Source organism: Primulina eburnea, chromosome 14 (genome assembly GCF_022965805.1).
Source record: "Primulina eburnea isolate SZY01 chromosome 14, ASM2296580v1, whole genome shotgun sequence".
Taxonomy (NCBI): Eukaryota; Viridiplantae; Streptophyta; class Magnoliopsida; order Lamiales; family Gesneriaceae; genus Primulina; species Primulina eburnea.
The window spans coordinates 732,509-801,045 of record NC_133114.1 but is presented as its reverse complement, the minus strand read 5'-3'; the positions used below and the strand labels follow the sequence as shown (position 1 = coordinate 801,045).

Genomic DNA, 68,537 nt, shown 5'->3' with positions numbered 1-68,537 from the left:
TTGTGCTCACTTTATTCATAGCTGTTATTTGTGTGGTCAGTGCAAATACTTGAGCAGTGAGTGACGTAATAGGATCCACAACATAAAGTCGAGCTGTCTTCTTTACTTCTGACCTCTCAGACGGCCACTGGTAGCTATTTATAGTCATCTGTTCAAGCAAGTCATAAGCTTGATCAGGAGATTTGGAAAAGATCGTGCCACCAGCCGTTGCATCCACTGTTCCTCGTGTTTGCCCATTTAGACCATTGTAGAATAATTTAATTTGCACTCAATCTTCAAAACCATAGTTCGGAAACTTCCTCAACAACTCCTTGTATCTTTTCCATGCCTCATACAACTGCTCAAAATCAGTCTGTCTGAAAGTGCTGATCTTGATCTTCAACTGTGCAGACTTTGCAGGGGAAAAATATTTAGCAAGGAACTTTGTTGCCAACTCCTGCCATGTTGTTATGCTCCCCAATGGAAGCGATTGGAGCCATCCTCTTGCTTGATCCCTGAGAGAAAATGGAAACAAACACAATAAAATAATATCATCAAGAACATTATTAATATTTACTGTATCCGTGATCTCCAGGAAATTCCTCAAATGAATGTGAGGATCCGAAGTGGCAGTTCCTGCAAATTGGTTCTGTTGAACCATATTTACCAGTGCAGGCTTCAGCTCGAAATTGTTGGCGTTTATAGTCCCTCGAGCAATGCCAGAATAATGTCTGAAGTTATCTCTGATAGGTATAGCATTTGGCGGGTTATGTCTACCATTCTCTCTGTTTTCGGTCATTGCTTGAATCTCTTCTCTTCTCACTTTTCTTAATCTTCGTGCAGCTCTTTCGATCTCAGGATCAAAGATAAGCAAGTCAGGACTTTGCGATCTTCGCATGCACTGTCAAACAGAGAAAATGAAAAAATCAGTAATTATTTTGATAAAACAAAAACAACTCTAAATTAAAATCGAGACTAGTTGGTAACAATATTAAAATAAATTTAAATTTGACACTCCCCGGCAAAGGCGCCAAAAACTTATTGCGTATTTTGTGCTCGCAAGCGCACGATTATCAAGTTTTAATATATGAAAGTAAAGTACCGTTCCCACGAGAAGTGTGTATGTAAAAATATATCAGTGCTTATAATTAAAATAATCACGGCTTTATCTAGAAAAATTAGTAAGAGGTTTGTTTTGCTGAAAATTAATTAATTGCAAATAAATATCAATCCAATTACCGAATCGAGAAAATATCAATGAAAGAAAATATCTAGATGCGTGATTTCACTAACTTTCCACGATAATTATTCCTGATTGAATTTATATTCATGAATTTCAATTATTTAATGGCAAAGAACACTTAATTGTTTTATTCCATGTTACCCAAGTGACGAATAAATTGTACCATTCAAACTTCGATCCAAACATTCCTAATAAGAATATAAGTTTAATTGATAAATGCAAACGATGTTCTTACCCAGGTCTCGCTAAAGTTATACGCCTTCCGAACGATATAAACATTCAACGATGTGTCTCAAATGATCTATAATCCTAGTCCATCTCCCGAGTTGTAGAATTAATCAGACAACAACAATTTATGGTCCACTAAATTACAATCGAATAAAAACAAGAAACACAATTAAGCCAAAACGGAATTCAATCATATAAACAACTACTTCAAATCATCGTATCCGCAAGGCTACATCATCCTCTAGAATGAAAAATTAGTTCATAACGAAATCTAAGCAAAAACAAGACATGTTCGAAGGTTTTGACATCGCAACATAATAAAATATAGAAGCGAAAGAGTAAATAAAAAATCAGAAGTGGCGTCTCTGTCCCCAGATTTGTCGTTCTTCGTCTTTGTGATCGATCTTCGCAATCCAGATCGTCTCCAAGTGTGTGCTCTTGTTCCCTCCTTTATTTTTTCTCCAAGACGGCCGTGTATCCCATTTTCTGACCTAGCCTCGTGTTATTTTATATCGGCAAGTTGGATTCTGTCGCGCAACCGTGCGCAAGGTTTTGCTCGTGTGCCCAACGTCTGCGCGTGCGGTTATGCGTGAAGTGGCCGCGCGAGCTTCTGGCTTGCTGTTGTATCTGTGTGCGCGGGTCTTGGCGAAACTCTTGCATGGCCTCGTGCGCACTTCTGTCCGATGCTGTGCTCGCGGCTATGCGCTTCATGGTACGAGTGTGTGCACGACTCTGTTTTCTTGCATCCTTGTGCCTTCATGTACACCTTTTTCTCCAGTTCTGTATTGACATTCAAAACACCAAGAACAACGCATAATTCCATTCGAAACTAAGATAATTCAAAATGGATTCTTGTATAAATTAAGTGCAAATCTTGCACTTATCAGTCATGATAGCATTCTTGATGGAACGCACAAAATTTCAAGGCTGGTTTCGCACCCTCGGGAGGGCGGTGGGCGGTGGAAGCTGGTTTCCTTGTCTTCGCAAAGATTTACAACTTGGTCTTTTGATCTTTTTAATGGAGCATAACTAGATAAACGCTCCAGAGGGTTGTCCCTCCAGACTCATTCCTCTACCCTCCCGGGTTGGCTACTTTTCTCTTTCTTCATAGTCTCTCTTTTTTTTCTTTGGGCTTCCCCATGTTGATGTATTTCTCTGCCCGAGACATAAAATCTTCAAAATCCCTCGGTAGCTTTTTCACCAAGGATTGGAAGAAGTCCCCCTCTTGAAGCCCCTGGTGAATGTCGTGGTCTTAGTTTTCGAGGCACAGGAAGGTACTTCTAACACTGCTTTGTTAAACTTGAGGATGTAAGCTCTCAATGAATCCTCCTTGCCCTGCTTGATTTCGAACAGGTTGAAGACAGTCTTTTTGTACCGTTTGCCGCTACTGAAATGATGTAAAAAGACACTCTTGAAGTCCTCGAAAGTTTGTATACTCCGAGGATCCAACTTATCGAACCACTGTTGGGCTGAGTCCACCAAAGTAGTTAAAGAAAGTCTTACACTTGATATCATCGCCGTAACAGTGCAACATGGCAATGTTTTCAAAATGAGTCAAGTGCTCTTCAGGGTCCGAGTTCCCATTATATTCTCTGATGTTTGCTGATTTATAGTGGGCTTGCAAGGGCTCATTGACTATAAGGGTGAAGAAAGGACACCTTCTTTGTTGATCTTGGGAGGTTCGAGGGGACCTGGCATGTCCTTCAAGTTTCTTCAGCTTTTGTCTTAAGTCTTCTAGCTCTAGCCACAGTAATGGCCTCGTCCCGAGAGGGAGATTCTTCCCGGGGTCCTTCATCACGGGTGCCCGGCTAATGTAGGAGGTATCTTTTCTGCCATAGCCTTCTGAACAGCTGCCGCTATCCATTGAGTTAATTGTTCCGGATTGACCACAAAAGTTTGCCTGGGTGGATTTTCTTGAGGAACCTCTGAGTCTGAAAATTCCCTCTGGAAGTGTCTTTCCGAGCTGATTTTCGAGTGAAACCATATCTTTGTCTTAGATCTGATTTTCCACAAACGGCGCCAATAATGTGACCGGGTGAATGAGGTGTGAGATGGGTAGGCAATTTCATGGGATCGGACTAAGATTGTCCAGGAAAGAGCTTTCCTTTGCTTTTGAAATATTTGCGCAATCAAGAAATAACATAGATCGTTAGTGAGGCGCGGGATGGTTTTTCGACGTAGTGACACCGATGTTCAAGTCAATATTCTATGAGGAGAGTAAATATTTCTTTTGCAAGAGAATATGTATATGAATGCTTCAGTAATAAACAAACACTAGCAGAATTTTTGGTTTTTACTTCGCCACTGGTTACTTTGGCGATTATTAATTATGAAGTAATATATACCAATTAATTTTTGTACTAACACCGGCGAAGTAAAACATTATTTTTTTACTTCAAGATTTAAAAAACACGGACTTCACTTCTAATTTTTTGTAACATTTTACTTCGACATAGTAGTTTTGATGAAGTAAAAAGTTAAAAAATTTAAAATTTATATTTAATGAAGTAAAAAAATGTACCATACTTAACTTTTAATTTCTCTTAAATAAAAAGAAAAGAGAAGCCGAACACTATTTCCCCAAAACTCAATCCCGTAACCCATTTTCTTTCCCAAACCCGTCACCCTTCTTTCCTCACCAGAATCCGATCGTGTAGTCACCGAGATCGGAGCAACAACCACCGTAGAAGGCAGCTAAGTTCTGGACAACGGTTGTAGAGGCTCGAACAGGAAGAAATGAGCAGATCGAGCCCTGTTAGTGAGATGTGCGTGAGCATCCTCTGCTTGTGCTTTTTGGTCCGAATTAGGTGAAATTGTGCTTGTATTACTTAGTAGTTTTGCTTGAGGTAGTATTTGAAGCCATTTCAGTTCCCCTGTTTTTCCAGCTTAGTTTCGGTCGAGATGTAAAGTTTTTCGACAAGTTCCGATAAACTCCGACGAGTTGTTGTACCTCGAGACCGCTAGCGACTAATTTTAATGTCGATCTTGTGTTTTGAGTCTGAAATTCCAGCCTATTACACAAGTAAGCAAGCTGCCCAAAAATCTAGATTTTGTCCCTTTCGATTGGATTCTTTTTCGTCGATTGGAATGCGATATATTGACATATATATTGGGTTTATATTGTAGGATTGATCGTTGTTTGCATTTGAGGTAAAATGCTTCGAGGCGAGAGTTGTATATTTAACTATTTATTTAAAAATTCGAGAATTAACGTTTACATGTTGATTATTGGAGTTTTCGGGTTATAATGGAGCGAGATTTCGAGAACAAATCGATTGAGTTGAATAATTGGAATATTTAATGAATTGTTGAATAATTTGATATTTTAGTTGAAATTGGGATTCAAATTGTGAAATGAAATATTATTGGAGATAATATGGATATTGGTAAATTATTGTGAATATTTTGGGAATTTAGGACGAAATTTGGAAAATAATTGTCGAGTTGAGATTTTTGAAAAAATAATTCAATATTTAAGATTTTAACAATATTAGTTGAATTATTTAAGTATTGTTGATGTTTGGTGAATTTATTCAGCTTTATTCTACTACATACTAGTCAATACTATATTTTCATTTGTGCATGTATCATTGGAATGGGGTCAAAATGTACAATGCCTTGAAGGGTATTTCTCAAAGGCCATGTTTTAAACAATTGACGGTATGAATTGTGCCTATGTATGAAGACATGAATTGATAGTTCTTATTATTTGGATTGTGATTGTTGCATTAACTTTTCAATTTCATTGTATATAGGGTAATATAAAACAAAGTTGTTCTGTTGAATGTGGATATTGTGTTATGAGGTAAATGAAAGAGATAGTTGAATATGAAAATCTACAGTTGGAGAAGATGATAAGTTTATTCTTTATGATACGCTTTCGTTTATTATTGAGATAAACTGCTTCTATTGGAATATGTGCACATGAATCTATATAATTATTAATTCTGGAATTTGTGCTATTAGAATTAATGCTTGGGATAATTTGTTTCCATTGGAATATACATGCATATGGTAATATGTCTTTTATGATAATTGATATGTTGTTTTCCCTTTTATTTTGTTGTTTATGGTATGCTTAGTTATGTTGTTTATATGCATATGATTTGGTCTTTATTTGTGAAAATGGTGTGTATGATATAATGCATCTTGTACTTTTCACATTTCAGTTTGCAGGATCAATCAAGAACCAATATTACAACCATTCTCAAAATGATGAAGTCAGAAGTGAATAGAGTGAATTCGTCTACTCTTATGTAGGTGCTTAAATGGATCGTGTGCGTTGGGATAAATCATTGGTTTGTCATTGTTCATTTTAGGATATACTTGTGGATATACACTTTTGGTTTTATGGATATACTTGTAGATATATTTTTGGGTTATACTTGTGGACACATTTTTGGGTTATACTTGTGGATTTGTAGGTATATAGCTGTGAGTTGATAGATATACTTGTGGATTCGTGGATTTTTATCATTTTTGGATGAATGATTTATGAATCAAATAAATGTATTTTAAGTTATATATATATATGTGTGTGTGTGTGTGTATACTGGTATTATTGTATATTAATTAAATTATTTTGATAAAGTGGAAAATATGTTTTTACTTCACTACTTTATTAAATTAATGTGATGGTGATCAAGAATTACTTTGTTAAATTAAAATTGTGTTGCAATAAAATAAGATTATTTACTTCAACACTAAACTAAATGATGAAGTAATAAAATACAAAATAATTCGTCAATCAATACAAATTATGAAGTTATATATAAGCTATTATTTCTGCACTTTGTGAAATCAATGAAGTAAAAGACGTTGTTTTACTTCGACATCGGTCTAATTCCGGACTGGTTTTCCATCATGGAACCGGCCAAAGACTTCGCTAGTTTCTTGGATACGACTTCGGTCATAATGCGAAGTAAAATGGTACCCTATTACTTCACGATCGTCTACTTCGGCAATTATTTACCTATGACTTCATTGAATATATGAAGTAAATCAAGAAAATTCTACTAGTGAAACCTTGATATTTATAGGAGGAAAACCAATTATGATTTTGTTTTCAGTGCCCAGTTACTACTCATAATTGGATGGTTGCCCATGCTTCAATTTTACTGACAGTGTTAAGTCTGACAACTCATACTTACTTAGATAGAGTTCGGTCACTCTTTTATATGCCAAAAAATCTCATCATGATGACCAAGTCATGGTGTCACATACCTACAATCTAAGACATGACATCTATATTGGAATGTCTGGGATCACAGATGGACTCCATCCTCGCTACTCCAGTCTCCTGGCTGCCCGGGCTCTAAATGTCACGCCCCGGGACGGAGGTTGGTTGACACCGGCGTTGCTCTCAAACTTACATTCGAAAACAACAAGCCTCAAAAATACAAAATTTCAGAAACCAGTCTTTTATTCATAATACTGAATATTCATTATCTGATACAACTCAAATAATAATGTTTTACAGCGGAAATGTAAAACCAATTATAACATCGTCTGTAACAAATGCAGCGGAATAAACATAAATTAGAAATGATAACAGCGGTCTCCTTCACCAGCCCCAGAATTGAATCTGCTCTTCTTCTTCTAGCTTTTCTTCCTCGTTCTTATCTGAGATGGGTTTGGTGGATGAGTGATATGATTTTCACTCAGTAAGCGGGGCGGGAATAACTCTCATTTTCGAAATCATTTTCATACAGAAACAATAATACGAATAATATACAGAAATTCTCATTTTCGTAACAGAAATCAGTATTCAGTATTCAGAAATCAGAATCAGTATTCAGTAATCAGGAATCAGAAGTTTAACAAGTAAGCACTGAGCACGTTCGTGAATTTCATGGCTAAACTGGTGTTCTGCTTTGACTTGTTGGCACACGTGACACTTGGAGACAAACGTCGCAACATCCTTTTTCATTCCATTCCACCAGAAATTCTTCTTCATGTCTCTATACATCTTGGTACTACCAGGATGTACTGAAAATTTTGACCTATGTGCTTCAGACATTACTTCTTGTCGAATGTCATAAATGTCTGGTACGTACAATCGTCCTTTCATCCACAAGATTCCTTTGCTATCCGTCTCTAATTCTGGTGATTTCCCTTCCTTGTCTTGCTCTTTCAGTTTCACCAGAGCGGAATCTCTATCTTGACTCATCTTGATTGTCTCTCGAAGACAAGGTTGTGCTGAAAGTGACGCTAGGATTACTTTTCTCATATCCTTCCGACTCAAAGCGTCAGCTACCTTGTTTGCTTTGCCTGGGTGATAGCTTATCGTCAAGTCGTAGTTTTTCATGAGTTCAATCCATCTTCTCTGCCTCATGTTTACATCTTTCTGAGTGAACAAGTACTTGAGGCTTTGGTGATCCGTGAAAATATCACACTTGGCACTATATAAATAGTGTCTCCAAATCTTTAGTGCGAACACTACTGCAGCTAATTCGAGGTCATGCGTTGGGTAATTCTGTTCATACGGCTTCAACTGTCTCGACGCGTATGCAATCACCCTTCCTTCTTGCATGAGCACGCATCCTAACCTCCTTTAGATGCATCACTGTAGATGGTGAAGTCTTTGCCTTCAGTTGGCAATACCAACACCGGAGTGGAGGTAAGCTTCTTCTGCAAAGTCTCGAAGCTTTTGCTCACATTCTTCACTCCATTGAAACTTGGAGTTCTTCTGTGTAAGCGTGGTGAGGGGCATGGCTATTGAAGAGAATCCTTCAACAAAATTTCCGATAATAGCCTGCGAGTACCCAAGAACTTCGAATTTCTGTCACATTCCTTCGGTCTAGGCCAATCTGAGATTTGGCCTCTACTTTCTTGGGGGTCCACAGATACTCCTGATGCTGATATTATTGTCCCATAATGTTGACGTTCTCTAGCTCGAATTCGCATTTCTGAATTTGGCAATAAAGTTCCTTTTCTCTAGCGTCTGGAGGGTGAGCCGTAATTAATATTATTATTTAATAATTTTTTTTTATTTTTCAATTTTTATAAATATTTTAATTTTTTAATTTTAAAATCGATATAGTATGTATTAATTGTGTTCAAATAAAACTTATACATTTGGAATGTGTGTGATTTTATGTTTTTATGCATTTGTGTAAAGTGTAGTGTTAAAAAAAAATTTACATATATAATTAAAGTTAAATCAAATTTTTTTTTTTAAAATTAATCGGTTAATTCGGTCACCGACCGAATTAACCGATTTTAATTCGGTTCGGTTTTCATCGGTTATGAAAATTAATTCGGTCGGTTCGGTTATGACTAAATATTTCGGTTCGGTTCGGTTATGGTTAATTCGGTTCGGTCGGTAACCGAATTAACCGAATACTCACCCCTAGATCCTCCTGCTGCTGATATTATGTGTCCCAAGAATGTGACGTTCTCTAGCCAGAATTCGCATTTCTTGAATTTGGCATAAAGTTCCTTTTCTCTTAGCGTCTGGAGGGTGAGCCGTAGATGTTCTTTGTGGTCTTCCTCGTTTGAAAAATACACTAGAATGTCGTCGATGAATACCACAACAAACTTGTCAAGGAACGGTTTAAACACTCTGTTCATGAGATCCATGAATATTGCCAGAGCGTTTGTTAATCCGAACGGCATCACCATAAACTCATAGTGTCCATACCTTGTTCTGAAGGCTGTCTTCGCAATATCGTCTGTCTTGACCTTGAGTTGGTGGTAGCCTGACCTTAAGTCGATCTTGGAAAAGACCGTATCTCCCTTGAGTTGGTCAAACAATTCATCTATCCTTAAAAGTGGGTATTTATTCTTGATTGTTATCTTATTCAGTTCTCTGTAGTCGATACACAATCTCATGCTTCCGTCCTTCTTTTTAACGAATAGGACAGGAGCTCCCCACGGAGATGCGCTTGGTCGTATCTGCTTCTTATCCAACAACTCTTGAAGTTGCTCTTTGAGTTCTTTCAATTCTGCTGGAGCCATTCGATACGGTGCTTTTGAGACTGGTGTAGCATTGGACACTAAGTTAATCTCAAATTCCACTTCGCGGTCGGGAAGTTCGCCAGGGAGTTCTTCAGGAAAGACATCTGGAAATTCTTGTACTACCGGAATCTCTTCTAGCGTACGTGTGGTTTCTTTCTTTACCTCGCTTAACATAGCCAGGTAAACTTCTTCTCCATTTTTCATGGCTTTCCAAGTTTGAGAAGCAGAAAGAAGAGTCTTTCGTTCTTTTGTCTTGCCATGAAATAAAAGTTTCTTTTGGTGTGGAGCTTGGATGGTTACCGTCTTTCCATGACAGTCTACTAAAGCATGGTTTTTGGCTAACCAATCCATTCCAAGAATTACGTCGAATTCCACCATGTTTAGTTGAATCAGGTCTGCCTTGAAACTCTGATTATCTATGAGAACATCAATATCCCGATATAGAGTGCGAGTTTCTAAAATGCGATTTGCAGGAGTTGCTACTCTATAAGGTTCTTCTAAGTTATCAGGCTTAGCTCCTAACTTCTTGGCAAATCTCTTAGACATGAATGAATGCGTTGCACCGCAATCGAATAACACATAAGCATGTATATTATTGATTAGAATGGTACCGGCTACGACATCATTTGAGTTGTCAGCCTCTTCTTGAGTGATAGCATAGACTCGAGCATTGGGCTTGTTCTCCTTAGACTTATTTGGAGTTGCTCCGCTTACTGGACCATTCCTCGGATCTGGAAAAGGGCATTGAGCAATGCGGTGGCCCATCTTTCCACAACGAAAACAAGCTCCAGAATTCTTACGGCATTCCCCAGTGTGAGGGAATCCACAATTTTGGCACTTGACTCCCTCTTTGCTTGATGGAGAAGAAGTGGTTCCTTTGGCTGGATCACTGGTGAATTGGTTGCTTGGAAACTTAGGCGTCTTGAATTGTTGGCTCTGTTGGTACTGGCTTGACTGAGGACGTTTGAGTTTGTTCTCACTTTCACGCCTCTTAATGTCATTCTCAGCCCTGATGGCGGCTCCCATCAATTCATCAAAACTGTTAGGCTCGATAACGGCAAGGGCAGATTGAATACGGCTGTTCAATCCCTTGTTGAAGTGATGCATCTTCAAGGCTTCGTCTCCCATGATGGTTGGGGAGTAAGTTCCCAATGAGTGGAACTTAGATGAATACTCCACCACAATCATGTTTGGTTTTTGAACCAAGCTTTCAAATTCTGACAGCTTCTGTACTCGAACTGCTGTCGGAAAGTACTGCCTCAGGAATGCCTCCCGGAACCTTTCCCAAGTGATAGGTCCCGCCTCTAACATAGCTGGTGAGACTCCTTCCCACCATTTGGCAGCTTTATCCACAAGAAATGGTGTAATCACATCTACTCAGATCCCTTGAGGAACCTCAAGTAGTCGAAGATGATTCTCCACTTCTTTCATCCAATTTTGTCCGACCTCAGGATCGGAGCTTCCATCGAAGTTAGGGACTCTTGCTCTTCGGAGGGACTCATAATGCTGCTTAGTCTCATTCTGAGCTGGAGGTGGTGGTGGTGGCTGGATAGCATTAGGGTTTACTAACCCTTGTAGCGTAGTTGCCACAATCGTGGCTATGGCCATCAAATCGGCCTGACTGAGTCCAACCGCTAGTGGTGGTTGTTGTTGTTGTTGCTGTTGTGCATCCTCATCGTTGCGGTTATTGTTGCGGTTATTGTAACGAGGATTGCGATTGTTTCTTACTGGTCTTCCGTCCATTTCCTACAAATACGAAAGTTCTAAGGTTGATGGCAGAATATGGACTTCAAGAAAAGAAAAAAAATGATTGAGTAATTGCTCAAGATTTAAATATGAAACCAATGGATAAAAATAACTTTTATTGATTTCCACGAAAGTGCAATTACAATTAAACATCGAAAATGCGAACAAAATATAAATGGAGCGAGTGTTATTACAAAGAACTACTACTGATGGTCTAATCTATCACTTCTCCTAATCCCAAATCCATAGTATCCTCAACAACTTTTGCTTCTTCTTCGCGATCCTCCTCGGGTTCTTCTTGATGGTTGGCTATCACCGTTTCCAGATGTTCTATATGACCATGCAGAACTGCATTCTGATCACTAAGAACTTCAACAGTGTCCTACAGCTCTTGAATCTGAGCATCAGTCTGTTCACTATACTGATTATGCTGGTACACGAGTTGGTGATTTTGATCCTTAAGCACTTGGATCTTCTCAACCAAAGTGTCACGTAACTCAATGAATTCGGCAACCGTCTCTTGAGAGGTCTCAAACTCTTCTTGAGTCTTCATATTCCTCTCTTTTGCTTCATGCAGATAGTGAGCATATCGTTGAACATCATAGCTCAAGTGTTCCGCTCGACGCTCTAACTCGTCTTTGTCCAGCTCTAGGCAGTAATTATGCTCCTTGAGCTTCTATAGCTTCTTCTCTAAACTCTTAATGTAGCTACTCAGGTCAGCCATATCCTACATCCAAAACATGAGAGTCAAGGTTAAGAGGTGGTCTCAAGAGTATAGGTCAAGTTATAGACAAGTACTGGAATGAACAGAATCAGTAAGCCTATAACATTCAATATCAGAAAATAGCTCAAAAAATTTTCAGTCTCAGAATTGCGTGAAAAATTTACTAAAAATCCTTCACATCAAGAACATGAATGGTACCAAGTTTGGTGTAAAAATACTAAGCCGTTTGAAAATGAAAATTCCTCAAAGTTTCAAAATTTTGAAATTTTTTACGGAAATGATGATATCACTATCTAAACGATGGATTTTGGGGTTCGTCGGCGGTGCTAGAACAAATGAATGGTTCTAGATTAGGTTCTTCTCGTCGAGAGCTTTCCAACGCATACTTTTAATAGTAAAAATTCCTCTTGGATCAAAAGTTATGGCCGTTTGAAGTTTGTGCGAAAAACACCTCAACTTCCATGTCATTTGCAAGGTCTACTGCATGCTCATGCTGAAATACACTATCTACTGCAATTCTGAAGCTACTGCAGCCAAGTCTGCTGCTTTCCAGCACTGTCTGCTGATTTCCAGCAGTATTAGAACCAGTCTGCTGCATTCCGAGTCTACTGACTCAGTCTTCTGCATTCAGATCTACTGGTTTCTTTCTGCTGGTTCTGGTTTCAGTCTACTGGTCTGATCCTACTGTTTTTTGTCTACTGGTTTTGGTCTACTGTTTTTCGTCTATTGGTTTCAGACTACTGTTTTTCGTCTACTGGTTTCAGACTACTGGTATGATCCTAATGTTTCCTTTTTCTTTTTTCTTTCCTACTCATTTCAGTAGTCTATTACAGTAGCTTATTTTCAGTAATCTATTACAGTAACTTATCTTCAGTAGTTTATTTCAGTGACTTTCAGAACTTATTTTCAGAAGTTTATAAGAACTCATTATTTCTAGTTCTTCCTCCCCAGATTATGGAACCTGGCTTGCTCTGATACCACTTCAATGCCACGCACCGGGACGGGGGTTGGTTAACACCGGCGTTGCTCTCAAACTTACATTCGAAAACAACAAGCCTCAGAAGTACAGAATTTCAGAAACCAGTCCTTTATTCATAATACTGAATATTCATTATCTGATACAACTCAAATAATAATGTTTTACAGCGGAAATGTAAAACCAATTATAACATCGTCTGTAACAAATGCAGCGGAATAAACATAAATTAGAACTGATAACAGCGGTCTCCTTCACCAGCCCCAGAATTGAATCTGCTCTTCTTCTTCTAGCTTTTTCTTCCTCGTTCTTATCTGAGATGGGTTTGGTGGGTGAGTGATATGATTTTCACTCAGTAAACGGGGGCGGGAATAACTCTCATTTTCGAAATAATTTTCATACAGAAACAATAATACGAATAATATACAGAAATTCTCATTTTCATAACAGAAATCAGTATTCAGTATTCAGAAATCAAAATCAGTATTCAGTAATCAGGAATCAAAAGTTTAACAATTAAGCACTGAGCACATTCGTGAATTTCATGGCTAAACTGATATCAGTCCCCTATATGTTCTCTCCTCTAAGGGGTGAGGCCAGTAATCAGTAATGTTCAGAATATATATTCCTACCATTAGTTCACTAAGTTTCAGTGCTTCAAAATCAGATATCAGAAATCTAGAATATACTTTGCTTTAAAACAGAATCATCAAACGGATTTCAAGATATTTATACATAAGCCCACTTACAGTAATTTGCTTAAAGAATTTCGGTTGAAGTCTGAAATCTGCTTGCCTCGCTACTGGATTTTACAGCTTCGAAAATGCACTCTCTTAGCTCTAATTTTTCAGTAATAATCTCAAGATTTGTGTAACACCAATTCAGGGACTTGAGGCTGTTATTTATAGGCCAAAATTTGACCGTTAGGCTCCCTATTAATGGCCATAATCTGCATTTAACGGCGTTGATTCCATATTAATGCTTCAGTTACAAGTCTAAGCTGAATCCGTAACTGTCTGCTGCTTTTTCGCTATTCTGCTGCTGCTGCTTTCTCGCTCTTCTGCTGCTGGATTCTGTCTGCTGGAAAATACATGTCTGCTGGAAAAATACCAGCTTCTGAAATATGGGTTGCTGCTGGAAATTTAGGGTCTCACACTAATCTCTCGGGATCACAGATGAGCTCGGCCCTTTCTTGACACAGAGCAAGGCGGCTCTGATATCTTGCTTACTCGGGCTCTGAATCGGTTATGACCCGGGGTAATTATGAGGTATTTCTCGGGGTATCACCATTATATTATTTAAAAGGGAATTTGACAATTGTCATAACTCTAGTGTCGTGATCCACCACATTCAAAACTATCCCTATATATATGCAATGAATGAAGGAGCACAACCAGTTAAGCATATCATTTCCCCGTTAGAATGAGCAATGAAAAATCCCACGACGGGACAATGCTCTTATCAGAAGAAGACGATCATCCGATGCAGAGTAAAGGGATTGATAGCGTGAGTTTTATCTTCTATCTATTCTTTTTGCATTAAAAATTTGAACAGAATCTCGAGAAATCAGATAAACAAAATGATAATCTACTAAAATGGTTAATTACTAGTGATGATATATGATGCCCATTCCCATTTCATTTGAAGGAAATGCATGGAATCTCGCATTGGAATTATTAGATGGTAGTTAAAGAGCATGAAATCTTAACTATATATTAAAGGATCAAATGCATCATTGTGCTTAAGTGATTAATTAATTTGCAGGAAGATGAACCAAAAGAGGATCCTATGGCAAGTGGAGTGTGCAGAAAACAGAAGAAGGCGCGTTCTGCTCAAGTCCATAACTTCACTGAGAGGGTCGGTCAGCATTCATTCCTCTCAATATTTATGTGTGTGTGTTTGTGTGTGCGTGCCTTGTGATCAATCTCCATTACCTTTTTCCATGGATTTCATGGGTCCACACAGGGGTAATATGATCATATTTTCTCCTCTTTTGTCTTCACTTAGGAATTTTCTTTCCTTTGGGCAGATAAGAAGGCGGCGGCTCCAGGAAAAGATGAAACGTCTTCAAGAACTCGTTCCCAATTGTAGCACGGTGCGTACTTTGTTTGACAAATGATTCAAATTGTTGTTCTTGCATGTGTGATTCGTTTATCTGTTCATTTTCAGAGGGACAAGGCATCGGTATTGGATGATGCCGTTAGATACATAAAGAACTTACAGTATCAACTTCAGGTATTTCACTCATCAAAAAAGTTTGAAATTTTGTAAAAGTTGATCATCTACATACCAAGATTTCGATTTAGCGGGCACAGATTATGTCGATGACCCAAGGTTGTACCATGTCACACGTATCATGCTTGATGCAATCTCCGATGCATCATCGTCTTCCGAGCCTCCCCTCGTTCCCGCACACGAGGCCGTGGGGTGATTATGAAACAGGAGATGGGATCGGAATCAGTAATTATCTTGCAGCCCCCCCGGTTCTTGATGGAATACCAGAACTTTTTCCCAATATACCAACACCGCAAGCCTGGGAATTACCAGCATATCCAATACTTGGTGGAATATCAGAAGATGTCACGATCCCAAACTACGATTTCTTGGAATCTTTGTTGCCCTGAAGTACTTCTTCAAGTTTGGTGCCGTTAAATTGTATGATATATATATATGATATATATATATATATATATCATACAATGCAAGAGCAATCACATTTTGCATCTTCTCACAACAAAGAAATTACAGTTAAAATTAAGTGCTTTCTGATGAGATTATTGAAATACTACTACAGTTGTGAAATAGGATTAAATTAATAATAATAATATGTTTGGTTTATTTAATTAAGTTTAACATATATAATATAAATATAAATAAAAGAAAGATATAAAAGATAATATTGAATCAAAATGATAAGCAACCGAAAGATGATGGCTCCACTTTATGTTTAAAATTATTCGAAATGTATTTAATTTAATAATCAAATTAACCTTAAAATTTATATTCGATCGATTAAAAAAGGTTAAATATAAGAGTTGTAAATATTGAAAATGCAAGTCTCGTATGTACGACGATCAATAACTACACAGAAATGCAAAGTTTCGTATTTTTTTTAATACACAATTTATGAATTTGTTTCTTCTGTTGTCAATTTAGCTAGTTTCGTTAATTAAATAAATACTAAATCATACAAATGAAGCATACATATCTGCATAAATATTAATTTACAAATATATTCTAAATTTAAGTTGTATAATTTATAACTATAATAGATATAATTAATTTTTATTTTTGTTAGATATAATCAATAATCAATTACACCAATTCATTTTTTTTTTTGTTAAAAAAAAGGAAAAAATGAAACAAAGAAATGTATGATTTTAACTTCATTTTGGTAAGGCTGAAGATATTGAACTGCACTAGGAACAAAAGAATGAACTAATTGGAGCTGATGGAACTCTTTGCTATCTCAAGAAATGCGCGTGTCGGATTTTTTCCTCGTATCCATTAACGAAATCGTCCATTTTTTGCGATCTTTCCTGTTGTCAGAAGTACTCCCATGATGCAGTGAGAATCGTGTTCTTGAGGAAATTTTGAGTCTTGACAAGAGTGTGTCTTGTCTCCCTTACTGCCCCGAAGAATCTACTTCTGGGAAGACCTGGAATCAACATTAAAACCATGTATACTTTCTAAACTCATACTCAGTATCCAGTTAGTTGTTTAAAATGGGTGGCGTATTGTTTTCACTAGATCCTGACCTGTTGGTGCCTCTCGTTGAAACTGACAGACCGGTGCTTCAGTTCACCTCTACGCGTTGTCATGTCATCCAATATCTCAGCAGAAGATACATCAGGTCTCGCATCGTCTTCATCAATATCGGGTAAATCTCTATCCTGTCATGTAATGTAATGTAAAAGAAACGGTAAAAAACCAAAGATATATTCATGTGTCGTGTAATGGAAAAGAGCGTGCCTTGAGAGATAGACTCCTTGCTCTAACCAGACGGCCAATAAATTCTTCGTATTCAGCAGCATCGAGTTCTTGAAGATGATCAATTGGAAACACCTTCGGAAGAAGGTGTTCTCTAATGCATATCAAGAGGAAGAATGGGAGTGGAAACAGAATTCCAGCTATCGGTATCCATGTGATCCCGAAGCAAGTCAAAAGATACACAAGTTGGAAGAGCGTAAACATGAAGATGTACTTGAACGGTACAGTCTCCAAAAATGAAGCATGGAAATCTTCAAGAACTCTGCCAATTGAAGGATGGTGATTAATGTAATAAAAGGTATCTAAATTTCTCGAATTTTATCGAATGCTTACTTGAAACGTCGGCCAGGAGGGATGAATAGGAACTGAATCCTTTCCCAAAACTGATTTCCAGGGAGACTATCGATGGCCATGTAAGCAAAATAACCCCATAGAACAGAGGTTGGTATCATTTTGATCACAGGCATGATACATACAGTTAACCCAACGAGTATTGATTGCAGCAAGTTGCTCACTCTTTGCTCGTTTACTCGTACAGGAAGATGAAGATCGATACATATTTCAGGATCAAAGCGTCCTTTTTCGTTTCCTTTGTCGTCATATTTCAAGACAGCTTCCTTCAAGTTTGTCAATTCATTGTCTACAGTATTCTGCAATAATATTATATCAAATCAACAGAATAATTACCGGACCTCGAACTATGATGCACACTTTACAAGAAAAGATGCTAGAAAGAGCAAACTTACACAGGGATTTCTGTCCATTTCAATGAATACAGAATGAAGTTGACCGTATATCTCTGAGTGGCTGGCTTGCTGTTTCATACACTCCTTCGCAATCTTCACCATTTTCTTACGAATCAACTGCAGATCGAAGAACATTATTTTCCGATGAATTATTATACTCATATATTCCAAAAGTGAGCAACATATTTCTTCAGAATCAGATCTCCCACCTGTTTCTTGAGGACTGCAAGACTCCTAGTATGCATAGGAGATTGTGGAAGGACACCATTGGAAGGTGGAATTCCAAGTAATCCACAGATTAAAGTCTATAATCACATGAAGTCACCATTTTTAGGACCCGGATTAATGGACATGATACATTAAGAAGCCTATGATGTCAAGTTACCATGAATCCGAGTAACAGGATGTCATAATGGTAGGCAGGTGGATTTTTCAGGTTGAATTCTTTTTGTTGCGCCATCTGTGAAGCTACACTGTGATCAAAAAAGTATAGTCCTGCGATCATCAGAGCTGGTATCATGGCAGCAAAGATATATCCTACTGGAATCTCGCCCATATCCTGCATTTCCAAATGATGAAATAATGTCCCTATTTCGTATCAAATGTTTCTAGACCAATGTAGACTGACATGATCAAACTTAACAGATGCACCTAAAAACAACCTTAACAACTGTCCAGTGATACAATGATTTAGGGTCTGAAGGAAGAGGACAGAAGAGTCTTCTTGGAACTCCAGAAGGAACCTTGCCTGGCACACTGTAAGATAATAAGGACCATAACACAACCATCAGTGGAACCCCGTAATCGGCAATGAAACTTCGAATCCATCCTGTTTATATTGGGCAAGAGTCAAGTTATAGATTTACAATTTCATTCGTTGAGAGAATTCATCGCTTGGGTTATCTTACGGACCTGTTCCGTAACGCCAGGACCGAGCTTTTCTGCTTTTTAAAGCAGTGATTAGCAAGCCAAAAGAAAATATAACTGAGAGTAAACCATTGCAGTAGAGCCACTGAAATTGGTACTTCTCTTCAGTTTCATTTTCGCCTTTTGGGATCTGAAATTCACTCACCAAACCCTGCGATTTAACATAATCAAGCTACATTTTTTTGTCATCCGAGCATCATTGCACAAGCCAAGAAATGATACCTTGATGGCCTCTTGAATGAATAGAACACTGATCAACATGCCAAAAAGTTCCCCCGCCACTCTGGTAAATCGAGTTATGATAGTGCATGCATTGAATATGGCAAGAAGAAAGAGAATCAATGCTGTCCAGACACAGACCCTGTAAGAAAAGAAAATTACGTGCAGATTATGAGAAAGAAAGCACTTCGTGTTCAAGTCGATCTCGAAAGACAAATAATTTAGCATACCATCCAGCCCAGGCTAAATATAGTTCCCTGCCTATGCTTTTCTTGGCAAAATGGTACAAGTAGGTGTACATTATAATGGTTGGCTCTGCAACTCCTAAGATCAATAATGGCTGTCCACCAAAAATGGAATGGATGATCCCACAGATTGCTGTGGAAGCTAGGGTCTCAGAGGTACTCAAGCTCCCATCTAGTGCACAAACAAATAAAGTTTCATGCGTTAAATTTTTTAGCAGTGTTAACGATACAACAGCACTAACAAGAGATCAGAGATTTATAATCTGCTTAGCAAAAAGAAACAAGATTAACCTGTTTCTCTACTCAGTTGCTCCCCAAAGGCAATTACGGGTAGTGCAGAAGCAAAGAAAATGTACGCCGTCGGAGCCAGAATCCTGACATGTACAATGGCAATCAAAATCATATAACCGAATAACGAAAATGGTGCCTGAAATACTTCATTTCAGGAAATCACCTTACACCAGAACCATAAGTATCAATCCAGTCCTTTTTGTAGCACTGCGAGCCTCCCTTTAGCATCACTAACAATTCCCTTAAGTGGAGTTTTTAAGTGATCCATCGTGTCTGTAGGCATTGAGGAAAGTAAGCCGATAAATAAATGCCAGTATGCTAAACAAACAGCCATATTCACTCATAAAGAACAGACAAGTAGATAAAATAATCAAGAACGAAAAGGAGTCTCTTCGTTCACACTTTTTAAGATTGAAACAGACCATCCGTATGTAAACCCAAGTTTTAGCTAGCCTTCACGCACATGATGTGGTTAAATCAGTAAGAAAGTAAAATTAGTATACCAGACACGCTTGCTTGAATTAAAATTGCAGAAATCAGACACGCAACATCCTTTGGCAAAGTCCAAAATTCTCACAAGATTAACAATCTATCCAAGATCAACAAAAAATTTTACGAAACCAGACAATGTCAGAACACATTTCGTGAGCCTTAAAGGATACTCTTTCTTTCTTTTCTCCAGTTTCATATATCTCCTTGCCTTCATGCCAAGCATATTCTTGGGAAAACTGGAAATGAGACATTCCGGGAGCGATAATGCAAACAACAGTATGTTAGCCATTGCACCCGAAAAGGCAATAATGTATAATACATAAAAAAATCTTTATCGAGAACAAGTACAAACTCATAACAAAATCCAAGCTTCTAATAGCCACACACAACACATTCACCAGAAATGCCGGTTGGTTCAAGTTTTAACATTACAAAATTACTCAACAAAAATCAAGAAAAGGGTGGATTTAAAATGGGATTTTCAATATTTTCCGGCGGCAAAACCCGCCGGGAATGGAGAGCGTAAGAACTTTAAATAAAAGGAAAAGGAAAAGGAATAGGAAAAAGCTCACTCTTGCTCTGTTTCTGTTTCTTTCTCCTCCTATATTCTCTCTTCTCCAGTGATTATTTATTACTCAACCACTGTGAGTGAAAATGAAGAAGAAGAAGAAGAAGAAGAAGAAGAACAAGACTGTGGATGAATGCATGGGTGTTTCACAAATAAATATGCAATCAAGAACGCGGAATGGCTTGCTGTCAAAATTACACTGTTAACAAATTAATCCCACCGAAATCCTTATAGTTTCTTTTTATTTTCATTTGGTCCTTAAAATTTTATCATCAAATATTTGTAATCACTAAAAAATAAATATTGAATTTTAATTTTTGAAAAAATCAGTTTTTTATATTTCTTAATAACAATTGTACGAATAGAATGCTCCTTTAGCTATATTTGAAAACTATACTCAATATTTAAAAATCAGTTTACCAATTTTTAATAAGCAGCGTTCTAAAAAGTCCGTTTAAGCTTGAAGCTCGACAAAAACGTCCGCTTCGGAGAAAACGGTAAAAAGCGGTTAAACTGCAGTTTGACCAAATTAAGCGTAATTAAGACATTTAATTAAGTGTACTTAAGCACAATTAATCGCATCTATTTATTTTTAATTTTTTTAATTTTGAATGTATGTCTTTTATTTTAAAATAATAAATCAGGTTTATAATTTATATGGTTATTTTTAATTTTAATTATAATTAAGCATGTCTGATAATTATTTGACAAATTTTTAGCATTTTTTAATGTGTTCTAGTTGCAAAAACAAATAAAGATTGTAATTTTGAGATTTTTATGCTTTTATAAATATGAGAATTAATGTATCAGATTTAAATTTATCATACTTATGTATTATTTTATTTATTTATTGGTTTGAGATAATTACAATTAGACTAAAGATAAAAAAACGTTTTTTTCACGCTTAAGCATGTGCTAATCTCGCTTAAGTTTGAAAAGCTTGGAGCTCGACATCCGCGCGTTTCGAGAAATTTTAGAACCTTGTTAATAAGTCTTAACGGGTCAATCGAAATTTTCATGGAGTGAGAGGGGGGATGGGGCTATTTGGGACTTGGACTCCAATTTGACCATTTCCAAAAACATTGTACCGAAAGGCAAATTGCATGTCGTAACAATCAATACATGTGGACTGTTGTAAGAGAGTGAATAATCACGTACTTAGCATTAATATATATATATATATAATTAGTAAAACAGACCATGACACCAAAAGATAGTTATTCTAGATGTCTCTTACTTAATAAATAGTATAGATATAGATATTGCTTGTGATTTTATAATATGAATTTAGGTTGTCCATCTTGAGATTTACAAGTTTTTTAATAAATTTGAGACATATTTTATATATTAAGTGAAATATATATATATCAAAAAATGAATATTATATCAATTATCTTTGATATATATATATATATATATATATATATATATATATATGAAAAAGAAAAATGAATAGCTGAGTGAAATTATTTTAATTATAAAACTCGAATTTACATCGATTCCAAAGGGCCAACCAAAATTTAATAGTGTATATTTCATGCCTTGGTGGTTATAATTATTGTTATTATTATTAAAAAAATCATTAATGAGTTTGTTATTTCCAATAAATGATGAATTGGTAAATTTTTTTTCTTTTTAGAAAATATAATAAATAAAGAGCTAGTGGGTTCCACACGCTAGCGAGGATTCCGGATCCAGAGCAGATGCCGCGTTTGATGTTTTGGATATTGTGTACTGGAAGCATGTGTTGTCGTCTTCGTTAAATGAACCATGAAACAAACATGTCCTTTGTCACAAATAAAATTAATAACAATACTAATAAAGAAAAGAAATTTGGAGAATTCCACGTTTTGAAACAATTTGTTTCTTGTTAACCATCATCGTATAAATTAACTATATTCATATTTATAATAAAAATTAATATATTTGATATATAAAATAATTTTTTTTCGTGGATGACCAATATAAAATATCTATTTCACAAAAGAATGAGTCTCACGTGAGACCGTCTCACGGATCTTAATCTGTGAAACGGATCAACCCTACCCATATTCACAATAAAAAATAATACTCTTAACATAAAAAGTAATATTTTTTCATGGATAACCCAAATAAGAGATCCGTCTCACAAATACGACCCGTGGACCGTCTAACACAAGTTTTTACCTTCACAAAATTGACCCATGAGACCGGCTGACGAGAGCTTTAGTGTTTTTTTTAACCGAAATCACGCTATTAAACATTCTGAGTGTTCCAGGGAAAAAACAACTCCACTAATAATTATGTTTTGAATAAATGATTTAAACTATAATTTAATATTTTCATTGAAATTATTATTGGATAAAAATGCCAACGTGTTTCATAACATATCATTAGAAACTTACATTTAGATCATAATATATATCCAGCATGAATAGAAGCCACAACTAATTAAGTCCAAAAAATACAAGAAGAAGAAGAAGAAACCAATAATTAGTCAAAATAAGATGCCTAAACTTGTTCCCAAGTCGAAAATATAGTTCCAACTCTCAAACAGGAATGATCATCAACAACTTGGAGTACCAGAAACTTGGTAATTAAACTCATCTAAATTGAACTACAAATAATACTTCCCCTCCCTCAGGCTTTGCAATGGCAACAGCATAATCCACCGATAAGTTCGCAACGAATAAATAGACAAGAAAACGAGAAGGTAACTGCAGCTTAAGGAGACCGATTACATTAGAGAAAAATTAAATAGATGACATCTTAGGAACCTCGACAGGAAACTGGTGGATTTCATCTATCCAAGGACTCTTTTCCATTGCTGGATTTATGGTCCTAAGAGCTTTCCACACTGCGCTGTTGCATTTAAATCCAGAACCGAAGGCTATTTGCCACGCCCTGTCTCCCTTCTTGATCCTTCCTTTGGCTTCTGAATATGCCAACTCGTACCAGAGAGAGCTGCTAGAGGTGTTACCGAATCTGTACAGAGTCATCCTTGAAGGCTCCATGTGCCAGTCAGAAAGCTGAAGGTTTTTCTCGAGTTCATCCAGCACAGCCCTTCCGCCGGCATGTATGCAGAAATGCTCGAATGCCAGTTTGAAATCTGGGATGTAAGGCTTAAGCTTCATCTTGAATAGCTTTTTCCCCACCAAAGTCGAGAAGAAAAGCAACTGCTCAGACATCGGTAGCACGAGGGGACCTAACGTTGTGATGTTGGTCTTCAAGGCATCACCTGCCACTGCCATCAAATCCTTCGACAAAGCAACTCCAACTTTCGAATTGGAATCCTCCATTTGAGTGACACAAGAAAAACATTTGTCATCTGATCCTTTGTGGGTTCGGACAGTGTGGACCAATCTATACTTGGACCGCCAGCGATCTGATCTTTTGTTTGACAGCAAAATGGCAGCCCCTCCCATTCTGAAGAGACAGTTGGAAACAAGCATAGATTTCTCGTTTCCGAAATACCAATTAAGGGTAATATTCTCCATGCTGATCACTAGAGCATAAGTATTGGGATGGACTTGGAGAAGATCCTTAGCCAGATCAATCGAGATTAATCCAGCGCTGCAACCCATCCCACCAAGATTGTAACTGACTATGTTTCCCCTAAGCTTGTAATGGTTAACGATCATGGCAGACAAAGACGGCGTCGGATTGAAAAGACTGCAGTTCACAATCAAAATTCCAATGTCCTTTGGCTTCATAGAGGTTTTGGCCATAAGCTCATCAATAGCACCAAACATCACAGTTTCAGCTTCTTTTCTTGCTTCCGCCATACATGGATTAGGCGGAACCCTTAACACAGCCTCCGGGAGATAAGTCGACTCTCCAAGTCCGGACCTCTCAAGAATTTTCCTTTGGAATTCAAGATTCCCCTCAGTAAAAGCACCAGTCAACCCTGATCTCTCCATGAAGATCTTCCTAGTACATTTCCTATCATCATCCGGCTTATAACAAGAGAAGTTCACAAGATACACGGGTCGAGGACGTGTAAGGAAATACACGGTGGATAGAAAAACCAAGAGGGCCGAGCACACGATCACGGATATAAGATTGAATCTCAAATGGTCCCAAAGAACATAGAGGTCTTGGAGAGAAAATGTGGACAATTGGGCAAAAATAACAACCAACAAAGGGGTCAGAAACAGGAACATTCCATGGGTTATCAGGTAATGATATCCAAGCTTCACATACTTCAATTTCACCGACTGTTTAAAATCGGGAAGCTTGCGAGAAGAAGAGGGTGGAACCAAGGGCGTGCTAGCCTCGGATTCGCTCATTTTCAATATCCTTAAACTCTGTTGACAGAAAAATCTAACAAGACTCAGATATATGAGAAACTTAAGATTTTGAAACTAATATAAATATAAACCACAAAACTCACAAAGAACCAAATCCAAGCAATAGCTAATCCCACTACAGAGTTGCAAGAAAGACTTTGTTTTGGACAGGGAAACAACACATTACATTTCAAGGTAATCCACGCTCAGTCCCAATTAATCCAACTTCCATCACAACATTTTCTGGATCTCGGGTGCCGAATGGATAGTATTCTCGCTCAGATAAAGTCAGATTTATCACGAAATATGATTTTTTTTTAAAAAAACGAATCTTTTTCCAAAGGATAAATATTAATCACGTATCTTTCTGCTCAATAAAATCAAAGACCCGCGTCACCGAAATAAGCAAACAAACAAAAATGGCCGAAGTTCGGATACAGGCACCGAATTTCAAACAGAAAATACATACAAAAATAGAAAAGATGCATCATAAACTTTCAAGCGAAACGGAGGCAGATCATAAAGCACTAACCTTATTCGATTAAGGCGAAGAAATTTACGTTTGAAAGTATGATTCCAGAGAGTGTGGGGGGAGAGATCGAGAGAGTGATTCCGAGAGAATGGAGGGGACTCTGCGTCAATAATATACAACCAAATGCTGTGTTGTGGTGGGGCCCAGATGAACTTTGTGTACAATTACCATTTCACTTCCTAGCTCTATTTTTTTTTTTCAAAAAAAAAAATTCTTTATATCGAAATATCCATTCACATGTTAGGCAAAAACTTACGTGAAACGATCACACGAATGATATTTTATGAGATAGATCTTTTATTTGAGTTATCTATAAAAAAATATTACTTTTTTACAAAAACTTGTGTGAGACAATCTCATGTGTCGTATTTATGAAACTATCTCTTATTTGGGTCATCCATGAAAAAATATTATATTTTATGCTAAGAGTATTACTTTTTATTGTGAATATCGATATGGTTGACCCGTCTCACAGATTAGAATCCATGAGATGGTCTCACATGAGATCCACTCTTACTTTTTATACTAAGTGTATTACTTTTTATTGTGAATATCGGTAGAGTTGACACGTCTCACATATTAAGATCCATGAGACGGTCTCACATGATACTCATTCTACATATTATAATTTTATTATATTTGATGAGAATTAGTTTTCAAATTTTGTAAGATTATTTAACATATTTATATTTATGAGACGAGTTGATTCGATTTATATCTAACAAATTTTATAATATTTTTTTTAATAGGTCTCTTGTGAGAATTGAGATGGTCTCACATATCTTTATCTGTGAGACGGATCAATCTTCCGATATTCACAATAAAAAGTAATACTCTTTCATAGATGACTAAAATAAGATATCTGTATCACAAAATACGACCACTGAAATCGTCTCATATTAATTTTTTCCTATTTTTTATGAGTTAAATCGATGCAAAAATCTATTAAATAAAATTGATTCACGAGATAATTTGGCACATTTTAAATTTAGGTACCAAAATATCCCATCCCTTTCCCATATATTCTTATAGTTGAGATCCATGATTGGATAATAAATCATAAAGAAATGGTTTATTTGTACTGAATAAGAATGGGCTGCTGGCAGGAAATGGGGAATCATCAATGACACGAGGATGATTGAAAAGTCAAGGCGTACCAAATTTGAACTCAATTCATTCTCCCATCAATTTCCTCCCTAAAAATCCAACGTTCTTTTATATCACAAAATATTAAGATTAAGTCTTTTATATCAATCCTATCGATATTCATAATAAAAAGTAAAACTCTTAGCATAAAAATAATATTTTTTCATGGATGACCCAAATAAGATATTTGTCTCACAAAATACGATCTGTGAGATCGTGTCACACAAGTTTTTGCCAAATATTAAAAGTAAATTGTCTTAAAGTCTCCAATATTAAAATTTAATCCCTCTTCAGTTTTTATGTCAAATTTCTTTATTACAACTCCATGAGAAAATCCTTTGTTTGAGCTACTATTATATTATTTTATTCATTTTTATTATTTTAATGTCATTATAATATTTATTTCCCTTCTTTATATTCTCTTATCTTTTAATTATACCAACCAAACTCACCGGAGAAATGGTGGAATTGCATGGACACAAATAACCTTTTTTTTTTTCAATTAATTAATAAATCCACCGTCAACCAAAGGAGGTGTAAAAATGAATTGTGTTATAATTTGGTAAGTCCATGAATTAGAATAATTAATGTGCATACTCTAGAATATTCATTTAAATGATTAATGTTGCATATATTTTCTAGATTCATCATTCCTTGCATTGATTAATTAAGAAGATATATATTAGTCATTGGATCAAATAAGTTTTGGCACAATCTTGATCATTGGTTAAAATGAGGTGAATATAATATGAATAGAGAGATATTGTCTCCCATTTGTATTAATGTTTGTTGCAGAATTTAAACATTTTTTATGATAATAAAAAAATAAAGAAAATGGCCAAAGTTGGGATAATCACGCAACCATAAATGTCACATAGCCGTCGATTTTGAACATGGTATATTTCATATCTGTCTCGATAAATCGATACAAATATTTCTGTTTCATAATGTGTAAGAAAATATTTATCTTCTTCTTACTTTGTCCGTGGTATGCTAGCCTTTTCATTTCTTTTGTAAAAATCTTTATGAGACGTTTTTGCAGTTTTAGCGCGACTCTTGGATTGTATCGATTGGCTGGTACAAATATCGGCAAATGCATGGACATTTTAGGAATCAAATTGGTAGGTGGTCTCATCTATTTCATTTAGAATATAGGGAAATGATACATTTTAGGAATCAAATTGGTAGGTGGTTTCATCTATTTCATTTAGAATATAGGGAAATTGTACATTTTAATTTTTAGGAATCATATTGGTAGGTGGTTTCATCTATTTCATTTAGAATATAGGGTAATGATACGCTACAAAGTAATGATTTGTACCATGTTGAGCGTCGCTGAGCTGACACACACCTCATTTTTTTAAAAAATTAAATAAACTAAAAAGCTTAAGATTCAGCACACTGAAATATACTTTTTCAAAATTAAGCTTTTGGCTATCATAGTTAATTGGCAAAATCACAATTTTTTGTTTAATTACAATTTAATAGATTAAACTAAACATATCAATATTTATCCATAATCACTCAACATCCTATCCAATTTTTTTAATAATCACCCATAAATAATCTCAAGTGTTGATATGTAAATAGTTTCAAACCCCGCAAAATGATATCATATATTAGACAATAGAAAATATATAAATGGAAACAAGAAAATGAAAAGGACCATAGATCACTAGGAGTCACACGACTCACACCACTAGACGACTCACGACTGACATCGTCCTAACACCGCAATCGACCTCCTTCCGAGCAGGTAACATCAGCTCAATACGAACCCAAGATAAAAGCCAAAAGACCACAATCGACGTCTTCTACTATGAGCACGATCACAGGAAGAATGTGAACAAGAACTTATCTTGTTGCCCAAAATAAATAATATATATTTCACATACCAAGATTTCCTGACAGAGTGAATGGTAGAATAGATCGAATTTAAAAATTCTACAGATCTAACTCTGGATTATGGAGAGCAGCCTTCTCATGGAAGCTAAATGTTTCCAAGTCTTAGACTGGTTTCTTTAGCAACTACCGATATCAATTACCCTTCATTGCATCCCTCAATACTGAAGTTTTGTGCTGCGTATCTTGCGTGCCGATGGATGACTGGTCGTCATCTGCTGTATTGACCTAACATTCGGCGACTGCCTACATTTAACACAACCTTGAACAAGATTCGAACTCACACCTAATAGTTCAAGGTTTATCGTATGACAGAAAAAGATGTGTTAGAAACAAAATGCAGATAAATTGACATTAGTTGAGTCGTGAACTAATGAACAGTGTAATAAATCAATTTTTAATGACCCTCTTTGAAATTCAGGTAGTTGAAAATGTAGCAGCAGCTGCAGAACTTGCTAGATGTGGGATAGACAAAGAAAGTCTATCGGAAATCGAAGAGATTCTGAAACCTGTGAAGAATCAGACATGGCCAAGCGGTATTCACCAAAGTTGACGTACAATCTGGTGCACTTACAGAAAATTCATGTTGGTTGTTCCACATAAAGTGTGTGAGAATACTAAAGATTTGATCGTGTATTAGCACGTTCAATTTGAGGAAGGGCCATTTATAATGAAAATAAACTATATTTATTTCTTCGGGAAAACTGTCCCCTAAAACCTTTGGTTCACAATTATTCAGCATCAAAAGTGTCTTATACAAATATTAAATACAATGGAAGTCTCAAGACTTTCTTCCCAAGATACAAAACTCGTATATTTTTTGAAAAGTTGAAACGCATCAGAAGTCTCAAGCTTTCTTCCCAAATCTGTATCACCATCCAATGGAAATTGTGATAATAGAGTCATGTGTAGCGGTTTTATTCTGTAGAGTGAACAATTCGACGAATGCCAAGTGTTATTTCTTGAAAAGTTGAAGTTTTTCCCATCAAAACTTTCAATTTTCCAAAGTACACCATTATGCCGTTGAGATTACTAATAAATTACTTGAATGTTTACCAGTAAAAAAAAGTAAGATATCTAAGTTACTCTTTCGAACGAATCCCGGAATGCTGGATAAACAGTCATGGAAAAATCAATCCATCGAACAACTCATTCACGATAATCAAAACACAAGTTCTAACCTGAGAACCAATTAATCCCAAATCGGGTTTTCGTTTTCTTAATTCTTGAAGCGAAATCATCGAGAAGACGTACCAGAGACGAGGGCTTCACCGAAAATAGTCATCCATACAAGAGAATAAGAAGCGGAGAGAACATGATATTCGTTGAAACTGATTCAATCCTTAGCCCCAAATCACCTCTAATCTCCATCGCTCCATCCTCTGATAGCCAAAGAATCTGGCGTGGGAGATTGATACCAAACAGGCACTTGATTCAAGATTAAAAAAACTTCACGCCAAAATCCTTGGCTGCAGTGGAAAACATAAGAGGAACGATGATTGGAGGAGTCGAGGATAATGTGGACCAGTTTCAGCAGATTCAGGCTCTCTCCGGTTCTCTTCGATTCATCCAAATATTCACTCTTTGAGCTTAACATAGCTGGGACAAGGATTCATACAACACTCCAAACAAATTTTCCACAAAATGGAGGAAGGGGCAGGAGCGGCGGATCCTGGTTGAGTTCCCCGATTAGGGTTAGTGGATTTATTGTGTGTGCCTATGTTTTATGCAAGAAGGAGAATGGGCCAGGTTTGGGCTTGTCAAGGCCATCTTCAAATGGGGCAACTTTTTTCCACCCAATGGCAAAATAGTGCAGTCCCACTCCTCTGCGCTTGGGCGCAGAGACAGAGATTTGCTTCTTTTTCCTTTTTTTATAATTATAAATATTTGTATTAAAAATTATAAATACTATTTAAATAATAGTATAATATTTATTTTATTATTTTAATAATTAGATATTTAATCATATAAATTTAAAACTAATAATTGTTGATTTTTAAAATATTTATTTATTTATGTTAATTATTATTAATTAAGGACTAATTTGATTTAATGATTTATAATTAATATAATTTTAATACAAATGTTAAAAATTAATATTACAATACAATTCATAAATAATTTTCGTATATTAATTTGTATTATATATAATTTAAATTATATTATATAATTAAATTATAAACTTAAATATTATTATTTAATTATTAATAATAAAACCTTAGTCATAATTAAAGATATATTAAATGAAATATAATAATTAATATATGTAAAATAAAAGGAATATTTCGAGAAAATTCTTTTTGGGGTAAGATTTGAAGTAAATGGGTTGGAGATGAATGTTGTATTTGATGCAGAAATCGCACTATTTTAGTGTAAAAGTTGCACCAAAATAGATTTTGTGGTTGGAGATGACCTAAGATCTGATTTCCGACTCTTTTCAATTATTGTTAGGCATGGTGGGCTAATGTAAGTCCAATACTAATATTTTCTTACTATTGACATCGAATCCTACGTGTTTGGATCAATGATAATAATTGGACGATAATTACGATAAAATACTCTTACAACAACATTTTATTACCAACACTCGAAATATGTTGTTTGGATTCGCTGGCGAACACAAATTGTCGCACTCCATGTTAGGCGTCTCCGAGCCTTGTCAAACAAGGTAATTTTAATTCTTTGCTACATCATTTTCTCACTTTATCCTTATTTTCCCTTACGAGGAGTTATATCATGTAAGATATTGTTTATGTTTGTTCATTGTCACATGCATTAAGTTGCATTACGTGATATTTGGCCGAGTGGTTCCATGGAAAGTAGGAATGTTGCTATTCTTTGTACTATATACATTACATGTGCTAGTTGAAATGAATTCTCCACAAAACATGCCGGATCATTACAATATTAAACAAGTAGAGTAAATTATTACAAGCGGGATATAAGAACAAAACGCACACTACATATATTTGACTTCACTATTACACATGTATACCACGTCAATGCAACATAGTTCGATTTCACAAGTAGCCTGATGAGCCGGTTCTCCCAATTCCCATTGAGCTTTGAGACCAGGATACAAGTCTTAGTAACTCCTGTTTCTCCTGACATTTGTATATATATATATAAAAAAACATGTTGAATCAGTGAAACTAATTATCAAAGCTTTGAATTCATTTTACTTTTAGGGGTTGGACTCCTAGTGATTTCACATAAACCAATTAGTAACAAGAAACATCGATGCGGGCAAAAGTGTATCAGCAGAAGAAATTCAGGCCACGTTCCCTTCTGCCAGCACCGAGAAAATCGGAATATGCTTGACATCTACAAATACTTTCAAGAGATAGAAGACGCAAAATAAAATTAAGAAGAATTAAGACAGATTCGCGTACTTGAACATGCAGAGGCTGGGGAACTTGAATCTGATGCCTTTGAGACGGAGACGGCCATTATCTTCGACATAGCCAAGGATTTTAGCGTATTTCTCGATATCCTGGGTATAAAAAGTCACCCCGGAATATACATTGTCTAAGAAAACCATAAGGGATATTGGATATTCATCAAGGTTTGTGGCCTGACAGCATAATTTCTTAGTCCTCAACAGCCACTACAAGAAAAATGATTTTCCGCAGCACATCATTAACGGCGTGCATTAAAAGCACGCTGCGAATACTACTTTTACGGCGTGGACCCATATGTGCGCTGTTAATAGATTTGCACTTGATACTATTAACGGCGTACATTAAAAGCACGCTGTGGATATTACTATCGACGGCGTGCATTTAAAGCACGCTGCGGATACTAACTTGACACTATTAACGGCGTGCATTAAAAGTACGCTACGGATATTACTATCCGCAGCGTACATTCAAAGCACGCTGCTGATATTGCTATAGACAGCGTGCATTCAAAGCACGCTGCGGATACTAACTTGATACTATTAACGGCGTGCATTTAAAGCACGCTGCAGATATTACTATTGACGGCGTGCATTAAAAGCACGCTGCGGATAGTAAATAATTTTTTTAAAAACAAATCGTGTTCAGACATTAATGGCGTACATTAATCGCACGCCATCAATAATATTATTCAAGGCATGCATATTATTAGCACGCTGCGGAAGTAGAGCATGAATTTTTTAAATTAGCGACGGATGTTGAGTAAACCCGTCGCTAATTTAAAAAGATCGACGATTTTGACGTCATATTTAGCGACGGTTTAAAAACATCCGTCGCCAAATTTACATCGGCGACGGTGTTTAGTAACCGTCGTGAATAAACATACATCGGCGACGATTGTTTCAAAATCCGTCGCTAAAAAAGTCGCATTTTCACTATTTATATCTCATCTCCGTTCCATTTTCCTCCACGCCACTTCAAACACTTAAAATTTTCTCAACTTATACGATTTTTGTTCCGATTTAGATACATGTTTTTGTTTCAATTTTTTGTTAATTTTTAAATTGTTAATTATAATCATGAGTATTATTATTATAGTTGTAGGGTATTTTTTATAAAAAATTATAAAATTGTAAAAGTAAATTTTTTTTTATTTTTTCGCAAAATTTAGCGACGGTTAATTAACCGTCGCGCAATTATTGTCGCTAAATTTGAATACCGTCGCTAAGTTAGCGACGGATTAGCAGATTTACTTCGTCGCCAATTAGCGACGGTTTTATGAGAATCGTCGCTAATATATTATTTTTTTATGACTTTTAGCGGCGTACATTGGACGCTGTTACGCCGCGGATAATCCCGAACTTTTAACGGCTTGGAACTTTGCAGCGTGCAATGCGCGCTGCGAAAAGCCCATATGCGCGCTGCGGAAAGCCGTTTTTGTTGTAGTGAGCATAGTTTCTCCAGGTTTTACTCTGATGATTTTCTTGTACCTGTCGGGCCTTGCCGGAGGGGCGAACACGCGAATTTCGATTTCTACCTTTGATTTATTCACAAAGATCGAACACTTGGATCCCATCGTCAATTTGTATGTCTAATGGTGGTGTAGCTAGCTAGGTTGGAAATTGAACATGTAAATGATTATAAACTTGAACATCCAATGCACTTGATTCGCAAAACCGTGTGTGAAATCGACATTTTTTTGTTTTCATTCGAATTTTGATTATTATAGTCATGAGAAAGTCTTTATACTTGTTAAATTTTAACTTTATTGTGGCTCCGGGTCAATTTAAGAAACTTCAATTATTCGGTGCAATAATTGTCACTGCTTGGTAGAGCGATCGAATCGTAGTGCTTGAGCTGCTGTATGGTTTAAAAGATTTGAGTTGCAACATTACCACTAGCTATAGCTTTTAATAAAGCGGCAAGCGCTCGGTCTTACAATTGGTATCAGAGCCAAGGTCACGGGTTCGATTCTCATTGATTGCAAGGACTGCAATTATTGGGAGGAAGAATGTTGGGTGCGATAATTGTCCCTGCTTGGTAGAGCGATCGAACCGTGGTGCTTGAGCTACTGTGCGATTTAAAATATTTGAGTTGCACTATTACCACTAGCTATAGCTTTTGGTAAAGCGACAAACGCTCGGACCTACATCAATGATATAAAATGACAAAACTGTGTACCTGAAAATTGACATTTTTTGTTATGATGATTTTATTAATTATAATGACATAGTTTTTTAGACTTTTATGATATAATATATTCGATACACTTTGTACGTAATTTGTAAATAAATTAGTCTCGTTGTCGTTTATTGAAGTTACTTATTTTTAGTATTGTAATTTCCATTTTGTTTGTAATAATAAAAGCATATATCATTGAATTCATTATTTAAAAGGTTATGCTATATTTCATAGGTTTTCAATTTTCATGAGTGGAAGACCTCCTGAAGTTTCAGACAATCATAGCTTAATATTAATTAGGTTAATTTTATCAAGAATGCATTCAACAATTTATGTAGGGACGAACATGGTATGGGGTCGTCCACCCAGACGTTAGCCATGCAAAAGTTGGGTTAAAAAAATTTATTCAGTAATTATTGTTATTTATTTTTGGAAATATATGGAAGTAGTGGGAAAATGGTGATATTCTTTTGTGTTAAAACTCAATCATATCAGGAAGGCAACTTACATTGACTGTAGCTCTCTATTTTTTCATAGGTCGTAGTTATAATTTCTGCACAAAGAACAAAAGCCATATCAGTTTAAAATTTTGCTATAAAATAATTTACAATAAACAAATTATTAAGATTAAATAATTAGCTAGTTTACTCACTTTTTATTAATTAACTACTAATAAATTCAATACATTAAAGAATATAAATTATAAGTTTAACTTTACCAGTTTAATTATCAGAGTTATTATCTATAACAAATAAAGTTTAGTTTATATCAGCAATGCTCTCAGCCATGTCTTTTTCTGGTAAAACTAGAGAGCATCCTTCTCTTGTTTTATCCGATTCTTAAGCTTAGAAGAGGCCATATTTATGCAGAAATGGGATTTTTTTCTCGAAAAATTCCGTAAAAAAAAAAATCATACAAGAAGTAGAAAATACACATGAATTGATGATTAAACTGAGGTAGATCACATAGTGCTGACTAACCTTCTTCGAAATCACGTTCGAAACTATTGTTTGAGTGAGTCTGTTTCCGAGAGAAGAAGACTAGGTGGGTCGGAATACAAGCAAATGTTGTGGTGGGGATAATGTTCCATTTCGTCTCCCAGCTCAAGGTATTCTTTTCGTTACGCGTTTCAAAAAATAATGTTTCTTGACCAACACACAACTTTATTGCTTTGTACTTTTTGGTGGAAGAACAGAGTCAAAAGTTGTAAGAATTTCAAGCTTTACAAATTTAACAAGTGTTAGCACGAGATTAAACTTGAAAAAACCTATTATTTTTATGATCAATCACAGTGGCAAACGCATTTTCCTATTATATAATATGCCTACAAGCGCACAGAAGAATTACTTGGTTCTTTCCGCAAAAGTCGATCAATTTTTTTAAGCACATATTATTTATAGTGAAGAATCCTTTGAACAATATTTATCTGAAATATACATAAATGAAATGGAAGTTATCAATATATTTTATTTATTTATTTTCCATGTAGTCAGAATTATTTGAAATTTCACACCAAAAAATGATTTTTATGACATTCTCTTGTTTTATATTATATACAGAGAAGATGTCAAGTAATAGGGATGAAATCTTCTAGTATTCCGAAAATTAGGAATATATATATACACACACACACAACAAACGACTATCTCCTTTATCACAAAGCATATCTATTTATCTTACAGATTAAGCAAGCCAAAAATTCACCCACTAATTGGCTCAGACCAAATGATTGTGTCAAGCTTTATGAGACTTCTCATCACTTTAATAGGGCATTGCAATTTACTCTTTTCAGATATATCCTCTCTTTGTTAATGCTGTGTCATGTATTGAATTTAAGGACAGTTTTTTAAAAGACGACCCTACTGTGTGTGTTTCATGAAAAAATAGTTCCAATATACACAAGGGAAAACAATTTTTAAAAACAAAACACAATGAAATCAGGCCATGCTTGTGGGCAGAGTACATACATAGCCTCCTCCATCTGGTTCATAATGCTTCTGCTGATTCACATTAAATCAACAGCCCACAAATCCATTAGAAATGAGTTACTACGCGACACAGGCATGATGTTTTACGTCGACACCAGCCGGTTTTTATACACGTTTTCATATGTCATATCAAAGAGAATGAATCAACAATGTGTCAGTAGGAAAATTAAAACACCAAGATTTCTTGACAGAGAATGGTTATCATATTAAATTTGAAAATTCTACAATGCTAATTCTTGAATTAAGCAGAGGATCCTTCTCATGGTGACAGAGACCTCAAAGCTCGATGTTTCATCCAACTCTTAAGACCGGTTTCGTTATTGAGATCAAGTATTCTTCATTGTATCCCTACGAGATTTTTCTGCTGCAAATCTTGCGTGCCACTTGATGATGACTTATCGACTGAACATTCACTACAGTCCATAAGTGCCTAGCTTGACAACAAGATTTGAATCCACGACAGGTTTGACGTGTTCTTAGAAGTCTCATGTATCCTGCCAAATCCTCATCTCCATCCAATGGATAATGTACATTCGTTATAATCATAGAATCATGTGCACCCACTTTTCTTTAGAACGACAACAAATTTCAGGTGTTATTTCTTGAAAAAGCTTTTAAATATCTTGAAAATTTACTACTTGGTGAGGTAAAAAAGTGCGAAAGAATCCTAGAATCCACAAATCATCTCATTCACGCAAATCCAAACACAAATTCCAGAATGACAATCAATCAAGCTCAAATCGGGCAATCGTAATTTTTTTGTTCCTTTTATAAGCAAAATTTTCGAAAAACGTACCGGAGACAAGGGGGGGCTTTCACCAGAAACCATCATATCAGGCGGAGAGAACATGGGATCCGTTGAAACTGATTCAAGCCTGAGCCCCAATCACCTCTAATCTCCATCCCTCCATCCTCTGATAACCAAAGATTTAGGCGTGGGAGATCCATACAAAATACATTTCACGCCAAAATCCTTGGCTACATCGGAAAACAAGAGGTGGACGGGGATTGGAGGAGTCGGAGCTAACGTGGACCAGTTTCAGCAGATTCAGGCTCTCTCCGGTTCAATTTCCAGCAGATTCTGGCTCCGTCCCTGCATATCTTGCACCATATATAATTTGGTGTGATAACTTCCAAAATTTATAATCTTCATCCAATGTATATTGAAGAAATACACACATACCCATTGATCTTTTGTAGAACCAGACGGAGGGCCAAAGCAAGTACATGCCCAGACAGTAAAGCCGATCCAAAGCAAAATGATTGGGAGCCAACCCACACGAATCCAAAATGGAGAACAAATATCGTTTGCACCATAATTGGAATATTGACGGAATTACATGGAAAGTAAAAAAAATAAAAATTAAAATTAAAAATATATATATAGCTGTATAAAAAGAAAAGAGATGCGTTTGCCGGGAGTCGAACCCGGGTCTATTGCTTGGAAGGCAATTATCCTAACCGTTGGACTACAAACGCTTTGAATGGACATGTGTTTGATTTGTAATATTATATAGTATTAAAACACTTTTGGGATACTGTTGTGTGGAAAGATCATATTAACAAAACTACACGAAACATTTCTTTTCGAAATAATCATCAATTCGACCAAGATATATTAATTTCCGGCTAACGCTAATTGAACAAGTCCTATTTTTAGGAACAAATATTAATATTTCAAAAATTACTAAACTTTTTTTTTATATTTAAGTCATAACATCATAAAATATGAAAAAATATGCATATATACACATAATTCAAAAACTAATTTAGAATATATATATACACACGCACAAAATATATGTCTCATTAAAATATAATATATAGTAAAACAATATTTTGAATAATGTCAAATTTAAAAAAAAATCTCGTAGGATAAAGTGTTTGTCGTTTTACCAAAAGTTATAACTTTTGGTAGCAATCCTTAAACGTTAACTCAAATATTTTAAAATTATACAATAGCTTAAGCGTCACGTTTCGATTGTTCTATCCAGCATGGACTATTATTGTACCCTAACAATTACATTATTAGCAATCAATGAGAATTGAACACGTAACATTAACTAGTATACCAATTGTAGGAATAGATATTTGTCGTTTTACCAAAGCTATAACTGATAGTAACATTGCAACTGTAAGGCCCTGTAATTAATTATCCGATAATTTTGGCATAATTAGAATAATTATTGAGTTGTAAATTAAAATAATTATTTATGCCAAATAAATTCAAGAAGTGTGTTAAAAATATGTATTTTAAAATATCAGAGAATTTAACGATATAAAATACATATAGAGTTTAAATAACACACGAGAGCAAAATAAATACAAACCGAGATTATTGGGCATGTGTTACTATTTTTTTTTAGTAACTAATATACATATACATACACACAACTTGTCTTGAAGAAAGAGAAAGAAACTTTTCCCCAAACCCAATTCCCGTCACTCTTGTAGCAGCCGTGGGAAAAACGCGATATCTCATCCGTCCGGCGTCCAAATCACGAACGGTTTGAGGGGTTGTCTTCCTTACATCGGTAGCTTCGTTTTGAACCATGAATCGCCACTTTTGATGCTCGTTTCAGCCCCAATCGAGCCCTGTTTTGGGACTGCTCTTTTTCGAATTTCTTGTTCGAGTTTAGGTGAGCTATTCCTTGGTTTTTTCTTGGTTCTTTGGAGTATATTGAGCAAGGATTTGAAGCTTAAATCTTACCTTGTTGTTCCTGCATTTTCCAGCTCGTTTTCAGTTCGGTTTTTGGTCGTGAATAGTGTTTTCCGGCGTCTTTTCCGGCGAGTAGCAACATTGGACCGCTAGCGACTAGTTTATACTTCGATCTTGGTAATTTTGGATCCAATTCCAGATTTTTCGGTGCATAAGTAGGCTGCCCCGAAGTGTAATTTGACTCGCTTCGATTTAATTTCGCCTTGTCGATGTTAATGCATTATATTGACGTATATATTGGCTTTATATTGTAGGTTCAATCGTTGGAGAGCTTTGAGGTATAAATCGAGGAGTTTGTGAATTAGTATCGAGTTAATCGTTTGATTATTTTGGAGAATTACGGTTATTTTGTTGAAATTTCAGAATTGTTTGGAGTTAGGAATTAAGTTTTGATAATTAAAAATCAATAAGTTGGATTAATTTAGTTTTATTGGCGAATTGTGAATTATTCGACCTATTTTTATCATTGTTAGGTCGAGGAGATTAAAGTTGAGCTTGTTGTGATTTTAAAGTCGGTTTAGGTATGTTACAGTTCGGTAACATACGACGGTAAAACATAAATTATGTTTAATTGTCATTCTGTGTTACATGGATCGTGTTTATGACTTGTTGAATGTTGTAAATTGTTAAATGCCTTCGTTGTGATATATGTTTATTATTATGACATATTATTGGCATTTAGCATTGGGCATACTGTTATGACATTCATGTTGAGCCCTATCGTTCTTGTTAGCCATTGTTGATATCCGTTGTTATCTGGCACTGTTGTTTATCTCGGGATCATTGTGTGGCTGATAGGCCTATGCACATGAGACCGTAGATGTGATTGAACAATCCCGTGGTTAGTGCAGCCTTTTGAGGTGAGCGCTGGGATTGTGTCATCTAGTTCGTTCTGTTGTGCCATCCTGTTTTAGCGTATCAGCTGTATGGAGGCCGAGTCAGGGGTGTTATTCAGCACAGCTTGGCATACCTCGCATACTTGGCAGGGCGGTTTAGCTGCATGACGATGTAGCTCCCCTGTGTTGTTGCTCGAGCATTATTCCAGTTGTTATCATACCGTTTGTTGGCTCCTGTTATCCCGATTATTCGTTGAGCCTTTCATGCATTGCATATTACATTTCATTATATGATTATGCATGATTTATGTTATTGATGTTATTGTTGAACTGTTTCATACCAGAATCCTAACCTCAGTTGTTTACTGGGGGGGCTGCTGTGGTTGCTTTTTGGGCACCATGGTAGATCTCCCGAGTCGTTTTGCAGCATCAGGCCGAAGTTCCGCCAGTGGAGCTCGGGATTGAGGTTGGATTGCTTGGTTTAGTTCAGTGGAGTCTCCCAGTTAGTATATATGTATGTCTTGAGTTTGTTTCAGTATCGTATTGTAGTTTATTTGCCGGGGAGATGCCCTGTGTATCTGTATTGATATTTGGTTGTTCTGGTTATGTTCTGAGGCGACTCTGTGATATTCTTGATCTGGTGGATATTTGGTAAGTTTTAAATTCTGTTTAGTCCTGGCCAGTGCGGCTATAGGTTGTTGACTTTGGTTGTTGTTTTAATGACTCTAGTTGGAGTATATTTTGATATAAACTGTTGTTTGAGTTTTCGGAATGTCCTACTTACGGGGAGGTCATGCCGAAATTTTTCTAGGCCCTGAGGTCCGTTTTAAAGTATTTTAAACCTTTTTCCGCTGCAGTTTTAAGTCAAACCATTATTGTTTGATCATTAATTGTCGTTAGAGTAAATGGGCCTCACAGCAACTAAAATATTTTAAATGATATAGCAGTCCAATCGTTATGGTTCGATCGATGTATCCAGCAAGGACAATTATTGCACTCCAACAATATCACTCTCAATAATTACACTCCTTGCAATCTATGATAATCGATCTTATGATTTTGGCTCTGATACATACCAATTATAGGATCATGCACTTGCCGCTTTATTAAAAGTTATAATCGGTGATAATGGTGCAATGTTAACTAAAATATTTTAAAATCGTAAAGCAACTCAAATGTCACGTTTCGATTGTTATACCTAAGATGAATAATTATTGCACCTAACAAATCCAATATGAATGTTACTTTACATGAAAAATCATTTCTCCCAATCAAGTATATTCATTTTAATCAAATAATTTCATTAAAAACAAAATAATTTTAATTAATAATAATAATTTGAACACAAATATTAATTATTAGGGTGAGAGTCCTATGCCCTCACCTATACTCTATTAAATTGAAATCGTAGTAATAATGCACAATGAATTGATAAACATAACTTATTTAACTTAGTAGTAAAATAACTCTAATACAATCATCATGTGTATTATATTTATAACGCAATTGAAAATTGAATTACAAAATATATAATAACAAGATATTTAATTTTAAAAACATTGTTATGTTAAATATTAACATAACACATAATGAATCATAAGTGAAATTACTAAAATATTGAGCTACTATTTATTTAATTATTACTTAAATCAAGTTAGCATTTTTTATTGCCTACATAAAATATCAAAAGTTTCATAGATTTTTTTATATTAATTAATAAAATTAATTTAAATGTATAAAAAATTCTTAAGTCCTTAAAAAATTATTTTATAATATTCTAATGTAATTATAATAGTCTAAGAAAGTTGGAAACATATGGAGTTGAAGAATTCACAAAATTTATTATTTATATGTGAAATATTAAAAATTTTATTAGAAATTTTCAAGAGTTTCACAAATTTATGGATATTAATTAATAAAATAAATTAAATTAAATATATAAATTTTAAAATTTCTTAAAAAATAATATTATATGTTTAAAATAATATGAAAAAAATGAAAAATAATGTTGAAGAACTCACAAATTTTGTTATTTATATTTTAAAAATTAAAGCGGCTTACATCCATACATAGCAGCAAGTTTTCTACTTCGCGCAATGAGTGTACAAGTAACAAAACCACAATTAAAAGAAATCATTAAAAATATAATCTGAGGAAATTATTGTAAAACCACAATCACAGAATAATTTAATTAATATTTTACATTAAAAAATATTCTTACAAATAATATTTAACATATTTCAATGCATACATCATGTATGATGCTTCTTAATTCATATTTAAAAATAAATTTATTATAAAAGTTATGTATTTATATGTAAAATAAACAAAAAAGATATAAATATAAAATATTCATTAGCATCAGTTAAGAAATTAACTCATTTTAGTAGCAGTAAAGAAAAAATTACTGGTAAATTGATGAATTCAATATGCATTAATATTCAAAGTAATTTAAGATGTACAATAAATAAAAAATATTGATTTAATTTACTAACTTAAATGAAAAAATGTATATTAGAAAATTCACAATTAGAAGTCATATATTTATATGTACTTGTAACAAAGTATGTGTGTTGCATGTGTGTAACAAACTTAAATACATTGTGAATTTTGATCATAAATTTGCAAATAGACGTACACATAAAGTTTTCACAAATTATTCAATAATTAATATTATTTCACAACTTATTTATCAATTTAAACAATTATATTTAGTCTCTTCAATCATTTCCTTGTATGATTTTTGAATCTTTCGGTATTTTTCATCTTTTTATTTTATTTTTCAAGTTTTTTCTTCGATTAAATTCACAAATCATCATATCTAATTTCTAATTTTCTATGTTTCTTTTTCGTTGTCGGATTTGATTTTAATAATCGCTTTCATGCTTGCATTTTTTTCCTACGGTTTTCTTATTTTGTTTATGTGAGTCGTTCATGTTTTGGGTCTAACTCCAATATATTTTTTTATTTTTTTTAAGTCTCACTTGGTTTCTCTACGTATATCTATTTTGCTTAAGGAACATAATTAAGTGTATGGATTAATTGTTAATGAGAATGAATGTACGCCTGAATTTCGAAGTATAACAAATGAAAAAAACTGGAAAAAAATGTAATGATTAAAATAGGTTTGATGTATAAGTAATTTTAAAATTATTGATATAATTACTTGATAAAAAAATAGGAGAAAACATATGAAATTCAAAAGCAGATAATAATATTAGAAAAAACCTCTCTCAGGGTAAGATATGTAGATAGATATTTTATTATGGAGGCAAAAAATTCAAAATAATTCATCATTAAAAAAGTCCAAAATATAAATATTTTTCTTCCTTTAAAAAAATAAATGGAACACCTCCTAATCTTTATGTAAGAATATTAATATTTCAAAAGTTATTAAATGTTTTTTTAGATGTAAGTCACAACATCATAAAAATAGTAACAAAAATAATGCAATTTTATTGAGTTAGAGCTCAATTACTCTTGATTTTAGTTCCCATTTTCGAGCTCGGATACTCGTATTGTAAATTATATAAGGACTGTCCCAGTTCGGTCAAAACTATTATCTCCAATTTCATTTGCAAATATTGGTTCATATGATATGGAGTTTCGATTGGGTTAGAGTGTGAGAACCATGATTTTTGGTATGTAATTATTTATTTAATTATAGACATGTATAAAAATATATTTTTGAATTCGTAAAATAATAAATTCGAAAATATTAATAATATATAATATTCGAAATTTTCAATGAATACACGAGGATTAATTGGATATGGATGAAATCTTAACATACGATAATTTTATGGCCCTTATACGATGTGATTTTAACAGTTATATGGCATTACCCTTAGTAAAAATTACGAACCATGTTATGCACGATATGATGTTTTTTGAAGATCATGTGTATTTATTATGTATGTACTCGAACGACCCTCACTTGTTGAGTGATAATCATATTACTCACACTCTTATTCTCCCTCCCCAGATAAGTCTGAATAACAAGTTGATGAAGAGGAACAAGAGGAATTTTGGGGCTAGTGACAAAGGCGACCCCTGAAGATTGTTGCGTTTATTTTAATTCAAGTTATAAGATGTTTTCGCAAATTTTATTTCATTTATTTGGGTGTTTTTATGTTGTAAAGGCAATGTCGATTATGATAGATAAACTGATTGACTAGATTTTGATAGACGTGGCTTGTTATTTTCAATTATGTAGTTGTAAAATAATGTCGGTATTGACTAACCTCGAGCTCGGGTGTAACACCGGGTCAGGGTTCGAGTTTTATAAATAGATATAGGAGAAGGTCCTTTGTAATAAGTTTAACCTTGCCCAACCTCATATTTCGAGAACGAGGCAAGAAGTAGATTTTCATTTCTTGTTTCTAAATTCCAAAAGCATAATGTCATTAGTATTTATCGATAAAGTAATAAATAAGATTCCTCCTAAAGTAAAGGCACCTAAAACTCTAATGCAACAAAAAATATTCTCCTTTCCAAAAAATTTCATTCTTTAATTAATGTTAATTACATAATAATCGCCAATCATAGGTATATTCAAAGAATAATCATCATTAATTAATAAAAGAATAACAATAAAGGTGTGACTTGTGGGAGTGGTTGGCTAATTATTACCACTCACATTCTTTTTCCACTTTAATAATTAAATAAATAAAAAAGCATAACTAAGTTGGTTTCGCTTTTTAAAATACATTAGATAATTCAATTTTTCAACAACCTATGGACCTAAACTCATAATTAGTAACAATTAAAATCTGTAAATCTTTAGAATAATATGATATTTTGCCATTTTTTTTAAAAAAAAAGATTCCCAAAAATGTCAGCTAAATAATTTAATTTTGAAAATTACGAGAGATTTTTGCAGAAATTGTTTAATGTTTGTGTTAGAGTAGGATGCGTGAATCTATATATTATTTTAAGACAAATAAAGTTGACCGTGGAGCCGACAAATCTTCCGTGGATTCATGGGGATTTAGTACACATGTATGGGAAGTAAATCAACAATTAATTTTACGTTTTTTTTAATTTTTTTTTCCAACCATTATTTTTAGTTCTCAATGGTTTTATTTATAAATAATTAATTTAAATTGTATATAATAATTAGAGATTTTGGAGAGGCAATGGGCATGGGATATGAGGATATCCCTGTCAACTGAGCATTTCAAGGTATTATAATCAAAATGGTTGGAATATTTTTATTTAATAAACTTTATTTAATAATAACTATTATTTTTATTAATTCTGATATATAAATAAAAAAAACTTTAACAAAAATCGCTTATGTATACATATACATAATATATATATATATATATATATATATATATATATATATATTATATATATATATATATATATATATATATATAATATATATATATATATATATATATAATATATATATATATATATATATATATATATATATTATATATATATATATATATATATATATATATATATATATATATATATATATATATATATATATATATATATATATATATAGGGAAACTTGCTCATGTATTTATTAATTTATTATTGTGGCATTTAGCGAGCGAAATGTTTGACCTCTCTGCATTATAATTATCATTGATTCTTTTGTGGGAAATGGGGGAGTATCAACTATAGAACAAGTATCTGTTTTTAAAAGATGTTTTGTCTTATTGGCAAATCTTGATTCCAATTTCTCTAATCTTGATGCTATTTTGCAAGTTTAAAATTATTTATTTTACCTTTATATATATATTTTTTTTTATTTACAATCATTTTACAATATCCAATTCATTAATTTATTTTTTGTATTTTGAACACAAAGTCGTTCATTCTTTTTTCAAGGAGAAAGATTCTCCACAAGTAGAGGACAAATTGGTTACATGATGAGATGAGAAGTGATATACTAATACATACATGTATTTTTAATAGTTTGGTTAGGTTCAATAAAATCATTGTAGGATAAATTTTTTTTATATACCAGGAGAGTGAGTTTCATCTGAGATCGTCTCACAGATCTTAATCTGTGAGACGGGTCAACCCTACTGATATTCACAATAAAAATCAATATTTTTAGCATAAAAAGTAATACTTTTTCATGGATGACCTAATTAAAGATCCGTTTCACAAAATACGACTCGTGAGGCCGTCTCACACAAGTTTTTGCCAGACCAAGATTCAACTTTAGAAAGAAAAAGAAAAAAACAAAAACATTTGGGATTGACATGGAAATGAGCTTTGTAAAATGATAAAAAAATAATTGACATTAATCATTTTTTTAAAATAATTAATGTTGATTAAAACAATGAAAAATATCAGAGTACTTCATAATAATACTAAAGGTCCAACAAATATATCGTATATTTATATTTACAACAATTATATCGTGATATTTTGTTATTATCTCATGAAATTTTGTATTGAATTTATCATTATATTAAAGAAATTTTTGTATTAAATTTTTTGTGTTATAAATTATTGTACAAAGCTCGTTGTACATGTCGCATGACTCATGTATTAATCATGTTGTACTACAAAAAATCTAAACTCGATGCATATGTATGATCAAATAACTCTCGGTAAATTCCACACACACTATATATCTATTTTTTTTAGTTTTTTTTTTTTTTTTTTTTTTTTTGTGATTTTGATCTTCTATTTTAACGGATTTTAGTTTTAGTTCATTGTGTTTGTTTGTTTTTTTTGTTTTTTTTTTTTTTTTCAATCTTGGTCTTTTTTTATATGTGCCGCTGACGTGTGCAATGTCTATCTGATCAACATTTTCGATGAATAATGACTAAAGTACCAAAAATTCAAAGATATATGACAAAGCCTGAAAGCTATATAAATGACCAAAATCGTAATGAGATACATATATGTGACTCAAACTCCATGTTTTGATTTGAATCGTTCGCATATATATTCGTCATCCATGGCATCATAATAATCATCTTACAGACCATTCTCATTAAAGGATGTCACAAAATCTTCTTTCTCGATCAAATTGTTTATCCTTTGGCAGACAAAGAAATCAAAGAGCGTGGAAAATTCACGAGTGATGCAAAGAATTCATGTAACTCATAATTATTTTCTAGAGTTCACCTATTATATTATATTATATTATGTGATCTTGAAAAGAAACATATCCCTAATAAAGAGAATTTGTATAAATATAGTATATCTCACATTGGAATTCGATATTTTTAACATGTAATGAATTAATTACTTGTAGTTGAATACAGATACTATCCATGCAACGAAATACAAATTTCAGAAAAGGAAAAAAATATATATATTTTTGTCTTGAAATTAGTTGATTTTCACTTTTGGTTTTGTTAAAAATAAATTTGCATTTTTAGTTTCATAACTTGCAATTTTTTTATAATGTTAATGATGTTTTTGTACATTTAGTCTTTTAACTTATATATATATATATCTATATATATATATATATATATATATATTTTTTTTTTTTCCATTTTGGTCATGTTAAGGATGAATTTATATTTTTAGTCTTTTAACTTAAATGTTTTTTTTTTCAATTTTTGTCCATTTTTTATCGGAGCCTGTCGTGTCTACCAAAATTGTTGATATGGCGACGTAGGTGCTGACATGAATTTTTGGAAGTAAACTTGCAAATGCGTGATTTTTTTAAATATTATTTGGAAGGAAACACGACATACTTTGGTAAAAAAATAAAAATAAAAAAAATACGATTTACAAGGCTAAAATGCAAATTCAGCTTTAATACGACCGAAAATGAAAATAAAAAATATGCAAATTACTGGACTAAATTGCAAGTGTACCATTAACACGACTAAAAAAGGAAAAAGAAAATAGGTAATTTACGAGAATAAAAATGGACAAAAACTTGTGTGAGACGGTCTCATAGGTAGTATTTTGTGTGACGGATATCTTATTTGGGTCATCCATGAAAAAATATTACTTTTTATGCTAAGAATATTACTTTCTATTGTGAATATCGATAGGGTTGACTCATCTCACAGATAAAAATTCGTGTGACCTACCGGCTACTCATAAAAATGTAAATTCATTTTTATCATGATCAAAACTAAAAAATTTTATACGACATCAAAAATATAATTATCTCTTTCATAAAATATCTTTACTTTATTTGAAAATCTCTTATCCTACTAAATTCTTTCTATATGTCAAAATATGATTATATACTTTTCCTTCACAAACATATAGAAAAAATATATATAATCACTTTTTTTTTTAGAGTTTTCAAACATTTTTAAGAAGAAAGAAATCTCTTTTGTGTCTCCAAACATGTACATCATTTAATTTATTTTTTATTTTAAAAAAAAACACTTCCATTTGATTTAGGATTTTTTAAAATCAATTTATTGTATTTTTATGAAATCTCTATCAAATTAATTTGCTTTTCAAAATTTAACAAACTAACCTAAAAGTAATTTTATGGCCCCGGTCGACGTGAGGTTGTTATATATATATATATATATAAGTAGGACATTTAAAGATCACATGTAAAATTTGAAATATCAAAGACGTGGCATTGTTGAGTTAACCCAGTCAAGAATCTTTTTAATTTCTCACCACTTGAGATTGCATCACATCTATCCTTGCACAATCCATGATCAAAACAATATAGCAGGTTACGTTGACTTTTTTTTATATTAGGTTTGTCGTGAGAGAGTTTCATGATTTTTTATCCGTGAGACGGATCAATTCTATCGATATTCACAATAAAAAGTAATACTCTTAGCATAAAAAGTAATAATTTTTCATGAATAACCCAAATAAGATATCCGTATCACAAAATGCGACCCGTGAGACCGTGTCACATAAGTTTTACTTTTCTTTTTTAATTTTCAAATAAATATTAAATAATTTTTTTGAATAGGTAACATATATTTATTTTTTGATATTTGATTTAAATAATCGATTTCTACGTTTTCCAAGATATATTTCCTGTCCAGAGTTTTGTGGGCACGAGACTTACCATTTGGTGGTCCACATGACGTAATATATGATTCAAAGAATCAAAATCCCTCGCAAAAATAATTTCAAGAAACATATAAAATCCAACTAGTTTCGGATTTTCTTGCCTGTTACCTATAAAAGAACCATGGAATATACAACAGAGGATATCTGTTGTAGCTTGAATTCAAGAATGGAAACAGCAGTTCATCACAGTATGTAAATTATCAGCCATTGTTTTAGCCTTTTCTTGCTGCATCAATGGAAGGTGGCGACATTTTTCGAGTCAGCAGCGCTCGTATAAGCAGTTCAAACATATGGAGGAACACTGGATTAGAAGTTTTTTCGAGATCTTCGCTTGAAGCAGATGACGAAGAAGCATTGAAATGGGCTGCAATAGAGAAACTTCCGACGTATCTTCGGATACGAAGAGGAATACTTCAAGAAAAGGAAGGCCAATCAAGAGAAATCGATATCAAGAATCTTGGATTAGTAGAAAGGAAGAATCTTGTCGAAAGGCTATTGAAGATAGTAGAGGAAGGGAATGAGAAGTTCTTGTTGAAGCTCAAAGAACGAATCGATAGGTGATCAGGAAGTAAAAATCATTACTTGTTTCTTTCTTTTCTTCTGATTCAGCTGATTTTGATAATTTGTGTTGATTCAGAGTTGGTCTTGAGTTTCCCACCATTGAAGTCCGGTTCGAGCATTTGAGCATCGATGCGGAAGCTTATGTTGGCAGTAGAGCTTTGCCTACTGTATTCAACTTCACTGTCAACATCTTAGAGGTCGATTCAGCTCTAACTTGATGCGTATCAGCTTTGTCTATTGCACTTTATTGAATTTTGTCTCTATTTCTGTAAAGGGATTCTTGAGCTGTCTTCGTATTCTGCCAAGCCGAAAAAAACCATTGCCTATTCTTCATGATGTTAGTGGCATCATCAAACCAGGAAGGTGAGTAAATGATTCTTGGAAACTTTGTCAGCTTCCAATTTCCAATATACAAGTTTGCAACGCTAAGTTCTTCCTGTCATTTCAGTATCATGAATCCCATCTACGATTCGTATCATTATCAATTTGATTGATTGTGTTATGCAGAATGACACTGCTTTTAGGGCCACCGAATTCTGGCAAGACCACATTGCTGCTAGCTTTGGCTGGAAAACTTGATCCGGAGTTAAAAGTAAAGAAAATGATGTTGAATTTGGGAGGATAAAGAATTAATTTTCATCTCTAAGTACCTAAAATTCTTGCTGAATTCACAGGCATCGGGAAAAGTAACGTACAATGGTAGTGAAATGACACAGTTTGTGCCACAAAGAACATCTGCTTACATAAGCCAGTATGATCTGCACATAGGTGAATTGACAGTTAGAGAAACACTGGCTTTTTCAGCAAGATGTCAAGGAGTTGGAGCTCGTTACGGTATGTTAAACTACCATGTGTACTCCGGAACTGGATGATTTATCTCGGAAGCTTAGGATGACGGAATTATTTTGTCTGGAACTTGCAGAAATGCTAGCAGAATTGTCAAGAAGAGAGAAGGAGGCAAACATTAAACCAGATCCTGATATTGATATGTTCATGAAGGTTATATAACTTCGTAGAAAAATTAGAAAATTTATATTTCTAGTCCGTGACAACAGAATTTACCGGGTTTTTTAATCGTTTTATACAGGCTTCATCTATTGAAGGGCAGGAAGCAAGCGTAGTGACAGATTACATCCTTAAGGTAACAACTTGAAATTCAAGTACCTTCGGCAAGAACGATGCCTTTGAATAATGACTTCCGTTTTGCAGATACTGGGGCTTGAGATATGCGCGGATACTTTGGTTGGAGATGAAATGATTAGAGGGATTTCAGGAGGACAACGAAAGAGACTGACAACAGGTAAAGCCAGTTAAATGAAATTTTATGAATCTTGTAGCTCAATTTCAGTGAATTCACGTGTTTCATAAACATGTAATCCAGGAGAGATGATGGTTGGACCAGCAAGAGCGTTGTTTATGGATGAGATATCGACAGGTTTAGACACTTCAACTACGTACCAGATCGTGGATTCGATAAGGCAATCCATCCATATTCTACAAGGAACTGCTTTGATCTCACTCCTTCAGCCTGCACCAGAAACTTATGACTTATTTGATGACATAATTCTCCTATCAGACGGGCATATAGTGTATCAAGGGCCACGAAAAAACATATTAGAATTCTTCGAACATATGGGATTCAGATGTCCTGAAAGAAAAGGGGTAGCAGATTTCTTGCAAGAAGTATATCTCTTATCTACTTTCTTGATTCCTCATGCTTATCTATATATAACCAATATTCTTGAAAAAATGGGTACATTTTTTACGTCATAGGTGACATCAAAGAAAGATCAAGAGCAGTACTGGATACATAAGAACGAGCCTTATATTTACGTTTCTGATAAAGAATTTTCCGAAGCGTTTCAGTCATTTCATGTCGGTAGGAAGCTAGGAGACGAGCTTGCTGTTCCTTTCGATAAAGAGAAGAGCCATCCTGCTGCCTTAACCACTGCTAAATACGGCGTTAGCAAGAAAGAGGTTCTAAGAGCTTGTGTATCTCGAGAATTCCTTCTTATGAAAAGAAATTCTTTCGTCTACATATTCAAGATGACTCAAGTAAGATAGTTAAGCCTTTAACTTTTTTCAACCATTTATATTCAATATAACAATATATAACGAGTTATTTACTCCATGTTTGCAGCTTATTCTCATGGCTTTGATATCCATGACAGTATTTCTACGAACTGAAATGCATAAGAACACAAACACAGACGGTGGAGTCTACATGGGAGCTCTCTTTTTCGCACTGATCATGATTATGTTCAATGGATTCTCGGAACTTGCTCTCAGTATATTGAAACTTCCTGTATTTTATAAGCAACGGGACCTTCTTTTTTTCCCCGCTTGGGCATACTCTCTGCCATCATGGATCCTTAAGATTCCTGTCACATTAGTTGAGGTTATCATTTGGGTTGTTATAACTTATTATGCCACAGGATATGATTATGATGTGGGAAGGTAAAAACAGTTGTCAGTTTACTATGAAAAAAAGGAGACGTTTTTCTTGTATCATCTCAATGATTCTTGCAAATGACAGGTTTTTCAAACACTTGCTTCTGCTCATATGTGTCAACCAGATGGCTTCTGCGCTCTTTCGTTTCGTGGGGGCATTAGGAAGAAATATTATTGTTGCAAACACATTCGGATCATGTGCATTAATCACAGTTCTTGTCTTAGGAGGATTCATTTTATCCAGAGGTAGGTACAAAAATGGGGTCTTTTCAAGAATCCAACATATCACTTGTGATAACGAATTTTTCACAAGAGACTATACTTTTCTCTCAGATGATATCAAGAAATGGTGGATATGGGGATACTGGACCTCGCCTCTGATGTATGGACAAAATGCCATAGCGGTGAACGAATTTCTTGGAAAGAGTTGGAGACATGTGAGAATCTTTCATATCATGTGGCGCTTAAGGAGGGTTCAAGAAGATTAACTTGGTAAAAACTTAACCAATGATGACAATTTGTGCTGCAGGTTCCTGATGGCTCAACAGAATCAGTTGGCGTATCAGTTCTGAAGTCTAGAGGGATTTTTCCAGAAGCACGATGGTACTGGATAGGTGTGGGAGCAATCATCGGATATACTTTCCTATTCAATTTCTTAGTCACCTTAGCTCTAACCTATCTCAACCGTAAGCGCTTGTTTCATTTAAATATGTATGTCATCATGTGTTTTAATTTCATCCTTTGGCTCCTTTATTTGAAATAAATTACACTATATGATGCAGCATTTGGAAGACCTCAAGCTATTCTGTCAGAAGAAACATTAGCAGAGAGGAATGCTAGCAAAAGGGGTGATTCTGTAGAGTTGTCATCCAGAAGAAAGAGCACATCTGGTAAGTTGTTAGCTTGCAAAATGCTTCTGGAAGTCGTTCGTGTTCAACGTTGGACAAATTATACATGAAATGCTAACGTATATAGGACAAGAAGACAGTGTATATAGAGCTGTATCATCAAGGTCTATGTCATCAAGAGTCGGAAGCAGCGGTGAAGCTGATCCAAATAGGAAGAGGGGGATGATTTTACCCTTCGAACCTCTTTCGATCACTTTTGATGATATCCGTTATGCAGTGGAAATGCCGCAGGTACATTCAGTATCTACACAAGAAATCTAAGCTCAGCCTAAACTTGAAAGCTAGCTTAGTCTAAAATGCTTATGCATGCAGGAAATGAAAGCTCAAGGTGTTCAAGAAAATCGATTAGAGCTTTTGAAAGGCATAAGTGGTGCTTTTAGGCCGGGAGTTTTGACAGCCCTGATGGGAATCAGTGGGGCAGGAAAGACCACTCTAATGGACGTATTAGCGGGTCGAAAAACAGGTGGATATATTGACGGGACAATCACTATATCTGGGTATAAGAAGAAGCAAGAAACATTTGCTCGTATATCAGGATACTGTGAGCAAACCGACATTCACTCACCTCATGTTACGGTTCATGAATCCTTGCAGTTTTCAGCATGGCTCAGGTTGCCTCCTGAGGTCGATGCATCAGCACGAAAGGTTCATCCTGCCCACAAAATATGTTACGAAAAAATAGAGAACATTAAACTAAAGTTTATCTGACTCTAAAAGTTGACAATGAATGCAGATGTTCATTGAAGAGGTAATGGAACTAGTTGAACTCACTCCACTGAGAGAAGCGCTTGTAGGCTTGCCTGGTGTGAATGGTCTTTCAACCGAGCAGCGAAAGAGGCTTACTATTGCAGTCGAGCTCGTGGCCAATCCTTCAATCATATTCATGGATGAGCCAACCTCCGGCCTTGATGCTAGAGCTGCTGCTATAGTGATGAGAACTGTGAGAAACACAGTGGACACAGGTCGAACTGTGGTCTGCACCATCCATCAACCTAGCATCGATATATTTGATGCTTTTGATGAGGTAAATCGTTTTCATGTATATCTTTTTCTATGAAGTATGATCCAACGGTCTGTGTATCACCAGATGTAGCATAAAAATAACTAGTTTGAAGTTCTTTGATATGTTTTCGAGGATAAACTAATCAAGTGCCATAAATCTACGCAGTTACTACTGCTAAAACGAGGGGGCGAAGAAATATATGTTGGTCCATTAGGACGGCACTTCTTCTCATCTAATTCAATACTTTGAGGTGAGCTGATAAGTCACCAGACTACACAATTCAAAATTGAAACTCTACTCCTACTAAAGTAACATCACTGAATGGGTTCTATTTATGACGTCTCTACAGGGAATAAATGGCGTGGGTAATATCAAAGATGGTTACAATCCAGCAACATGGATGTTAGAAATCAGTTCAACAGGCCCAAGAAGCTGCTTTAGGAGTCGATTTCACAGAAATATACAAGAACTCCGAACTTCACAGGTAAAACCATGTCAAAAAATTAAACTTCACTGCCATCATCCGTGAGCTCATAAATTGTTAAAATTAAACTGAACCTGTAACCCAATTTTGGAGAAAAATTCACAGAAGAAACAAAGCTTTGATCAAGGAACTTAGCGTACCAGCTCCTGGTTCAAAGGATTTGTACTTTCGAACAAGTTACTCCCAATCTTTCTGGACACAATGCATGGCTTGTCTGTGGAAACAGCACTGGTCATATTGGAGAAATCCACCATACACTGCTGTTAGATTGCTGTTCACTACATTTATTGCCCTGATGTTTGGCACGATTTTCTGGGATATTGGCTCGAAAAGGTTAGCACATTGTCACAATCCTGTTTCAACATAGCGTGTCAAAAAGAGAGAATATTTTCTGTAAAACAGATAACCGAAATCGAAAGCATGTCAAAAAGAGAGAATATTTGTTGAATGATATATATAAATATGATTGCAGGAAAAGAAAGCAGGATATATTCAATGCAATGGGTTCAATGTATGCTGCTGTTCTTTTTCTAGGAGTACAAAATGCTACATCAGTACAACCAGTTGTTGCTGTCGAAAGAACGGTATTTTACCGGGAAAGAGCAGCTGGAATGTACTCAGCTTTACCCTATGCCTTTGGACAGGTAAACGAGATATTTTAAAAAGATGCTGTCATTAGAAGACAAATTCTTGATCATATGTTTTTTGTTCTGCACAGGTTGTGGTTGAACTTCCGAATCTTCTCATTCAAACACTTATCTATGGAGTCATTGTATACGCCATGATTGGTTTTGAATGGACATTTTCCAAGTTCTTTTGGTATCTTTTCTTCATGTATTTCACCTTGCTATACTTCACATTCTATGGTATGATGACTGTCGCCGTTACCCCGAATCACAACATAGCGGCCATTATTTCCTCTGCGTTTTATGCTCTGTGGAACCTTTTCTCAGGATTCATCATCCCCAAAACAGTAAGTATTCTTCAATATTTTCTTGCAAGAATTAACGAAATCAACAATCATTCATATGAACTTTTTATGATACATAGTATGTCTTTTGAAATGCATGTGTGGGGAGAAGACAAGTTTCTCTTAGACAGAATCTAAAATACTGAATTTATCAATGTTGCGTTTGCTATTATTTAAAACGACTCAATTCTGAAATCAGAACCCCTTCTTTCTTTCTCATTTTGAAAATGGGCTTATTTTGGATTCCATCATTTTTTTTTCCTTCTTGTTTAACAGAGAATTCCGGTGTGGTGGAGATGGTATTATTACATATGTCCAATTTCTTGGACGTTATATGGATTGGTTGCTTCACAATTCGGAGATATTAAGGCAAATATAGAGGACAATGAAACAGTTGAACACTTTATTACAAGTTATTTCGGATTTAAACACGATTTTGTGGGATATGTTGCTTTAATCATTGTTGGGATTTCTGTGCTGTTTGGCTTCATCTTTGCCTTCTCCATTAGGGCGTTTAATTTCCAGAAAAGATGAGAGAGATTTAGTGATTAAATAGATAGAAGAGTTCATAATGTGTTGTGTAAATTATTAGTAGTTTGATTAATTTATGTTTCTTTTTGCAGTTTTCTTTTCTCCCCACCCACCCAACCCCCCTTCTCATGCTTCATTTTTCATATGTGAAATACATTAATTATAATGTTAATTTCACTAAATGGTTTTCTCACGAGTATTGTACATGCATTTGCGTCAGTGTTAAAAAAAAAGGTTGGATCATAAAACTAGTGGATATAATTCATTATTTACACGGATAAATAATGAAAAAATGGAGTAGCAGATTTTGCACTTAAATTACTTGGAGAAACTGAGATTAGTAACACACAAACCAGAAAATGACTTCAAAAATCCAAAAAGAAATTTTGATGCCGCATGTCTTACAGTTGGAAAAATACATCCTCAGGGTTATTGGTAAGAAAAATGAAATAAGAATCCTTAGCCACCAAAAAAGCTCTACACTCTTTCAGCCCTTCTGCGGAAATGTTCTGTGGTGTACTCTTCCACGAGGAACAACTAAGTTAGGGGGTGGTGGTTGGTGGAAACACACCACGGCGACTGCTAAATTATAACTGCTCCTTTCTCTTCAGAGCTTCATCAACAAGATCCTTGCTACACATGATTGGACCGTTGTGTTCTTGAAGCCTTTTACGAGCAAAATCCACTGCATTTTGGCTCATAAATACGTCAAAGAGACCATCACAGCTTATGAATAGAAACTCATCGTCTTCTGTTAAACTTATTTTCATAAGTTCGGGTTCCGCACCGAGGGGACTGTTGGATCCTGTTTTCTACACGCCCAAACGCAGCGGAAGATTTAAAATTTTTTATTTTATTTTGAAAAACAAAATTTGTTTGGACGCTCGTATGATTTTAACAAAACATTCATAGGGAGTTGAAAATTATACCTTTGTGAATTAAATCACTTGGCTCCAACTGATCCGGTATGAACGGATTAGCTCTTGATGATTCCCTACGAACTTTCTTCGATTCTTCTAATTAGGTCCACGACTAGAAGATTTATTCCTCTTCTAAATTGCACTAGAAATTTAGAAGAACTTTTGCATAGGAGAGAAAAATTGAGAGACGGCTCAAACCCTAACCATAAATCAAGGTGGCCGAATTTCTCACTTTGGAATGAGTGGAGTCTCACGTAAGTTTTGTTTGGTGGCTAGGGTTTAGATGGTTAAATGTGTTATTTATAATAAATTAAACCCTAATTACATAATTAACATTAATGGGCTTGATTTAATTAATTGGGCTAGTCCAACTAGTTTAATTAATTTAATTAAAGCCCATTAAAACTTTAATTATTTATTATGTTGGACTTGTACTCCTACAAGCCCATTAAACATAATACCCACCATATTTAATTTATTAATTAATCAACTCAACTTTTGAGCTTAATAAATTAAATACAGTATAAATTCAACATTTGAATTTATTATTTAAATTATAAATTCAACTATTTGAATTTTTATCACCTCCAAAATTTAATATTTAATAAACCCAACATTTGAGTTTAATAAATTAAATTATCACATTTTATAAATTCAACTACTTGAATTTATTCTCTCAAAATTTATTTATCATAAATTCAACTCCTTGAATTTACTATATAATATAAATTCAACTTCTTGAATTTATTCTCTCTACGGGAACAAACAATCCAGTACTTGTGTGACCCTCAATGGTTCAGGGATACAGCTAGCCGTGGGTTCACAACTCCTTGTGATTCAGAATAACATTTATTCTTATTCGGGCTTACCCTAGTTAGCCCCATTCTATTCATCAACACCTTGATCAAGAATGTCAGAACTCATTTCTGATTGCACCCATCGGATCATGGTAGGAGCGTCTAGTAGCATCGCCCCATGATCCCCTAGGTATCACTGATAGTGCCTGCAAGAACCAGTCGATTATGATTTAACGTACAGTACGGTCCCTTCATCTCATATATCCCGATCGAATCTGCAACCATTGGTTCATCGAGGGTTGCATATAAATTCGATAACTATGTGTTACATATAATAGTGGCATCGCGTGTACTATTGGGGAACTCCTTCTCCAACGTACATCTCATACTCTGGCCAGAGATTCCATGCACTATTATTACATCAGATCACATAGGATATCCACACCCGTAGGTGAGCGGTGAATCCCCGACTACAATGCACTGGCTCCTATATGTGTCGCGACTGTACCCAACCTCGCCACCTGATGACTCTCCTGGAGCCGGTAAACGAGTCAAAGCACAGCCCTAGCATATAGAGCCTCAGAGTTGTCTCGGGTCATAAGGACTAATGGTATACAATCATAACCACGGACTTATCCTCTCGATGTATGAGAACCACTTGGAAAGTCCGGGGGAGGGTTGTTCGGTATAATCATCATATGACTACCCATCTGCATGTTTGGACATCTCCATGCCCTTACCAAGAAACGCAGTACACAACATCACATATGCTAGTCTCAAGCTCAAGCGACCTTTATCCATGTTTTAGGCGGCTGAATCGACTAGGAACGAATTTAGATCATACAGTATTTACAAACGAGTTTCAACATCGAATTACGATTCATTTGTATTAAAGTATGATCAAGGTCTTTATCTATGTTTGATAACATGGGTATACAGATAAAGAATTAACAAACCATGAAATAATGAATTATATTAAAATAAAGATTGTTTATTACACTTGAGTCAATAAAATCCCTAGTCAACAGTTGACTTGTAGGGCATCTACTCTAACAATCTCCCACTTGCCCTAGAGCCAACTACCCATAAACTTTAATCCCATTGCTTCGCGATGCTTCTCAAACAATGGTCCTGGCAAGGGCTTCGTAAGTGGATCGGCAACGTTATCTGCAGAGGGGACTCTTTCGACTGATATGTCTCCCCTTCCCACAATCTCCCGGATGATGTGGAATTTCCTCAGTACATGTTTGGATCGCTGATGAGACCTTGGTTCCTTTGCTTGCGCAACGGCACCAGTGTTGTCGCAGTACACCGGGACTGGATCAACTCCATTAGGAATAACGCCCAACTCTTGGACAAAATTCCTCATCCAAACTGCCTCTTTCGCTGCAGCAGATGCAGCAATGTACTCAGCTTCAGTGGTGGAATCCGCAACGGTGTCTTGCTTGGAACTTTTCCAAGAGACAGCCGCACCATTAAGCATGAATACAAAACCAGAGGTCGATTTCGAATCATCTACATCACATTGGAAGCTAGAATCAGTGTAGCCTTCCAATTTTAATTCTCCACCCCCATAGACCATGAACAAGTTCTTAGTCCTTCTCAAGTACTTAAGAATATCTTTCACGGCCTTCCAATGCATTGGACCAGGGTTCGCCTGATATCTGCTTGTAACACTCAAAGAGTAAGCAACATCAGGACGTGTCGATATCATACCATACATGATACTACCAATGGCTGACGCATATGGAATACGTGTCATCATTTCTATCTCTTCATCAGTTTTGGGACACATAGCTTTAGATAGAGTAATACCATGACACATTGGTAAGTATCCTCTCTTGGACTCTTCCATAGAGAATCGTTTTATAATAGTATCGATATATGTGGCTTGGGTGAGCCCCAACATCCTTTTTGATCTATCTCTATAGATTTGTATTCCTAATACATAGGATGCTTCACCCATGTCCTTCATGGAGAATTTACTGGCTAACCATACTTTAGTTGATTGCAGTAATCCTATATCATTCCCAATGAGCAGGATATCATCAACATAAAGTACCAGGAATGTCACTGCACTCCCACTAACTTTTTTGTACACACATGGTTCCTCAGGATTTTTAGCAAAACCAAACTCTTTGATAGTGCTGTCAAATCTGAGGTTCCAACTCCTCGATGCCTGCTTGAGACCATATATTGATCTCTGAAGTTTGCATACCTTATGCTCACTTCCTACTGATGTGTATCCCTCAGGTTGAGACATATAAATTTCTTCTTTGATGTCTCCATTGAGGAATGCAGTCTTTACATCCATTTGCCATATCTCATAGTCATACCATGCTGCTATGGCTAGTAGTATTCTAATGGACTTAAACATAGCTACTGGTGAAAAAGTTTCCTCATAGTCAATTCCTTGCCTTTGAGTATAACCTTTTGCAACCAGTCTTGCTTTGAAGGTCAGTACCTTCCCATCCGCCCCAAGCTTTCTTTTGTAGATCCATTTGCATCCTATGGGAACGATTCCCTCAGGTGGATCCACTAATGTCCAGACTTGGTTTGAATACATAGAGTCCATTTCTGACTGCATGGCTTCAAGCCATTTAGTTGAATCAGTATCAGATATTGCTTCTTTGAAATTCATTGGATCGCATCCAACACAAGGCTCATCATGGCCTTGTTCATGAAGAAGTGTATATCTGGCAGGTGGTCTAATAACTCTATCAGACTTTCTAGGAGCTTGTACTTCAACTACTGGTTCTAGGGGATTAGGTTCAACTTCTAAAGTTGAGGGAGTATCTTGAATTTCTTCAAGTTCTATCATCTTGCCTTTTCTATCTAATAGAAACTCCCTTTCCAAAAAAGTGGCATTTCTTGAAACAAACACTTTTGCTTCATTAGGATGATAAAAATAATATCCAATAGAATTCTTTGGATATCCTACAAAGTAGCACAAAGTGGATCTACTATCCAATTTGTCTCCCACTGTCTGCTTCACGTAAGCAGGACATCCCCATATTCTCTCGTAAGAATATTTGGGAGTTTTTTTCATCCATATCTCATATGGTGTTTTATCCACTGCTTTAATATGAATAATATTCAACAACATTGCCTCGGTTTCAAGCGCAAAGCCCCAAAACAATGTAGGCAATTCAGTGAATCCCATCATCGATCGAACCATGTCAAACAAGGTTCGCTTACGACGTTCAGAAACACCATTCAATTGTGGTGTTGCTGGTGGAGTCCACTGTGAGAGAATCTCATTCTCTTTTAGATAACCCAAAAATCAGCAATTAAGTATTCTCCATCTCGATCAGATCGAAGTGCTTTAATACTTCTTTCTAGCTAATTTTCTACTTCAAATCTGAATTCTTTGAACTTTTCAAATGTTTCAGATTTGTGTTTCATAAACATACCCATACTTTGTGCTAACACTTAGCGAGCCACAAACGTCCGTGTGGATCAAATCCAGTAGACCATGTGCACGTTCCACGTTTCCATCGAATGGAGTCTTGGTCATTTTTCTTTTAGACAGGACTTACAAGCAGGTAGAGAATTTATGTCTGACAAGTCAAACATGCCTTCTCCCACTAGTTTGTGCATCCTTCTTTGAGAAATGTGACATAGTCTAGCGTGCCATATTTGTGTGGGATTTGGATCATCTAACATTCTTTTGTTTGTTGTTGAAATTATGTTTACTTGGACATTCACTTATCATTTCCAGAACATTTCTGGCGCATATAATTTCTTATGTCCGGACTTCTTGCAGTGAAATAAATATGTTCTAACTTATCGGGCTTTGTAGGCCTTTTAAGTGTCTTTCAGAGTTTGCTTCTTATTGGGATTGTTTTTCTTGTGAGGGGCAGAACATTTCTTTCCCTTACCTTGTGGGCCATTTTCTTCTGACGAGAGGGCCATAAGAAAAACAACAATTCCATGTTTTATGGTGATCTCATAAGTTATAAGTGTATTGACTAGCTCTTCAAGGCTATCATCTATCTTATTCAAATTAAAGTTCACCATAACCCCGTCAAATGAGGAAGATAAAGACAACAAATTGATGTTATCTAGTAACTCATTAGGAATCACATATTCCATGCCCACCACATACTTAATAAGCTCAGTCACATGTACACAAAGCTCATGGGCCAAAGCCCAGTCTTGCATTCGTGTAGTCATGAGCTTTTAAAAGTGGTGTGCATCACTATACGAGTTTCATGCACCATGCAACTCTTGCACATGCATTCGAATGTCAGCAGCATTCAACATTTCCTCTAACTTTCCCTACAGTTCATTTGACACAGAAGCGAGCATGTTACACTTTAGCTTGCATACTATGGTCCTACCATCTTGCATGCTTTGTCAGTTCAACAAGACTGACATTAGTGTGTATGCTATTTTCTCTGAATTCAGAACAATTTTCCCAACCAGTCTTGAAAATTAGATTCGATTAGCTTGTTAATAAAAAATTGATTATGTGACGAAATCGAAAATATACTGATACGGAAACAGAATAATGGTTGCTGATTATTTTAAAATAATTTTAAGATATAAAATATGGATTTCATTTTATAAATTACCCTCCCACTATTTTGACATTTCCACCACCCTCTGATGAAAAAGGGAAATCGTATTTCCTTAGTAGGCACGTAGAGTCCAATTAGCCAATTATAACCCCGAATAATATCAGCCAATTATAATTTCTAAAAGGTAGAGTCCAATTGCATCCCTATGCAACCTCCGCGTGTTTTGCCTCACGTTTAATAAGGACCCAATAATATGACGCCGTTTATTTTCACGTGTCAAACCAACCCATCAGTATTGAATTGTAGTGGACGGTCGCCATGAGTTCCCCCAATAATATGAGCCGAAGTCATGGGAGTTCCACTCAATTCACATCATATGTCCGGTGGAAGTCACAGCTTTCCGGCGTACAGGCCTCCCCAATAATATGAGCCAGACACTGTCCGCGGGTAGCGATCAACATGCAACCACGGTTGATGGAAGGCAAGGAAAAATTAAACTCTTTTAATTTTTACTTATTCGGTTTGATATAAATTTTGAATCATATTCAAAATGAGGGATTTTAATTAAAAAAATTTGTCTCATCATTTTATTTGAAAATCGCGTGCCACGAGTTTGTATGTTTGCCGGATTCATGCAACTATATTATATAATAATATACATACATGCATACTACTATATATCACATATATCATAATATGACATTCAACAATAAATAAGGATGATCGATTGCCAACACTAATAGATCCATGTGAGCCATACATGGATCCAGGTCCAAACCTAGGTGAATGCAGGGATGCAAATGCAACTTATTACAAAAGCTTCCAATATTTTACATGTCTTCATCTTGATCATCGGGCCCACCATCTTCCAGTCTTGATCTCCCACTATTTCTAATTATTACATTTGAATAGCCATGGCACATAAGGGATACATCTCATGGGGGTGGGAACGGGCCATAAACCAGGCCCACTTTAATAATATCAAATATTATAAAATTGAATAAAAACAGTAAAATATCCTAACATACACCAAACACATTGGTCAAGGCTCTCGATCATCCTCCATGCATTTAATATCAAATATTAACATCAATTTAATTAAACCATTTAATTAATTGATAAATCATATATCTAATAATTTTATCACTAACCACCACAATTATTAAAGAATTTAATAAATTAAATAAACTCTTTTATTTAATTTCCAATTAAATCAATAATAATTGATTTCTTATAAAACTCATTTTTACCATAAATAATTAAAATCATATTCTAATTATTTATTTTACAAGAAAATTATTAAATTTCCAAAAATTAATTTTCCAAAATAAAAAATTGAATCAATTCCAAAAATATCAATTTTCCCCATAATTTTGAAAAATCAGAAAATTGCACCCCGGGCCCAAACAATTCAAGCCCATCAATTTTGCACGCTTCCCGAGACGATCCCGGGTCGTCGCCCCCGCTGCCCGCCCGCTGCCCGAACGTTTCGGGCAGTGGCAGCAACCTGTGCGCGCAGGCGCGCACAGGTGCGCGCAACGCCGCGCGCAGCGTGCGGACGCTCCGCACGCTGCGCCGCGTTGTGCGCCGCGCGGGGCGGCGCACAGCGTGCGGACGTTCCGCACGCTGCGCCGCTCTGCGCGCGCACGCTGCGCGCGCGCGCTGCGCGTTCCTGCGCGCAGGGCGCTGCGCGCTGCGCGCGCAGCCCTGCGCGGGGTCTGCCCGGAACAGTTCCGGGCAGATCGCGAAATTTTTTTTTTTTTTTTTGTTTTTCCGAAAAATTTAATTTTTATGGTGCATCAATATTTCTGAAAATTTTCTTGTGTGGTTAGAAACAAATTATTCAATATAATTTAAATCATACGATTCAGAAAACCTGGCTCTGATACCACTGTTGGATCCTGTTTTCTACACGCCCAAACGCAGCGGAAGATTTAAAATTTTTTTATTTTATTTTGAAAAACAAAATTTGTTTGGACGCTCGTATGATTTTAACAAAACATTCATAGGGAGTTGAAAATTATACCTTTGTGAATTAAATCACTTGGCTCCAACTGATCCGGTATGAACGGATTAGCTCTTGATGATTCCCTACGAACTTTCTTCGATTCTTCTAATTAGGTCCACGACTAGAAGATTTATTCCTCTTCTAAATTGCACTAGAAATTTAGAAGAACTTTTGCATAGGAGAGAAAAATTGAGAGACGGCTCAAACCCTAACCATAAATCAAGGTGGCCGAATTTCTCACTTTGGAATGAGTGGAGTCTCACGTAAGTTTTGTTTGGTGGCTAGGGTTTAGATGGTTAAATGTGTTATTTATAATAAATTAAACCCTAATTACATAATTAACATTAATGGGCTTGATTTAATTAATTGGGCTAGTCCAACTAGTTTAATTAATTTAATTAAAGCCCATTAAAACTTTAATTATTTATTATGTTGGACTTGTACTCCTACAAGCCCATTAAACATAATACCCACCATATTTAATTTATTAATTAATCAACTCAACTTTTGAGCTTAATAAATTAAATACAGTATAAATTCAACATTTGAATTTATTATTTAAATTATAAATTCAACTATTTGAATTTTTATCACCTCCAAAATTTAATATTTAATAAACCCAACATTTGAGTTTAATAAATTAAATTATCACATTTTATAAATTCAACTACTTGAATTTATTCTCTCAAAATTTATTTATCATAAATTCAACTCCTTGAATTTACTATATAATATAAATTCAACTTCTTGAATTTATTCTCTCTACGGGAACAAACAATCCAGTACTTGTGTGACCCTCAATGGTTCAGGGATACAGCTAGCCGTGGGTTCACAACTCCTTGTGATTCAGAATAACATTTATTCTTATTCGGGCTTACCCTAGTTAGCCCCATTCTATTCATCAACACCTTGATCAAGAATGTCAGAACTCATTTCTGATTGCACCCATCGGATCATGGTAGGAGCGTCTAGTAGCATCGCCCCATGATCCCCTAGGTATCACTGATAGTGCCTGCAAGAACCAGTCGATTATGATTTAACGTACAGTACGGTCCCTTCATCTCATATATCCCGATCGAATCTGCAACCATTGGTTCATCGAGGGTTGCATATAAATTCGATAACTATGTGTTACATATAATAGTGGCATCGCGTGTACTATTGGGGAACTCCTTCTCCAACGTACATCTCATACTCTGGCCAGAGATTCCATGCACTATTATTACATCAGATCACATAGGATATCCACACCCGTAGGTGAGCGGTGAATCCCCGACTACAATGCACTGGCTCCTATATGTGTCGCGACTGTACCCAACCTCGCCACCTGATGACTCTCCTGGAGCCGGTAAACGAGTCAAAGCACAGCCCTAGCATATAGAGCCTCAGAGTTGTCTCGGGTCATAAGGACTAATGGTATACAATCATAACCACGGACTTATCCTCTCGATGTATGAGAACCACTTGGAAAGTCCGGAGGAGGGTTGTTCGGTATAATCATCATATGACTACCCATCTGCATGTTTGGACATCTCCATGCCCTTACCAAGAAACGCAGTACACAACATCACAGATGCTAGTCTCAAGCTCAAGCGACCTTTATCCATGTTTTAGGCGGCTGAATCGACTAGGAACGAATTTAGATCATACAGTATTTACAAACGAGTTTCAACATCGAATTACGATTCATTTGTATTAAAGTATGATCAAGGTCTTTATCTATGTTTGATAACATGGGTATACAGATAAAGAATTAACAAACCATGAAATAATGAATTATATTAAAATAAAGATTGTTTATTATACTTGAGTCAATAAAATCCCTAGTCAACAGTTGACTTGTAGGGCATCTACTCTAACAGGGACCCCCATCTCTACCTTTCAATCCCTCCATATGCCAGTCTCCTAAGGCACGACCAACATTGAGTTGCCCATTGAGATAACCATCGTTTATGTGTCCTCCAGAAGCTTCGATTCTTTTTCTTTCTACCAAAAAAATAGGTTTCTGATATCTCGAAATCTCAACTGCTTTTCCACGACGACAAAGTTCTGCTCTGCAGTCTCCAGCATTTGCCACCACAAGGGACCTGCCATGGATGAATTAGAGAGAAAAACCCCACAAATAAACAAAAAGGAAGAATCTCGACCTAGACGGTGATCCACATCTTAAAGAAACGAAATACTAACATATGGGAATATAATATAGTAACCAAGGGTGCTACAGCATTGCATATTAGAAAATATGGTATTTGACGGTTAATAATATAAGAGATAGGTATATGATGATACCATTCATAAGTCTGCATAGAAACTTTCTCAAATAACTTTTGTCGCTGGATAGGTAAGACATTTTCAGTCCAAGGAATTTGAGATGGAAGTGAGAAAGTTTAGGAGCCACAACAATGCAGAGACAAGGGACATCAGATCAAGTGTCAACCATCACAACTATCTACACATACGGATGATTTCTAAGTATGAATTAAGTTACAAACAGATAGTTGGACCAGAGCAACATTTTCATGTTGTGCAGAAGCCTGAGTTTTTTGTGAGAGCTGAAAATAAGAACCGAGTAAAAGCGAATAAAACTTAGATCCTCACACTCATTATTTTTTCCAAAATAAGACAAAGATGTCAAGTGTTGACAAGAATAATAAGATCTGCATTGAACATATCACATAACTGACAGTATCTTTTATGGATACGGCCATAATTGGAGAAACAAAATGACTTGCCAATTAAGTTACATCAGCCAAGATTATTAACACACAGACAGGCATATACATACATATATATATATAGAGAGATAATTAAAAATCTAATTACCATGTTGCTTCAATAGTATCAAGTGTATCAAGGTTGAAGTTCTATAGCACACATTCATTTATCATGTCACCAGCAAACGGCAACATAAAAATACCTCATCCTTTTGTTTTCAAAACCTCTAAAAAGAATAACAAAACTTAATCTGAAGGATTTCAATAACTCTTACCTTCCAATCACAACAGCTGCCAAAGCATTGGTACCAGAATCAAGATCCGTGTCAGAGGAGCAAGCTTCTGCAAAAGCAGTATCTGTGTGCAGAAATGCTGAAGCGATGATTCTCTCAATGTTCTGAGGAAAATCTTCGTCCTCAACAATGAAAATTGGCAAATTGTAGCGTGCAAAATCAGCAGCGTTCTTTCCTCCATGTCCATCAAAAACCTGATAAAGGAGAAAAGGTATCGGATGGCATATTTTTGCAGAAAAATATTATTAAAGCACAAAAAAAAAGCCACAAATTATTTGACAGAAACTGTATCTAATAGAAACTAGAATAGGAACAATTGAAAGACACATCGGTAAGAATATTTTGCTAAGTGGAATTCCAAATAAGTTAAAAGAATACTGAAGATCAAATCCAAACACAAAAGCTAGCTCTGAGAATAATGTTTTACAATGACAAAAAAGCTTCAAGCTATTAGAAACATGATATAATTCTTTCTGTCCATGTGTTTCTTTTAAAAGGTCAATGAAATTCATTTTAACAATCGAGTAAAGCATTTAATAACCAAACACAACTCTAATTCTTTCAGTATTTAGTGAATAGCCGGTTAAGTTAGCAGACAAACGTTCATAGAAAGCACACATCCAACTTCCCACATTTGTAGTACCAACTTCGTAGTTCACAAACATTTTAATAAAACTACAGTGAATTACCAAATAATTAAGGTAATAATATATATCTGCCTTAGATGCTCATTAAGTATAAGAATATTAAAATGGTGGGCTTTAGAAGAGAATAACCACCCCGTAAAATGCACTAGGACTTTAGGTGGAAACCATAATCACGCACCAAATTGTCTGCACAAACATAGACATCCTCCATGCTTGAGCGAGAACCAATATCTACCCATGCACCTGACAGAAGCATGGGTATAAATCAAGTCTCATTGCTGTCTCCATTCAATCTTAGCAGAACTGAAACAGCAGGGGATCTGGTCTTCACCTGCAAAGCTCGAATCAGAACGTGATCCCAGAACATATATAAAAAAATAATGAAATTCATATTTGACTGAGGGGAGAACCAATATTTCATACTGCCACTGAGTGTATTCTCAGGTGAAGCTTCTACTTCCGAGAAATAGAATGAAATTGAGTTGCACTCGCCTGGGAAAGATTTTCTTAATGACAATGAACAAACATTAACATCTTAAATACAACTCTCATCACTGAAAATGAACACCATTGATCGATACCAAAAACGACAAAAAACAAGATTTGCTTATTGTTAATAAAGAGAAAGATCATCTTTCCAAAATCAAGAAAGACGGAATTACCATACCAAAGAGGAGTGTCTAGCCAAGGAGTTCGTATATGAAGGCGGAGAGCCAACAGAGCTCAAGTAATGTTGCTGCGCCGTGTTCACGCCACGCGAGGAAAAGGAATCGACGGACGCCCATGTTGGACCCCGTGCGGAATTTGAGATAATAAAACCCGAAAAACTGGACACCGAGATTTACGTGGAAAACTCCTAAAAATTATTAGGGTAAAAACCACGGGCAAGATGAAAAGAATTTCCACTATAATATTTTGTGGTGTACAACTCACTCACTGTGTTTCCAAAGAGAACACACACTCTCTTAATACAGGAGAACAAAACACCTCATAAATATTATAATACTCATATGAGAGAAGAAAGAACTCAAGATGCTACTTGAGATTGGGATGCTTCTGAATTGCAAAATAAGCACCTATTTATAGGTGCATGGCTATGTGTGAACCTCAGCTGCCGTGTTCTAATTTTCTTCAAAGAAGGCTGCCCCAATTGCATCAAACGTTTTTTAAAACGTTTCTTATAATTGGTCCCCCCGACATGCATTTATTGCATGTCGGCTACCTACATTTCTCCCACTTGGAGATTTGATTGAGAATCAAGCACATCTCCACACATCCTTTCAATCTTGCTATTCTCTGCTGCTTACGTTTCCGCTAGACCACTTGAGAATCTACACCACTCAAACTTATCAGTGTTCACTGGCTTGGTCAAAAAATCAGCTATGTTGTTCTTTGTATGGATCTTCTGCATATCCACGCTT

At 35.3% G+C, this 68,537-nt stretch overlaps 4 protein-coding genes, 2 long non-coding RNA genes, 1 other non-coding gene and 1 pseudogene across 14 annotated transcripts; 3 read left to right on the top strand and 5 right to left on the bottom strand.

The window, feature by feature from the left end:
• The first annotated feature begins 14,277 nt into the window (after positions 1-14,277).
• On the top strand, positions 14,278-15,479 carry LOC140812379 (transcription factor PHYTOCHROME INTERACTING FACTOR-LIKE 15-like). Its single transcript, XM_073170631.1, has 5 exons — positions 14,278-14,361; positions 14,620-14,712; positions 14,885-14,950; positions 15,025-15,090; positions 15,162-15,479. Exons 1-5 carry the CDS (start codon positions 14,278-14,280, stop codon positions 15,477-15,479), a joined length of 627 nt encoding a protein of 208 aa, XP_073026732.1.
• Positions 15,480-16,162: 683 nt separating this feature from the next.
• Positions 16,163-19,541, bottom strand: LOC140812942 (probable boron transporter 7; annotated as a pseudogene).
• Positions 19,542-22,805: 3,264 nt separating this feature from the next.
• LOC140811908 (3-ketoacyl-CoA synthase 11-like) lies at positions 22,806-25,270 on the bottom strand. Its single transcript, XM_073170031.1, has 2 exons — positions 25,134-25,270; positions 22,806-24,619 (listed from the first exon to the last, which is right to left on the bottom strand). The coding sequence occupies exon 2, from the start codon at positions 24,599-24,601 to the stop codon at positions 23,066-23,068; it is 1,536 nt and encodes a 511-aa protein (XP_073026132.1). The 5' UTR covers positions 24,602-24,619; positions 25,134-25,270; the 3' UTR covers positions 22,806-23,065.
• Positions 25,271-36,515: 11,245 nt separating this feature from the next.
• Positions 36,516-37,082, bottom strand: LOC140811971 (uncharacterized). Its single transcript, XR_012113580.1, has 2 exons — positions 36,932-37,082; positions 36,516-36,841 (listed from the first exon to the last, which is right to left on the bottom strand). It is a non-coding gene; the product is annotated as an uncharacterized lncRNA (long non-coding RNA).
• Positions 37,083-37,155: 73 nt separating this feature from the next.
• TRNAG-UCC (transfer RNA glycine (anticodon UCC)) lies at positions 37,156-37,227 on the bottom strand. The gene has a single exon. It is a non-coding gene; the product is annotated as a tRNA-Gly (tRNA).
• Positions 37,228-37,900: 673 nt separating this feature from the next.
• LOC140812897 (uncharacterized) lies at positions 37,901-39,978 on the top strand. Of its 4 annotated transcripts, none has more exons than XR_012113777.1 (4): positions 37,901-38,387; positions 38,482-38,639; positions 38,722-38,745; positions 38,941-39,978. It is a non-coding gene; the product is annotated as an uncharacterized lncRNA (long non-coding RNA). The 4 variants fall into 4 exon arrangements; XR_012113775.1 differs by having other exon boundaries at positions 37,913-38,387; positions 38,482-38,584; XR_012113776.1 differs by having other exon boundaries at positions 37,902-38,387; positions 38,722-39,978.
• Positions 39,979-48,296: 8,318 nt separating this feature from the next.
• On the top strand, positions 48,297-55,304 carry LOC140811602 (pleiotropic drug resistance protein 1-like). Its single transcript, XM_073169589.1, is given in 26 exon segments — positions 48,297-48,863; positions 48,944-49,064; positions 49,142-49,230; positions 49,375-49,459; positions 49,542-49,701; positions 49,790-49,866; positions 49,955-50,008; positions 50,077-50,167; positions 50,249-50,550; positions 50,641-50,922; positions 51,008-51,324; positions 51,404-51,564; positions 51,652-51,755; positions 51,848-52,004; positions 52,101-52,208; positions 52,294-52,457; positions 52,539-52,871; positions 52,960-53,250; positions 53,395-53,451; positions 53,453-53,479; positions 53,579-53,650; positions 53,652-53,713; positions 53,819-54,046; positions 54,186-54,357; positions 54,432-54,686; positions 54,960-55,304. Coding segments are annotated over 26 exon segments (4,350 nt in total). The 5' UTR covers positions 48,297-48,540; the 3' UTR covers positions 55,218-55,304.
• A 188-nt stretch (positions 55,305-55,492) lies between these two features.
• LOC140811603 (probable protein phosphatase 2C 22) lies at positions 55,493-67,902 on the bottom strand. Of its 5 annotated transcripts, none has more exons than XR_012113495.1 (6): positions 67,784-67,901; positions 67,527-67,608; positions 67,249-67,447; positions 66,147-66,663; positions 65,329-65,549; positions 55,493-56,009 (listed from the first exon to the last, which is right to left on the bottom strand). XR_012113495.1 is itself a non-coding variant. In XM_073169590.1 (6 exons), the coding sequence occupies exons 3-6, from the start codon at positions 67,370-67,372 to the stop codon at positions 55,802-55,804; spliced, it is 720 nt and encodes a 239-aa protein (XP_073025691.1). In that variant the 5' UTR covers positions 67,373-67,447; positions 67,527-67,608; positions 67,784-67,901; the 3' UTR covers positions 55,497-55,801. The 5 variants fall into 5 exon arrangements, 4 of the variants coding, with proteins under 4 accessions (XP_073025691.1, XP_073025692.1, XP_073025693.1 ...); XM_073169590.1 differs by having other exon boundaries at positions 55,497-56,010; positions 66,452-66,663; positions 67,295-67,447; XM_073169591.1 differs by having other exon boundaries at positions 55,497-56,010; positions 66,452-66,663; positions 67,295-67,447; positions 67,540-67,608.
• Between the last annotated feature and the right edge of the window lie 635 nt (positions 67,903-68,537).

Excerpts from the sequence above, each read along its gene's own strand:
- LOC140812379 (XM_073170631.1), top strand. The coding sequence starts at position 14,278 with ATGAGCAATGAAAAATCCCACGACGGGACAATGCTCTTATCAGAAGAA. Across the intron at positions 14,362-14,619 it reads AGAGTAAAGGGATTGATAGC|GAAGATGAACCAAAAGAGGA; the intron begins GTGAGTTTTATC and ends ATTAATTTGCAG. Across the intron at positions 15,091-15,161 it reads ACTTACAGTATCAACTTCAG|CGGGCACAGATTATGTCGAT; the intron begins GTATTTCACTCA and ends ATTTCGATTTAG.
- LOC140811603 (XM_073169594.1), bottom strand. The coding sequence starts at position 67,372 with ATGCTTCTGTCAGGTGCATGGGTAGATATTGGTTCTCGCTCAAGCATG. Across the intron at positions 66,664-67,294 it reads ATGTTTGTGCAGACAATTTG|GTTTTTGATGGACATGGAGG; the intron begins GTGCGTGATTAT and ends CTCCTTTATCAG. Across the intron at positions 56,011-65,328 it reads ATTGAAAGGTAGAGATGGGG|GTCCCCTCGGTGCGGAACCC; the intron begins GTCCCTGTTAGA and ends CAGGATCCAACA.
- LOC140811908 (XM_073170031.1), bottom strand. The coding sequence starts at position 24,601 with ATGAGCGAATCCGAGGCTAGCACGCCCTTGGTTCCACCCTCTTCTTCT.